The sequence below is a fragment of the Myotis daubentonii genome, chromosome 8 (assembly GCF_963259705.1).
Source record: "Myotis daubentonii chromosome 8, mMyoDau2.1, whole genome shotgun sequence".
NCBI lineage: Eukaryota > Metazoa > Chordata > Mammalia > Chiroptera > Vespertilionidae > Myotis > Myotis daubentonii.
The window spans coordinates 33,486,875-33,556,720 of record NC_081847.1 but is presented as its reverse complement, the minus strand read 5'-3'; the positions used below and the strand labels follow the sequence as shown (position 1 = coordinate 33,556,720).

The following is a 69,846-nucleotide window of genomic DNA, read 5'->3' as shown; positions in this document are numbered from 1 at the left end:
TTTCTGACTCTCTATCTCTCTCCCTTCCTCTCTGTAAAAAATCAATAAAATATATTTTTTAAAAAATGAGAATCATTGATTGGCTGCCTCCTGCACACCCCACACTGGGGATTGAGCCCACAACCCAGGCATGTGCCCTTGACTGGAATCAAACCCGGGACCCTTCAGTCTGCAGGCCGGTGCTCTATCCACTGAGCCAAACCAGCTAAGGCTAATTTTGGGGTATTTTCATTGGAGGATAAATCCCAGAAGTGAGGCACCCAGTAAAGGGTGCATGCTGTTGTCAGTGTAGTGCACACTGCCAAGTCACCCTCTGTGTGAGTCATGCCAGTGTGCCCTCCCATCAGGGGGAGAGAGGAGCCCCCAGGCAGCCTCACTTTGGTGCCTTTCTCTCCTTCTTTCTAGATGCGAGCCACTCCTCTGGCAGCTCCTACGGGTAGTCCCTCCAGGAAGAAGCAGTTGAAGTTGGATGATGACCTAGACACGGAGTGTCCCGCCCGGAAGCAAGCTCGAAGTGGACCCCAGCCCAGGCTGCCCCCCTGCCCTCTGCCCCTGAGCCCACCCCCTGCTCCAGTCCGTGCCCCTGCTGTGACCACTGCCTCCCGGCTTGGGCCCTATGTCCTCCTGGAACCCGAGGAGGGTGGCCGGGCCTACCGGGCCCTGCACTGCCCCACAGGCACCGAATACACCTGCCAGGTAAGTGCCCTGGGGCCCTCCTCCAGCATCACAGGGGCCTGGAAAGAGCCTTGGCTGCAGAGGACTGTCAGGCCTGAGGGATCCGTGTATGCATTTCGTCCTGTGTTTATTGGGAGCAGCCAGTGAGCCCCCCAACTCTCTGTCAAGCCCCAGGCTGGACTGTGACCAGAGAAGTAAACCAGATGGTCCCAGCCCTGGGGAACTCATAGCTTAGGTCCCCATAATGGATACAGGTTGCAGGGGTGGAGCTCACGGACCATGACAGCAGAGGGGGAAAGCCTCTAATGTATTCAAGGGTGTGGGGAGCCAGCACGGCCATGGCAGACTCAGCCCCAGGGCGCCTTATGTGCCATGCCAGCTCAGCCTGGTTCAGTGACCCTGCGTGGGGGGGGGGGGGGGGGTGAAAGGCTTAGAAAAGACAGACCAGAGAATGAAAGCTGGGTCTCGGTGGAACGCTGCCCCTCTGATGGACAGCGCCTGCACCCACAAGCCGTGTCTTTATTTTATAACAAATGCCATGAGGCAAAGTAAGGGCATGATCAAGATGTTTACAACATTCTCGTGGGTTTCACTCCCACTCCACTACGTGCACCTGAACTCCATCACTCAGGCGCGTGGGGCCACGTGTTCGGACCACAGGTTCAGGCTTACAGCTACAGCTGTTGGCTAATTGTGCTGGGAGGGCCCTGCCCTCCAAGCTGGGACTTGCACGTGGCCATGAGAGGACTGTGCCCTCTCAGTAGTCCAAGGCTTGAACCTGTCCAAACACTCTGGCCGCGCCCCACACAAGGGGGTGTCAGAAAAGACCGACGAGTTAGCTAGGGAGAAGCGGGAAAAGGGAGGTCCGGGCAGGGAAACAGCTGTGCAGAGAGGCCTCGAGGAGGGAGAGCATGGCGCTTCGGGGAGTTAACAGGACTTCACCATGGCCGAGTGGAGAGGGTGTGCAGCCAGGGGCAGGAGATAGGCTGGCAGCCACTGGGCATGACAGCACTAGGAAGGACCTCCTGTGGGAAGCCATGGAAGACATTTGCACAAGAGAAGGATGAGATAGAGCAGGCATCAGAACTCCTGGGATCCTGGAGGTCATGGGACCTAACCTATGGCCATTTTACAGGCACAGACTGAGGTCAAGAGAGGAGAAGGGTCATGCACGAGTCCACATAACATTGGGCCTGGCCTCCTAGGGCAAGGTCCAGGGTTCTAGGCCGAAATCAGGAACCAGGCAGGACCAAGGCCCCACGAGGGTCAGGCCCACACAAGACATTGGCAGGTCACAGCCCAAAGAGAGATGAGGAAGTCTAAAACGGGTGTTTGCTGTGCACCAGGGGCTGTGTTGGTTGCTTAGTGTGCGTAATTTCTTCTAATCTTCACACAGTCTATGAGGTGGGTGCTGTTATTGGGCCCATTTATAGGTAACGGATGCCGGGGCTCAAACGGATGCGGCTACTTGCCACATCCCGGAGCCAGGAGGCGTCAGAGCTGAGATTGGGCCCCGGCAGGCTGAGCCCAGAGCCCATGCTGGGACAAGTGGTTCGGACACAAGCGGAGCAGATTGCTCCCGGTGGGCAGGGGTATGGAAGATAGGGGAGACCCAGGCACAAAAGGGAGGGTAGAAGGGGGCCTGGGTCCCCTTGGGAATGAACAAGAAGCAAAAGGACCTGAGCCTCCAACTGGGAGCAGCAGCAGCACCTGGCTCCAGCTCCTGCTGATGGGGGTGCAGGGGACAGGGGGACAGATCTGGACAAGTGGTCCAGCCATCAGCTTTATCAGGGCTCTGAGCTGCCTGGTGCCACTCCCCGGTGCTCTGCCCCAGAGACTCTAAGGGGCCCCTGAACTCTGGGTCCCCTTCCTGCAGCATCAGGGTTCTTTCCTGTTCCCACTGGGGAGGAAGCCCATGCTGAGGGGAGTGACTAAAGCGAGCTGGAACCAGAGCCGCGCGCTTTCATGTGGCCCCAATTATTTAGAAACATCTAGGGGAGTCTGCAGGGATTGCTTGTCCCCACACCAGCAGGAACTGTGAGGGCTGACCTGTCATTGACTGTATCCTGTCAATTCCACATGTCTAGGGTCTTTTGGTCAGGGTGGAGAAAGACCAACAACCTGCCTTTGTAGATTGTGGCCTAATTCATTAATTGAACAAGCCAGTGAGCACCTGTGAGCACCATGCTGTAGTTCAAAAACAGACAAAGTTCTGCTGAGGTTTCATCCAGCGGAGGTTCTAGTGAGGGACTTGGACAGTGAACAAGGAAATGCGAGTAATGTATGTCAGGTGACCCTAGGTGCTATGGAGCTGGCAGAGAGGGGAACCGGGAGGGTAGCAGGTGCAGGTGATTTTAGGTAGGAAGTCTGGGAAGACCCCTTTGAGGAGGTCACATCTGAGTAGTGACTTGTGTGCGTTGGGGGAGCTGGCCCCAGGGGTAGCCGGCCCCATGAGCAGCTTTAGGGAAGAGCATCTGGCGGCGGAAAGGCAAGTGCAAATGCACAGGCAGGGATGTGCTCACCCCAACTTTTAAAAAAAGTCTCTGTGGGTTATTTCCTCCATACCCCTCAACTTTATTTTTTAAGACATATGCTTGCATTTTATTCCTGGTGGATTAAATATGTGTGTACTTTATTTTTACTTTCTGTGTGGCATAGTTAAAATAACATGCAAAGGGGTTAAAGTCAGGCGAACCAAAGGGAGTAAGTACACCAGCCTGGCCGCTGACCGGCTGTATGACTTCCAACAATCACCTTCTCTGAATGTTGGAGGCTTCCATCTCATGTCCTTAAAGCCAACAAGCTGAGCTGCTCTCACCACATGCTTCCCTGCCCTCCCCTTACTCCCCACCCTGCCCGACTCCAGCCGCCCTGACCTTTGGTTGTGTTCCTAGAGCTGATCTAGCTCATTTTTGCCTCAGGGCCTTTGCACTGTCTGGACTCCGCCCCGTCCCCCCCCCCCCCCCCCCCAAATCTGGAAAACATCCCATGGGCATTTCTGAATCATTCAGGTCACTTCCTCAGAGTCCCTTTAGGACCACACTTTCTAATAGAGGTGCCCCCTTCCAAGTTATTCTGTATCCCAGCACCTTTTTTTTTTTTTTTTTAAATCAGCACAGAAGTCTTTTTTATTTTTCCCCACTTATCATGCCATGAATTCAAAAGGAATGGGTTCCAGCAGCTCAGGCTCCTTTCCATTGGTTCTCACAAAGTGTGCTTCTCTGGGTGGAGCAGGCTGACGCTTCAGGTGAACCCAGGTACCTTTCTCTTTGGCTTCCTTCTTTTTCTGATCATTTCTCTTCACATGTTTCAGGAAGCTATCTCGGCTCTTAGAGTGCTTAATATGCTCAATATGTACATTAATTTTCTTGGTAAGGATCTTGCCCTAGCCCTAACCGGTTTGGCTCAGTGGAGAGAGCGTCGGCCTGCTGACTGAAGGGTCGCAGGTTAGATTCCGGTCAAGGGCATGTACCTTGGTTGCAGGCACATCCCCAGTAGGGGGTGTGCAGGAGTCAGCTGATCGATGTTTCTCTCTCATGGATGTTTCTAACTCTCTATCCCTTTCCCTTCCTCTCTGTAAAAAACCAATGAAAATATATTTAAAAAAAAAAAAAGAATCTTGCCCTTAACTTGCTTGTTCACCACAATGCCCACTGCATGCTGGGTGACCCTGTAGACTCCTCCAGTTTTGCCATGGTGACATTTGTGGGGTGTTCCTTTTTGAACAGTGCCCATTCCCTTGATGTCCACAATATCACCTTTCTTACAGATTCACAGGTATGTGGCCAAAGGAACAACCCCATGTTTTCCAAAAGGCCTAGAGAACACATAGTGGGTGCCTCTCCTCTTTCCCTTTGTGTCAGTCATTTTGGCGAATTACTGGAAGATGGCGGTTCCGCTCCCAGCACCTTTCTTGGTTCCTTTGCAACACTTATCAGAATTGCGTTGATTGCTTAGTGAGCATAAATATGTCGCTCTGGGGCCTATTTACTGCATCCTGTATTGGATGGGCACCAGGAGGGCAGGGACCATGGCTGTGAGTCAAGTTAGATGCCCAGTGGCTGGCACAGGTAGGAATGCAAGAAAGGGCGGGCGGTGTGAATTCTAGAGAATGGAAGCTCTGAGGACGATGATAATGGGCATAAAGCTACTTCTCCATCATCTGCTCTTTTGGATTTCCCTGCTTTCTGGCTTATTTTTGTTTGGGTTACCTATTCTTTTGCTTTTCTTGTTAAAAAAATATTTTTTATTGATTTCGGGGAGGAAGGGAGAAGGAGAGAGAAACATCAATGATGAGAGAGAATCATTGATCGACTGCCTCCTGCATGTCCCCCACTGGGGATGAAACCTGCAACCTGGGCATGTGCCATTGCCAGGAATCGAACCATGACTTCCTGGTTCATAGGCTGACGCTCAACCACTGAGCAACACTGGCTGGGCTCTGTTATTTTTTCAATTCTCTTAGGTTTAAGAACATATAAGGTGGCAGTTAAGAACACTTGGCTGTGTGGCCTCTTGGCTTTCTCAGGGTTGAGCGTCTTGCTGCAGGAGCGCTTGGCACACTGCCTGGCACCCAGTAGCAGGTAAGGGACAGGCGACTGTTTCCCAGGTCAGCCTGGGCTCCACGCGGCCCCCCCTGTGCTCATGCCGTGCTCCGCCCACAGGTGTACCCAGTCTGCGAGAGCCCGAAGGTGCTAGAGCCCTACTCGCGGCTGCCTCCCCACAAGCACGTGGCGCGGCCCACGGAGGTCCTGGCGGGCGCACACCACCTTTACGCCGTCTTCCCGCGGCGCCGTGGGGACATGCACAGCCTGGTGCGCCGCCGCCGCCGCCTGCCCGAGCCCGAGGCCGCCAGGCTCTTCTGCCAGATGGCCGCCGCCGTGGCGCACTGTCACCAGCACGGGCTGGTCCTGCGAGACCTCAAGCTGCGGCGCTTTGTCTTCACCGACTGTGAGAGGTGAGTGTGGCAGCAGAGGAGCCGCCAGGAGGTGGGCCCTAACGGGAAACCAAGGCCCAGGAAGGCCGAGTAGCCGACACAGCCTGGGGAGAAGCCTGGACAGCTCCGCTGCCCGGTCCAGGGGAGAGGGGACCCAGTCCTGTGGGAAGCCCCTTGGGGTGGAGCGCTGCCTTTGTGGTTAATCCGCATATTTTTCCATCAATTTTTAGAGACAGTGGAGGGAGAGAGACTGAGAGAGAGAAACATCGATGTGAGAGAAACACGTCAACTGGCTGCCTCCGGCAGGCGCCCCAACCAGGGCCCTTGACCAGAACTCCTCAGTCTGTGGGCCGATGCTCTATCCACTGCGTCAAACCGGCCAGGGCAGCGCTGCCTTTGTGATAGCAGCGACAGTGATGAAGAGCATCGCTGCTCTGCCTGACGTGGCCTGGATCCTGGTAAATAGGAGGTGGCCACTGTTACTGTCCCCATACAGCAGGCGAGGACACCGAGACCCAGCGAGGTCAGTAGCCCAAGACCGACAGCTGAATAAACACTAAGCTGGGATCTGAACCCAGATGTGACTCCAGAGCCAGGGCCCTAGCCCCTCTGAGCATGAGAGGTGGGAGGCCTGGCTCTCTGGGTGGCCCAGTGTCTCCGGACCTCCGTTTCCCGATTGGTAGGGGAAAGGCTGGATTGTCAAGATGTCGCCAGGATTTCAAGGTCACACACAGCTCAGGGCCACAGCCAAAATGCACCCTGAGCTTCCCGCACAGGAACCTTTTCCTCTAAAACTGAAAATCAGTGATTTTTGGAGGCGGGACAGAAAGGGACCTGGCACCCTGACCCCACCCCAGATCCTGGGAGTATGCAGGGTGTCAGCTCACCCAGCCACAGGTGCACATGCACACCCATTAGAACATTGATTTCATTTCAAGATATTTTTGGGAGGAGGGTGACCCCATTGGATTTTTTAAAAACTTTATATTCAAATACTTTTAGACTTTCAGAAAAGTTGCAAAAACAGTTCAAAGAGGTCCCATGTTTTCTTCACCATTTCCTCTGAAGTTAAAATATCTTACCTGACCATAGTATAACTACCAAAGCCAAAACATTAACCTTGGCTTCGTACTACTAACTAAACCACAGGTTTCCCCTGTTTCCCCCTATGCCCTTGTGTCTGGGATTCCATTCCGGCCCCACCCTGCATTCGCCAGTCAGGCCTCCTCCATGCCCTCCAGGCTGACAGATCCTCCAGCTTTTCTGTTCTTTCTTGACCTGAATACTTTTGAAGAGAACCAGTCAGTCATTATGTAGAACGCCCCTCCATTAGAGTTCAGCTGGCGTTTTTCTCGTGGTTAAGTTGAGGTGCTACATCTTTGGCATGAATACCACAGAAGCCCTGGCGGGGTGGTTCAGTTGGCTGGAGCGTCGTCCCATACACCAAAAGGTTACGAGTTCGATTTTTGGTCAGGGCACAAAAACCTAGGTTTCGGGTTTGATCCCTGATCGATGTTTCTCTCTCTCCCTTCCTCTCCCCCACCCCCGTCCCACTTCCTTCCTTTCTCTGTAAAATCAATAAGCATATCCTCAGGTGAGGATAAAAAAGTGATAGGTCCTTCTCAGTGCATGATATCAGGAAGTGCATGATGGTGATATTAACATCGATCATTGGTTAGGGTGGTGTCTGCCAAGTTCCCATTTTACCCTTTGTAATTAACAAATGCCTTCAGTAATACCTCGTCATTAATAAGTACCTCGAGGCGCTTTGAAATTATGTGTGTTCTCCTCAGAGTTTCACCCACTAATTTTAGCAGCCATCTACCTTCCCTGTAGCGAGTGTAGCAGTTACACTGTGATGTTTGTCTAAGGGTGATTTTCTAGTTCCTTCTACAGTTTATACTAAAAATGTATATCCTTGTTCGGCTGCCTCCTGCACGCCCCCTACTGGGGATCGAGCCCAAAACCCATTTTAATATTTTAAAATGCCTTTAGTAAGAAGTGGAATGTAAAATTTTTAAGCTAATGCACAACTTCAAATCATTTTGAACTTAGGGGTGGGTACAACACCCCCAGATCTCCCAGAGGTGAGAAAGTGCTTCTTTCTTTTCTCAAGGAAATAGTTTGAGAAACACTATTGGTAGTGTTGGTAGGAGAAGGGCAGGGAGTCAGACAAACCTGGGCTCAAATCCTGATTCTACTTAAGGGGAAAAAAAAAAAGAAAAAAAATTATATATATATATATATATATATATATATATATATATATATATATATATATATATATATATATATATATATAGTTGATTTCAGAGAGGAAGGGAGAGGGAAAGAGATAGAAACATCAATGATGAGAGAGAATCATTGATCGGTTACCTCCTGCACGCCTCCTACTGGGGATCAAGCCCGAAACTTGGGCACGTGTTCTTGACCGGAATCAAACCTGAGACCGTTGAGTCGGGTGGGGTGGGGGCGTGGGGGTTCCAGCAGGGGCTGACCCGCTGCCCTCTCCCTGCCACAGGACCAAGCTGGTGCTGGAGAACCTGGAGGACGCCTGCGTGCTGACCGGGCCGGACGACTCCCTGTGGGACAAGCACGCGTGCCCGGCCTATGTGGGACCCGAGATCCTCAGCTCGCGGGCATCCTACTCGGGCAAGGCGGCGGACGTCTGGAGCCTGGGCGTGGCGCTCTTTACCATGCTGGCCGGCCACTACCCCTTCCAGGACTCGGAGCCTGCCCTGCTTTTTGGCAAGATCCGCAGGGGGACCTACGCCCTGCCCCGGGGCCTCTCCGCCCCGGCCCGCTGCCTGGTCCGCTGCCTGCTCCGCCGGGAGCCCGCTGAGCGTCTCACAGCCTCGGGGATCCTGCTGCACCCCTGGCTGCGAGAGAACCTGACCCCCTCAGTCCCATCCCGAGCCCACCTCTGGGAGGCTGACCAGGTGGTCCCCGAAGGGCCAGGGCTGGAGGAAGTTGAGGCAGAGGAGGGAGAAAGGGAAGTGGGCCTATATGGCTAGGACTACCCTACCCGACTCTCAGCTGTGAACTGCGCATTGAGTTTGGGGCGTCCCCGAGCTCTCTCCTGCCTCTTTGACCCGAGATAAACCCTAAGTGCCTTGTAGGAGGGAGAAAAGAGGAGGCATGTTGAAGGGTGTTGCAGGCACGCCTGTGTGGTTCACACACCTGTTGGGAGGTGTGTGCCTTGTTCCAGGTGCTGAGAACACAGCTGTGAACAAGAGACAGAACTCCTGCTCACAGGGCTGTCAGTCCTTTGCCATCCCCACAGGCCAGTGTCTGCACTGGGCTGGGTACAACCAGTGCAGGTGGCGGCGTCCACTCGTGCTGGCACCCCCCACTGCTGTACCGGACAGTCCCTTTCACAACCCACCCAGCTGCCTTTGTACGTTGCACCTCTGAGAAAGGGAAGCGTCCTGTGCCAAAGCCTTCAGGCCTCTCCCCTGCACCTGAGGCCCAGAGCCCAGGCCCTGCTGCGAATTCCGCCCCAGCAGCTGTGTCCTCTTGGTCAGAGGATCCTCTGTCCAGGCCTGAGGCAAGGGTCTGGGCTGGAAGATCAAGAGTGCAAACTGTGAGGCGGGTCCTCATCCAGCTCAGGGAGTGGTCGGGAATGAGGGTCCAGGCCTGTCCGCCTCAGCAGCCGTGACCCGAGCCGCTAACTGGAGTTGGGGGACAGGATTAGGTGGGGTCTGCCCTGGCCTCCTGGAAAGTCCTAAGTCCAGTTCTGTGGACACTTGGGGTCCAGAACCCCACATCAGTATAGGTTTTGGATGCTCCAAGTATATATTTTTACCTTGTGCCTAATAAAGGAGTTCTGGAATACTTTTATTTCTCCCAGGCGTTTCTTCTGGTCTCTCTTCCGTTTTCCCAAACCAGCCCCACGGCGAGTCCTCTGCACTCCCTCCCTTTCTTCTGGAGCAGTGGTTCTCAACCTTCTAGTTTCTGGGCCTCATCCTCTGGAAATTCTGTTTCTTTGTTACTAATGTTGTGGCCTCACCCCGTAACAAAGAAACAGAATTTCCGGAGGATGAGGCCCAGAAATCAGGATTTTAAAGATTCCCAGGTGATTCTAATGTGCAGCCAAGGCTGAGAACCACTGTTCTGGAGGCTATGGGTCTCACCTGGGGTCAATTTTGGCTGCAAGTACCCGAAACCCTGAGTCAGAGTAGCTTAAAGCAGAAGGAAACGTATTTCACACAAAGCAAGACGTCAACAGGAGGGTGGTTTCAGGGCTGGCCGGTGCAGGAACGGCTCCCAGTCTCTGCCCTTTGCTCTGTTGTCCCTGCTGTCACATTAGAGACATCTATGCCCGAGGAGGAAGGAGGGTGGCGCTGTCTGTCGTACCTGAGAACTCAGGGCCTGGAGTCGAGCTGAGCGGTGTCTCTGGGCCTCAGTCTGTTCCCTTCCGTGAGGCTGGGCCTGGCGCCTCCTCTGGCACTTGTCAGAGCAGGCCTTCCCGGCCCTGCTTCACCAAAGCCCTCACAACAGGGTTTCTCAGATGTGGTTGGGGTGCCCCCTGGGGTGCTTGCTTAAAAATGCAGAAACTTGCTGGGCTGGTGTTGCTCAATGGTTGAGAGCCGACCTATTACAAACTAGGAGGTCAAGGTTCAGTTCCCGGTCAGGGCACATGGCCAGGTTTGGGGCTCAATCATCCCCAGTGCGGGGTGAGCAGGAGACAGTTGATCAATGATTCTCTCTCGTCATTGATGTTTCTATCTCTCTCTCCCTTCCTCTCTGAAATGAATAAAAATACATTTTTAAAAATAAAAAGAAATGCAGGTCCTTGGACTCTCCCCAGACCTAGTGAGTCAGATGTGGGATGGGGTGTGTGTGTGTGTGTGTGTGTGTGCACGCCTCCTAGCAGCCTCTCCGTGATGGCTGTGCATTCCAGTTGGAGAACCTCTGTAGTGGGAGAAATCCTGATTCCTTAGGGACTCAGAGCTCATTTCCGCTCCTTCTGTGTGCTCGACTCCCGCTCAGGTGTAAAATGGGTATAAATTCTACCTGCCTGTGAGGCTAGGATGGGGTCACAGGTGTGGGAGGGCTTTATCAGAGGTCAAATTCTGAGCCACCACTACTGTCGTACCAGCTTTATGGGGAAAGACCTATAGCCTTCGTCCTCTCATCATTCTCTCCCCTTCCCTGCCTTTGTGGTTGTTCATAACACTCTGCACCACCTGGCAGAACATTCTAGATGTTTGTTTGTGTTAGTTTCATACTGTGTTTTGTTTGCAGTTGTGTCCCCAGCTCCTAGAGTAGTGCCTGACACCCAGCTGCTGAATGACTGGATGAAAGTGGTGACTGTGTAGATCCTACATGCAAGGGCAAAGCCAGGACACTTCTTAGGAATGGTTCATGTTTACTGCACGCACATACCACATGCCAGGCATGGTTTTACGTGCTTTACATACATGATCTCATTTGACATGTGATAGCCAGCCTTGTCCTTGGTCCCTGAGGCCTGGTTTCCATGCCCTTGTGTAGTCCCCCTCCCACCCTGAGCTGGGCTGACCAGTGTCACTAATAAGGACTGTGAAATGATGAAGTATGACTTTCTATGTTAGGCCATAAAATAGACTGTGGTTTCTGCCTTGATGCCTAGATCATCTGCTCTTGGGAAGGCCAGCTGCCCTGTGACTAGGACACTCAAGTCACCCCATGGAGAGGTGCATGTGGTGAGGGACGGAGGCATCCTGCACTGACCAGCACCAGCCAGGCATATGAGTGGGCTTTCTTGAAAGTTCATCCTCCAGCCCCAATCAAGCTTTCGGATGACTGAGGCCCCAGCTAAAATCTTAACTGCAGCCTCATGAGAGACCTTTAGTCAAATGACATAAGAAACGACTCCCAAATTCTTAATCCATAGAAACTGTTGTTTTAAGCTGCTAAATTTGGGGATAATTAGTTGCATATCAACAACCAATAACTGATACAGATCCTCACAGCGACCCTATGAGGGAGGGACCATCATGACCATCGTTGTACAAAGGGAAAAACAGGCCCAGAAAGGGGGATGTCTTGTCTAGAGTCGCATAGATAGTGAACCGTGGGACTGAACCCAGGCTTGAATGACTGGAGTTTACCCACTGGGATGAAGGGTGTCTGCCCTTGAAGGGCCAAGGCTAAGACCAGAACAACCGAAAGAATATATCTACCCTCATACAGATTTGTGCAGGTGACCTCAGGGCTGCAGGGAACATGACCCTCATACACCAGCAGGGTCAGCAGGAGAAACAAGGCAACAGGAGTGCAAACGAGCAGAAACAGACACTCAGAGTTCCGGTAGCATGTTATCGTGCACAAGTTATAAAACTAAAATGTTTACTAACAGGGCTTCAATAAATAACAAACTTGATACTATGACCAGGGATTATATTAAGTGACATAACAGATTTGAAAACCTAACAGATCTTCTAAAATAAAGACACAATAACCAAAATTAAAAATCCAAAAGATGGGTTAAACAGCAGATTAGATGTGGCTAAAAAGGACATTACTGAGATAGAAATCAGACATCAATTACAGATTCAAGAGACTCCATAAGTTTTCACACATAGATACATCATAGTGAAAATGCAAAAAGAGCAAAGAGAAAATCTTAAAAGAATCAGAAAGGAAAACCAGATTATTTTCAAAAGAACAGCCATACAACATGGATGAACGTCAAAAAAACAGTATGCGCCGAAACCGGTTTGGCTCAGTGGATAGAGCGTTGGCCTGCGGACTGAAAGGTCCCGGGTTCGATTCCGGTCAAGGGCATGTACCTGGGTTGCGGGCACAACCCCGGTGGGAGATGTGCAGGAGGCGGCTGATCAATGTTTCTCTCTCATCGATGTTTCTAACTCTCTATCTCTCTCCCTTCCTCTCTGTAAAAAATCAATAAAATATATTTAAAAAAAAAAAAAACAAAAAAAAACCAGTATGCTACATGAAAGAAGGGCAGTCACAAAGGACCATGTATGGTAAGATTTAATTAATATAAAATGCCCAGAATAGGAAAATCTATAGAGACCAAAAGTAGATTTGTGCTGAGGGCTGGAGGGTGGCAGATGGGGAGTGCCTGCAATTGGGTACTGGGTTTTTTTGTTTTTTTAAAAAAAGGTGATAAAAATGTTCTAAAATTGGATTGTGGTGATGGTTGCACAACTTTTAAATGTACTTAAAACCATTAAATTGTACACTTTAGATAGGTGGATCTTATGGTATATAAATTACATCGCAGAAAAAAAATGAAATAAATTACATCGCAATAAAACTGTTAAAAAAAACTCACAGCAGTCAGACTGACAGGTGATGATGTCTCAATAGCAACCACAGAAGCTAGAAGATAGCGGAGTGCTATCTCCAAGGTGCTGGAATGCCAGCTGGAATTCTATACCCAGTGAAAACATCTCTCAAGAATGAGGTCAAGCCCTAGCTGGCTTGTTCAGTGGTTAGAGCGTTGGCCCGCAGACTGAAGGGTCAAGGGCACGTAACTCGGTTGCAGGTTCAATCCCCTGCCCCGGTCAGGGGATGTGCAGGATGCAACCAGTCGAGGTGTCTCTCTCACATTGATGTTTCTCTCTCTTTGTCTGCCCCCCTTTCCACACTCTCTAAAAATCAATGGAAAAATATATCCTCAGGTGAGAATTAACAACAACAACGACGACATGAGTTCTAAATAAATATTTTCAAACAAAGCCCAAGAAACTTTGTCACCAGAAGACTCTCCTTAACAGTGGTTCTTAAACTTGGCTTCTCATTAGGAACGCCAGACAGCGACATTGGTAAAAACTCCTGACACGTGGGCCTACCCCCAGGGTTTCTGAAGCAATTGACCTGAGATGTGGTGGGGTTTTAGGATTTTTAAAAAAATATATTTTATTGATTTTTTTACAGAGAGGAAGGGAGAGGGATAGAGAGTTAGAAACATCGATCATCTGCCTCCTGCACACCTCCTACTGGGGATGTGCCCGCAACCAAGGTACATGCCCTTGACCGGAGTTAAATCTGGGACCTTTCAGTCTGCAGGCCGACGCTCTATCCACTGAGCCAAACCGGTTAGGGCGGGGTTTTAGGATTTTTTAAAAGCTCCTCCAGGTGATTCAAAAGTACAGTCTAGTTGAGAACCTCGGTTTTAAAGAATACATTTCAGGCAAAAGGAAAGTGATCACAGATGAAAGTGATTCAATCTATACAAAAGCCTAAGCAACCAGAATGACTGGTCACTATGACACACACTGACCACCAGGGGGCAGATGCTCAGTGCAGGAGCTGCCCCCTGGTGGTCAGGGTGCTCCCACAGCCAACCTCCTGCAGCCCCTCCCCCTGGCCAGCCAACCTCCCAGGGCCCCTACCCCCGCCACCCTGCCAGCTGGCCCCGATGGCCTCAATCGCCCTGATTGCTGGCCTGGCGGAGGGACTCCACCTGTCCACGAATTCATGCATCAGGCCTCTAGTTAATACATGATCCTTAAGCACCAGGAGCTCAGCAATGAGCAAAGCAGTCAAAAGTCCCTGCCCTCTAGAAGAGGGGAACAGACAAAATAAACAAGATAAATAAAATATGCTGTTACCTAGTGATACATGTTTTAGGGGGGCGGGGAGGGGAGAGGAATGAAGCCAGGAAAGAGGCTATGAAATGCTACGTGTAGGTGTGTATATGAATTTCAGGTAGAGTGGACAGGGAAGATTTTCGGGTAAAGACCAAAATGAAGGGAGAGACCAAGCCATGAAGATATTTGGGTTATGGGAAGCGCAAAGGCCCTGAGGTGGGTGTGTAGTCTGCCTTGTCCCGGAACCTAGAAGGCCAGTGGGGCTGGAATGCAGTGAGCCAGGTGGGAGAGGTCAAAGGAGAGGACGCACTTCACAGGCTTTTACTAAGCTTTTACTTTTAGTGAGATGGGAACCATTGGGACTGCTTTGAGGAGTGGCATAGTTGGATTTACATGCTAATAGGAACCTCTGACAGCTGGGTGGAAGATGGAGTAGGGGCCAAGAGGAGAAGCAAGGAGCCCCATGGAGAGGCTGTTGAGAAACACCAGAGGAGAAATGGAGGAACAGCTGGACGGGTGAGACGAAGTGAGAGGTGACAGGTCCTGGATCTCTTCCGGGGGTGGAGCCCACAGGTAACCTGATGATCTACGGCAGTGGTTCTCAACCTTGACTGCACATTAGAATCACCTGGGAATCTTTTTAAAATCTTGATTTCTGGGCCTCATCCTCCGGAAATTCTGTTTCTTTGTTATGGGGTGGGGCCACCACATTAGTAACAAAGAAACAGAATTTCCGGAGGGTGAGGCCCAGAAACCAGGATTTTAAAAAGATTCCCAGGTGATTCTCATGTGCAGCCAAGGTTGAGAACCACTGATTTACGGGATGAAGGTGGAAGGAAAATGAAGGGACAGGCTGTCTAGCAGATGCAAAGAGCGTCCAGCCGGGTGGCGAGCAAATGCAAACTTCATGAGCGGCCCAACAAAAGGCGGAGGGTGGTCACGGAGGGTGGTCGCCGATAGGTGGCAGAGCCTGGCTGGCTAAGGGTGGGTTCCTGAGAGCGCCAGGCCCGCATTCAAATCCGACTGTGGCCTTGGGCAGGTCTTAAACCAGCGGTTCTCAACCTGTGGGTCTCGATCCCTCTGGCGGTCTATCGACCCTTTCACAGGGGTCGCCTAAGACCACCCTGCGTATCAGATATTTACATGACGATTCATCACAGTAGCAACATTACAGTTATGAAGTAGCAACGAAGATAATTTTATGGTTGGGTCACAACATGAGGAACTGTTTAAAGGGCCAGAAGTTTGAGAACCGGTGTAGCGGAGCCTCCATTTCCTCTTCTGCAAACAAGGCGAAGGATCACGCTTGCCCACCACACCGGCTCGGCTGAGCTGAGCCCAATCCCCGCCCCTCCCCTCGGCCCCGCCCCAAGCCCCGCCCCTCGGCCCCGCCCCCAGGCCCCGCTCACGCCCCGCCCCTCCCCCCTCGGCGCTGCGGCCGGCCCAGGCGGGAGCGAGGCGGGCGGGGAGCCGGAGTCCGGTGGGGGTGCGGGCGGCCTGCCCCGGGCCTGCCTAGGGTGGGCCGGCGCGGGGCAGGTGTCCCGGATCTGGCGACACTCTCCCGCCCCACTTCCGGGGCCGCCACTTTCACTTTCTCTTCCGCCGAAACTGCTCTCCTCCTCCCGACCGGAGGGCAGGGAGTTTGGCTGAAATCCCGGGCGCCGGGGGGCGCTCGCCGCGGGGAGAAGGGGGGCCCTGCCGGGGCTTCCCGCGTCCCGCCTGCGCGCGTCGCCCCCGCACACCAGGCGTGTCTGGTTTTTCCTGTCGCCCTTTGCGGCTGGGCCGGAGCTTCCTGCCCGCTCGCCTCCCGCGAGGGCGGGCTCCCGGCTGGCCCCGACCCCAGGCCCCGTCCCCGGTGCGCGGGAGGGTGATGCCACCCGCCGGCCGCCGGGGACCGCGAGGCGCAGAGAGGGCTCGGGCCACGCCGGAGGCCACGGGCCGGGCCGCGCTGGTCCTGGTCGCGCGCCCTCGCCCCGGTGACCGGGACTAGCCTTTCCCGGAGCGGCGGCCCCGCCAGGGGGATGGGAGCAACCAGGCCAGATGGACGAGAAGACCAAGAAAGGTGGGCACCGCCCGGAGGCGAGGCGCCGGGAGACTCCCGTGGGCGGGTGCTGCCAGGAAAGGCCCGGGAGCGAGGACTGCCCACCGCCCTTCATCTCCTCCCCGGCCCGGCCACTTCCGCGGGCTCCTGGTCATTCATTTACGCGAGGCCCCCGTGGGCCGGCCCTGAGCCGCGATGGCAGCGCCTGGAGGACCCAGGGAACCGCCTAGGCTGGGGGGGGGGGGCACCCCGCTGACCGCAGTACCAAGGGCCCTGGGCTCACCCCTTGCCCCCTGTCCCCACCCGGCTCGGAACCCTCCTGTGCGCCCCCGCGTTCTTGGAACAGAGCCTGGGCCCCGGATGGCCCAGGAGGCCCTGCTGCTGCCCTGGCTGACCTCGCCGTCTTCCTCCACCACTCTCTTGCTCGTTCTCCTGGAGTGCCCCCAGCACCCTCCCCCCCCCGCCCCCCTTTTCAGATCTAATCCAACCTTTTCTTGCTGAGACCTTTTGCCCTTACCTTTCTCTCTACCTGGGACACTCTTCCCCAGCTGGGTCTTGAAATATCCAGTTCCTCTTTCAGGTCTCAGCTTCAGTGTCACCTCGTCCCAGAGGCCTTCTCTAACCTCCTTACCCTGTTTATTTCCTTGCCAGCGTGGATCACAATCTGATTGTCTCATTACCAGGGTGAAACGTACATGAAGAGAGGGACTGTGTTTAGCTAATTCACTGGCTGAATCCCAGTTTCTGGGACAGTGGCTGGTACACAGTAGGAGCTCAATAAATGCTTGTCAGATAAATGAATGGAAATATGGGGGACCTGGGAGTATGAAGGACAAATGGAACCAAATGAGCAGGGAGGGGGACTGGGGAGTATCAGAGAAGACTTCCCAGAGAACGGTTTTTATTTTATTTTATATTTTATTGATTTTTTACAGAGAGGAAGGGAGAGGGATAGTTAGAAACATCGATGAGAGAGAAACATCGATCAGCTGCCTCCTGCACACCCCCTACTGGGGATGTGTCCGCAACCAAGGTACATGCCCTTGACCGGAATCAAACCTGGGACCCTTCAGTCCATAGGCCGATGCTCTATCCACTGAGCCAAACCAGTCAGGGCGAGAAAGGTTTTGTTTTTTTTTTTTTAATATTTTTTATTGATTTCAGAGAGAGGAAGGGGGAGAGAGAAACATCAATGATGAAAGAGAATCATTTATTGGCTGCCTCCTGCACGTCCCCTCCTGGGGATCGATGCATGTCCCCTGACCGGGAATCGAACCCTGACCTCCTGGTTCATAGGTCGACACTCAACCACTGAGCCATTCTGGCCAGGCAAGAAGGGGATTTTTAAGCTGGGTGCTGAAGGATATGTAGGAGTTCACCGGGATGACAGAGGAAGCAGCATGTAAAAGGATCACCTACGTTGTGATCCCTCATCCTCAGATCCTGTGAAACAAGCCCTGTGCTAACTTGCTTCCACTGTGTTGACTTTTAGCCGAGGAGATGGCCCTGAGACTCAGCCGAGCAGTGGCAGGTGGGGACGAACAGGTGGCTATGGAGTGTGCCACCTGGCTGGCAGAGCAGCGGGTACCCCTGAGGGTGCAGCTGAAGCCTGAGATCTCCCCAACACAGGACATCAGGTGAGGAGCGCATGGCTGGCCAGGGACATAGGGCTTGCTGCACCCTCGTGGGCCATAGTGTATTCTTGGCAATAGAACAGTTATTGTTTTCCCTCTTCCACAGAATGTATTTTATACCTATTATACCAAACAGCATTTTATTTTTATTTTTTACATATATTTTTATTGATTTCAGTGAGGAAGAGAGAGGGAGAGAGAGATAGAAACATCACTGATGAGAGAGAATCGTTGATTGGCTGCCTCCTGCACGCCTCCTACCAGGGATCGAGCCCACAACCCGGGCATGTGCCCTGACCAGGAGTTGAACCGTACCGTGAGCTCCTGGTTCATAAGTTGATGCTCAGCCACTAAGCCATGCTGGCCAGGTTATTTTTAGTTCTTATATTTCAAAAACTTTTCGTGTGGGAAAGTGGATGCTAAACTTTTGAAGTCTTTACATGTCTAAAAATTTCTATATTTTGCCCTCACGTCATTGATGGTTGGGTGTTGAAAATCATTATCCTGAGGAATTTTGAGAGTATTTTCTGGAGTATTTTAAAGCAAATCTCAGATATTATTTTATTCCTGAATAATTTGATATCTTTTAAAAAGTAAGAACTTAAAAATAACCTCAAAACCATTTTCACAAATTACTAATTCCTTTAAATCCCCTAATACTCTGTTTATATTCAAATTTCCCTAATTATCTCATTACTGTTTTTTATACTTGGTTTGTTCCAATCAGGAACAAAATGAGATCTACACATAGCATTTCTTAATATTGTCCAAGCCTGTTTTTATTCTCTATTTTTATACCATTAATTTTTTTAAAGAAAATTGGTCTTTGACTTTTAGAAATTTCCTACATTCTAGATTAATTGCCTCCTCAGGGTGTCATTTAATACCTCCCGTTTTTCTTGTGAACTTGTAGTTGGATCTAAAGGCTAGGTTAATCTGGAGTCACTTTGTAAATTTTCAGGAATTCTTCCTCATTTTAGGATTGCTTCTGGCTGTTCTTCCTTTATGGATGCAGTGTTCTCCCAAATCTCAGAAGATATGAAGTAGACTTTACTGTTATTGTTTTGTACCCTAATTTATCCGGTTCTTCTGGCCTCATTTCTGGTTTTTCATCTTAGTCCCCCCCCTTTTTTTGTTTTGTTGTTAATATTTTTCCATTGATTTTTAGAGAGTAGAAGGAAGGGGGAGCGAGAGAGAAACATTGATGTGATAGAGACACATCAAGTGGTTGCTTCCTGCATCCCCCCAGCCCCCACCAGGGCAGGGGACCGAGGTGCGTGCCCTCGACTGGAATCAAACCCAGGACCCTTCAGTCCTCAGGCCAATGCTCTCTCTGCTCAGCCAAACGGGCTACGGCTTAGCTTTCCCTTTTTATGCTTTTGGTCTTCCAAAGACCTTTTAGGATCCTTGAAAGGGATGTGTTTAAAACCATTTCTCTGGAATTAGACTGTTTAGATTGAAATCCTGCCTCTAACAGTTATAAATTGCTTACTTGGCAAAGTCACGGTAACCTGTCTGGGCTCGTGTTTTGTTTTGTTTTTTTATACATTTGTGTTTTTAAAAAAATATATTTTTATTGATTTCAGAGAGGAAGGAAAAGGGAGAGAGAGAGAAACATCAATGATGAGAGAGAATCATTGATCGGCTGCCTCCTGCACGCCCCCCACTGGGGATCGAGCCCACAACCCGGGCATGTGCCCTTGACCGGAATCGAACCTGGGACCTTTCAGTTCGCAGGCCGATGCTCTATCCACTGAGCCAAACTGGCTAGGGCTGGGCTTGTGTTTGTATCTGTAAATTAGGGATAACAACAGTACCTGCTGATGGGTTTGTTGAGAGGATTAAGTGAGTTAATGCAGGTCAAGCGCTTTGCAGAGTCTGGGCATATGGTAAATAACTGGGTGGCCTCGTTAGGGAGCAAGGGAGAGAATGATAGAAGAGGTTGGAGAGGTAGTGAGGGGGCAGTCACAGAGGCCTTGTGTGCACAGTGAGTGGTTTTATTCCAGGAGCACTGTGCAGCCATGGCAGGGGCTGAGCAGTGGGCTCTGACGAAGGAAGCACAGGGGTGCGAGATTCCAGGAGAGGCCCCTGACACAGACGGGGGATGGTGTGGGAGGGGCCTGTGTGTGTGTGTGCATGTCATGCACAGGTGTACAAACATGTCCAGGCGATAGCTGGCGGCTGAGGTGGGACCTCAGCCCGAGCCCGTTACTCCCCAGTTCTCCTCCGCAGGCTGTGGGTGAGCGTGGAGGACGCTCAGATGCACACTGTCACCATCTGGCTCACAGTGCGACCTGACCTGACCGTGGCTTCCCTCAAGGACATGGTGAGAGAGGAGGCCGCGGGAGGCATCAGGGCGGAGGCTTCCCGTTGGGCTCTGACTCGCCCTGGTCCCCCCCCCCCCCCCCCCCAGGTGTTCCTGGACTACGGCTTCCCGCCGGCGCTGCAGCAGTGGGTGATTGGGCAGCGGTTGGCCCGGGACCAGGAGACGCTGCACTCGCATGGCGTGCGGCGGGACGGTGACCCGGCCTACCTCTACCTGCTGTCAGCCTGCAACACCTCCCTCAACCCCCAAGAGCTGCAGCGGCAGCGCCAGTTGCGGGTGCTGGAAGGTGAGGCTCCGCTCCTGAGTGACAGGGCCCTCACCGGAGGCCCCTGGGCTTTCGGGCAGGCCACCTGGAGGATCCTCCCCGTGGTGGGGGAGAGAGGACAAAGGACACCCCGGGAGGGAGTCCTTTCGGGATCCATTGTGGGGACTGCGGCCCCGGGGAGAGGGGCTGGGTCCAGCCCTGGCTCTGGCGTTTATCAGCTGGGTGGTCTTGGCAAGACCCTTCCTGTGTTTGCTCATTACTTTTCTAACTCTGTAAATTAGATAATAATTGCTGGTGTTTAAATTTTTTACTTCATATTTTAATTATTTATTTAGTTTTTTGTTTTGTTTTTTTGTTCGTTTTTGTTAATCCTCACCCGAGGATATTTTTCCATTGATTTTTAGAGAGAGTGGAAGAGAGAGGGAAAGAGAGAAACATCAATGTGAGAGAAACACATCGATTGGTTGCCTCCTGCACGAACCCTGACCAGGGTCCAGGCAGGGGAGGAGCCTGCAGCCAAGGTACAGGCCCTTGACCGGAATCCGACCCGGACCCTTTGGTCCCCAGGGTGACGCTCTATCCACTGAGCCAAACCGGCCAGGGCTGCTTTATACTTTTGAATATGTTGGACCTACAGAAAAGTTACAAAATTGTATAAATAATTGTATAACAGAGTCCCCTATTTGTTCTGCTTTATCATCTTTCTATAACATTATTATAAAAATTATTGGTATGGGTATAAATAATTTTTTTCTGAACTGTTTTGAGGGTAAGTTGCAGACATGATAGCCCTCTCCCATAAATACTTCTGTGTGTGTTTCCTTAAAAAAAAAAAAAAAAAGACTCATTTTCTTGTATTACCACATACAGCTATCAAATTTAGAAAGTTATCATTGATACGGCACTTCCATGTACTAGCTAGAGGCCGGATACACGAAAATTCGTGCAAAAGTAGGTCTTCCTTCCCCTGGCTGCCGGCACCGGCTTCCCTTCGGCACCCGGGACCCGGGCTTCCCTCCTCTGGCTGCCCATAGGTGCCTGGGACCTGGGTTTCCCTCCTCCGGCTGCCCACAGGCACCTGGGACCTGGGCTGGCTTCCCTCCAGCCCCGGCTTTGTCAGGCAGGACATCTGGAATGACGTCCGGAAGAGGTCTGGTCTAATTAGCATATTACCCTTTTATTAGTATAGATGTCCTTTATAACAAAGGCCCTGGCATTCGGCTGTCCTCTCCGTCCCTTCAGTCCTAGGTCTGCTCAGCCTTCCCTGACCCTCCTGATATTGATGTGTTAAGAGTCCAGTTTTGTTTTTTCGTCAAGTGTCTCATGAAGGGGTCGGAGTCAGTATTTTGGCAGGTCCGGCTCAGGAGTGCTGTTTGTCCTCAAGGCGCCTCACTGCAGGAGCACAAGAGGCCGGTTGTGAGGCAGGATTTTTAAGCCCCCAGGACACGGGCACTCGTGGGTGGAGGAGGGGCTCTGACCCTGTGGGCACCAGGACTCTCAGCCAGGCCTGGGTCCACCTGGTAGGACCAAGCTGGAAGCTCCTCCAGGGAGGGGGAGAGGAGGAGGGAGGGGGTGCAGGGTGTGGGTCCTGCTGGCTGCGGGGGTGGGTGAAGTCGGCTGCATGGATCCACAACTTCTAACCCTCTTTCCCAGATCTGGGCTTCAAGGACCTCATGCTGCAGCCCAGGGGCCCACAGGAGCCGGCACTTCCGAAGCCTGGGGCCCCCCAGGAGCCAGGTCAGGGGCCTGACCCCATTCCTGAGCCCCCACCGGTAAGCCGCCCCCTGGTCCCTGACTCACCCTGCCTGGCCCCTCAACGTGCTGAGCTCGGTGCCCCTCTGCCCCCAGGTGGGCTGGCAGTGCCCTGGCTGTACCTTCATCAATAAGCCCACACGGCCCGGCTGTGAGATGTGCTGCCGGGCGAGGCCCGAGACCTACCAGGTCCCCGCCACGTACCAGCCGGACGCAGAGGAGCGAGCGCGCCTGGCCAGCGAGGAGGAGGCGCTGCGCCAGTACCAGCAGGTGGGCAGGGGTGTCCCCAGGCAGACACTTGGGGACGGGACCGGGAGGCGGAGGCCAGGAAGGGAGGCCCTCCACACCCTGCTCCTCCCCCTCCTGGACTGACCCCTGCACTTGACTGACCCTCCCTCTGCTGGTCCCCAGCCAGGCTCTCATGTCCTGCCCCCTGTGGGTTGTGGTCCCGCCCCTTTTGTAGTCCCGTCCTGTCAGTGCTGATCACACAGATACCTGACCCTGATGTCCCCATTCTGATCGGATGCCCCATCCTCCACCTCGCTCCTTTGGACCCAGAGCTGCCCTTACCCACCCAGCCATGACCTCCCCCCTGGTCCATCTATAACCCTGGCCGGATTCCTCCTTTCTCCCGCCTTGCTCTGCTCCATAACATCACTTCCCCTTCCCATACCCCTGACTACTCTGTGACCTTACCTTGCCCCACCTCCAACCTTGGGCCCCGCCTGCTCAGCTTGGCAGAAATGTGAGCCCTGGTACCTCTGATTGCCTCCTCAGACCCTGGTCTTTCCTTACCACCATGGCTCCCTGGCTTGGCTTGACTCCTGATTGCAGCCCCAACTTGCCCCTGCCTGGCCTTCCTCCTGCCCCTGGTACTCTGCCTGGCCCCGCTCCGAGCTTCACTCTTCCCAGCAGCTCTCGCTCATGCCCACTGCCCAGCCACTGCCACCCCTACCTGGGAATCCTGACTCTCCCAGCCTTGTCCCCACTCCGGGATCTGACCAGGACCCCTGTCCTGCCCCCTTCCTGGTCTGACCCATCCCCGAGACCCTGACCTGCCCATGGCCCCGCCCCTGTGCCCAGCGGAAGCAGCAGCAGCAGGAGGGGAACTACCTGCAGCACGTCCAGCTGGACCAGAGGAGCCTGGTGCTGAACACGGAGCCGGCCGAGTGCCCCGTGTGCTACTCGGTGCTGGCGCCCGGCGAGGCCGTGGTGCTGCGGGAGTGTCTGCACGCCTTCTGCAGGTGCGGCCCCCCCAGCCCCCGCAAAGCAGCATGGGTCCCGGCCACCAGTTAGCCAGGCAGAAAGGGGGTGGGTCCTGTGCTCTCACATCTCCTTGGACACCCACAAAATCCTGTCGGGCATTGTCTCCCCATTCTCAGGGGAGAATGTGAGGTACAGAGAGGCCAGCAACTTGCTCCGTGCCATACAGCTCAGGCATTCTGGCTCCAGAGCCCGTGCCCCTCACTACTCCTACCCAGGCCCATGCAGGGCATTGAGGCCCTAGCCCTGGCCACCTGAGCCAGCCTCGCCCTGCACCTGGCTGGTGGGCAGGCTCCTCCTCTCCCGGCCCCTCCATCCTGACATTTGGTGAGCAGCCCCCGGGTGCCAGGGACTGTGCTAGGCCCAGGAGGGAGCAAAAAGTTCAGTTACTGCCTTCTGGGGTGTCATCCCAGTGGGGAGGCCGATTAGTCACATAATCACGGGTTAACTGTAACTGTGACATGCCAAGCACCAGCGGATTATGATAACAGGGCCCTGCTCCAGCAGGGGGCCAGGGAGCCCTGGAGGTGGCACTGGCGTGGGCATGTGCCTGGCCGCCACAGGAAAAGGGGTCAGTGTGGCTGGAGCAGACGGATGGACAGAGAGGTGTTAGGGAGGGCAAGTCATGGGGTGCTGAGGAGCACAGTTAAGAGTCTGGATTTGTTCTGAGCCTGAGCAGGACGGGATGGGAGCCACTGGGAGGAGGGTGGGGGACACAGGGAGCCCAGGAGGCTCCCGCTGTCTTCCAGGTGAGTGGGACGGAGACCTGGACCAGGCAGTGGGGTGGGCAGGCGTTGAGGCCATGATGACGGGTTGGTGGGACGGAAGGGAGACATTGAGGAGAAACCCACCTGGGGACAGGCTCGCCCTGCGAGGGTGGGGTCCCGGTGGGTGGGTGCAGATGACCCTCACCTCCACTCCATCCCTCTCCCAGGGAGTGTCTGCAGGGCACCATCCGCAACAGCCAGGAGGCAGAGGTCGCCTGCCCCTTCATTGACAACACCTACTCGTGCTCGGGCAAGCTGCTGGAGAGGGAGATCCGGGCGGTGAGCCTGGGGGCGGGGAGGGGCACACCCGTCCCGGGGAGCTGGGCCCCGAGCTGGCAGGTGGGAACTGGCCCAGGGTGCTGGTCTCGGGCAGCAGACATTTATCAAGAGCCTTCTCTGTGTGGGATGCTGCGGGCCCAAGTGGCCAACAGGACAGGAACTGGGGGAGGTAGCTGGTCAAGAAACCCCCTTATGAAGGAAAGACAGCCAAGCAGGCAGCGGGCCTGGGTGACCTCCAGTCAGATCCCCGGCCTCTGTGTGCCTCAGTGTTCTCATCTCAGTGCAGGGCAAAGTTAGAGTTACTTTCTGTGTCAAGGTTGTGAAGGATTTGTGTAAAGAATCGAGAGTAGCGCTTGACACATGGTAAGTCCTTATCAGTTACCTTGTGCTGTGTAACAGGTCATTCAGACTTAGTGGCTTAAAACAGCCACCGTTTATTTAGCTCATGAATCTGCCACTTAGTAATTTCGGTTCGGCTTATCTGGACGAGTCTTCTGGTCCAGGTTGGGCCTGGCTGACCTCATCTGGGCTTAGCTGGTGGTCACTGTCCTGGACTGGCTTACGATGGTCTTACCTGCGATGGCTGGGGTGGCTGGGTGTCTTTCCACTTTGGTCTCCCATCTGCCAGCAGGCTGGCCAGGCTCTCATGTGGTAGGGTCTCAGAGTTCCAGAGCAGCCAGCGGGGGGCCCCAGCGCAGGAGTGCTTTTCAGGTCTGCTCCTTTCACACTTGCTGCTCTTCCACTGGCTAAAGCAAGTCACAGGCTCAAGCCCAGATTCTCTGCAGGAGGGGACCACCCATGAGCCTGGAGTCAGGGAGACATGAGCAAATTGGGGCCATTCCTCCAGCATCTATCACAGTGCTGTCTGTGTGCAATCTGTCACAGAGCTGTCTGTGTGTGCACCTGTGTGTGTGTGTGCGTGCACTATTGCTGTTAATGCTATTATCAAGTTCTCTCCCTGACTGCTGTTGATCTCTCCCTCCTCTGGGCCTCCATTTCCCCATCTGTAAAGTGGGCTGTTGGGCTTGATTTAAGGTTTTTAAACTGCTGGGCAGTGGCCTTCCCAGAACTGGGCGTCTTCGGATACCCAGGCAAAAACGTGAGGCATGGTGGCTGAGGTCCAAATGGGGAACCCCACAGGCACATACACCAGACCCTGTTTCTCCCCGTCACTCCTGCCTCTCTCCTGTGACCCTGCTTCTGAGAACCCTCTGGCTTCACCAAGCATTTCGTGGAGCCCAAGGAGCTCTGCCTCAAGGGAAAGAGGGCAGACAGAAGGGTAGAACTTGAGAACTCCCATACTTAGCCCCAAGAGCAGCCCCATTGTCATCTCCTTCCTCTGTGGGGTACCTGGGAAGGGTACCTCCAGAAGTTGCTGAGGCCTCCTCTCCGGGGCCTGGAGAGTCAGTCCATGTGACCTGGAAGCCATAGTCGTTGCCACGACCCCACCATCCCAGCAGATGCCTGATTGCATTTTTCTCCTGTTAACTTTGGTGTCTCTGGGCAGACATGATATTTTTCCTTTTTTAAATCAACTTCATTAAGGTCTACTTTGCACACAATAAAATGCAGTTATTGTTAAGTGTACTATTGGGTGAGTTTTGACAAATGTCTCATGTAACCACCACCCCAATCAAGATATAGAACGTAGGCATGATTTTTATTGATTTCAGAGAGGAAGGGAGAGGGAGAGAGAGAGAAACATCAGTGATGAGAGAGAATCATTGATTGGCTGCCTCCTGCATGCCCCCTACTGGGAATCGAGCTTGCAGCCTGGGCATGTGCCCTGACCAGGAATTGAACCGTGAGCTCCTGGTTCATAGGTTGATCCTAACCACTGAGCCATGCTGGCCAGGCATGATTTTTACTAGTATAACCAGCATAGATACAATAGCCTTTGCTATTTTTTTATTTTATTTATTTTTTGGTTAATCCTCATTTGAGGATATTTTTTCCATTGATCTTTATTTTTTTATTGTTTGAAGTATTACAGATAGTAGTACATATGTCTTCCATTGATTTTTAGAGAGAGTAGAAGAGGGGGAGAGACAGAGAGAAACATTGATGTGAAAGAGACTTATCAACTGGTTGCCTCCTGCCCCTGCCCCGACCAGGGATTGAGCCTGTAACTGAGGTACGTGCCCTTGACAGAAATCGAACCCGAGACCCTTCAGTCTGTGGGCCAACGCTCTGGCCACTGAGCAAAACTGGCTAGGGCAGCCTTTGCTATTGTGCTACAAAATCTTTCTAAAGGTTATTATCTCTATGGCATAGATCCTGTTTATACCTCTTAATAATTCCAATGTCTCCGTTCGTAAGCAATTCTTCAACGAACATTTTGCATGGTGTCTCTTTCTTCTTAATATTATTTTCTTAGGATAAACCTGTAGAAGCAGAGTGAGTCCCGAAGGGTCAGAGAAGTCTGGGTGGTTGAAATGTTCCTGCCACATTGCTTTCTCAGAGTGAAACGCACCAGAGTGCTGGTTTCACCACGTATTCCCCAGCGTTGCTTGTTACTATTTTTGTCCATATTTTTCTTTTTTTCTTATTGTGGTAAAATGTATATAAACTTACCATCTGAACCACTTTTAAATGCACAGTTCTGTGGCATTAAGTATATTCCCACTGTTGTGCAGCCATCACCACCATCCCTCTCCAGAACATTGATCCACTTTTTGATGGAGTTTTAAATACTGACGGGAAGAAACGGGCCTGGGGCCGGGTGGGACTGTATGGATTGGGGGCTTCCAGGGGCATATTTGGTGGCAGGGAGGGCCGCATCGCGGGTGTTCTGAGTCCCGGAGACTGAGGCGATGGTCTTGGCAGCTGCTGACCCCCGAGGACTACCAGCGGTTTCTGGACCTGGGCGTCTCCATCGCCGAGAACCGCAGCGCCTTCAGCTACCACTGCAAGACCCCGGACTGCAAGGGCTGGTGCTTCTTTGAGGACGACGTCAATGAGTTCACCTGCCCCGTGTGTTTCCGCGTCAACTGCCTGCTCTGCAAGGTGGGCTGAGGGGCCACAGCTGGGGGAGAGGTGGTTTAGAGTCTGTGCACATCAGGACTTAAAATAAATGGGTAAATATTATACATGCCGACCTCGGCTTCACCTCCCTGGTTTCAGTGTCTCCGTAAAGTGTGTGTATGGTTTATAACGTGAGGCCCAGTCGGTGACAACACCTAGAGGCATTACGTACTGTGTGGGTGCCTGCTGTCCCCCACCTCTCCCAGATTCCCAATGGGAGCCTCCTCATCTCGTGCCCCCCACTCCCTGCAGGCCATCCACGAGCAGATGAACTGCAGGGAGTACCAGGACGACCTGGCCCTGCGGGCTCAGAACGACGTAGCCGCCCGGCAGACGACGGAGATGCTGAGGGTGAGGCTGGGAGGGGCTGAGGGCCTGGGGATTTGAGTTTTGGGAGCTAGAAGGGCTGTGGTGTATGGGCCCTGGGGGCTCTGGCCCCCCTCTGGCCTCACTCCCATCCAGAGCTGGGGCTTGGGATAGGTGCTCAGCAGCAGGACAAGTGTCTGGGTGGAGGGAGGAGACGGCAGAGACAGGGAGCCTGGGAGAGAGATCCACTCCATCGGAGTCGGGTTTTCCTCTGTCGTCGGGAGGGCCGCAGGGAGGGAGCGAGGCCGGGCCGCTGCCCACCTGGCCCCAACGTCAGCCCCTGCTCTGCCCCAGTCCATGCTGCAGCAGGGCGAGGCCATGCACTGCCCGCAGTGCCAGATCGTGGTGCAGAAGAAGGACGGCTGTGACTGGATCCGCTGCACTGTCTGCCACACCGAGATCTGCTGGGTCACCAAGGGCCCGCGCTGGGGCCCCGGGGTGAGTCCTTAGGGAGCAGAGGCTCAGGAGAGGTGGGGAGGGGGCCCTCGCCCAGGAGTGGGGGTTGGAAAACTACAGCCCCATCTAGTCCCCCGCCTGTATTTGTGCAGCCTGTGAAGTAAGAACATTTTTTACTTTTTAAATGGTTAAAAAATATCAAAAGAATATTTTGTGACGTGAAAAATCACATGAATCTGATTTTTTTGGTCCATAAGTGAAGTTTTAGGGGAGCACAGCCCTGCTTATTCTTTCACGTAGTCTGCGGCGGCTTTTATGCTCCGAAGGCACACTGCGTGGCCTGCAAGGCCGGAAATAACCGTCTGGCTCTTCAGAGAAAAGAGTCACGGCTGTTGGCCTAGAGGACAGTGACCAGGGGCTCAGTGTGGAGTCCGTGGGGGCGTGGGTCCGCGGCCCTGGCACACGCGGCTGTGTGGGTTAGGCTGTTACTGCCTTCTCTGAGCCTCAGTTTCTTCATCTGGAAAATGGAGGTGATAGCTGGGACTGTCTCACTTAGGCTTATTGTCAAAATCAAATGCAAAAGGGTAGGAAACGGGCGTAGTGGATGCCTGTCATGTGAGCACTTCATATGTGGTAGCTCTCAAATTAGAGGTGTTGCTGGGATTGGGGATCGTTGTCACAGACGGGCTTTGAGACGGTGGAGGCGGAGGAGCAGCCCTTCTTGGTGCTGCCCATGTGCTGACCTTCCAGAATGTGCAGACACACCAGCTCCGTCCCTGCTCTGGGTCTCGGGGAGGCAGAGCGAGGCCATGGAACCGGGTGCCCAGGAAGGCCCTTGTGATGGCCTCCATCAGGCTGCTGAGGCCAAGGGCCGGTTTAGAAGCAGGGCCTGGAGTGGACTGGGTTTTGGCTGATGGAATATCATGGGGCCACTGTCCGCCCTGCCCTGACCTCTCCCCCTCATTCTGTAGGGCCCTGGAGACACCAGCGGGGGCTGTCGTTGCCGGGTGAACGGGGTTCCTTGCCACCCCAGCTGTCAGAACTGTCACTGAGCTGAAGATGGCCCAGTCCCCACGCCGACCCAGCCCCACCCCACAGTTGCTGTGGGACCGGGCAGGTGCTTTGGCTCTGAATTCTGGCCGGGAGATGCCTTTACGCTTGAGCGAGGAGGACCCAGCGGAGCTGAGGCCTCGGAGCTGCTGGCGGCCTTGTTTGTTGTGGGTGTTGCAGGGCCCCTCCTGGGCTGGCTGTTGTCCTTAGCGCCTCTGCCCCAGTGCCTTTGCCTTTCCCTGGGGCTTGCTGGCCAGACCTTTCATCTCTTCTTTGTGGCTCCCACCTCTGCCTGGCGCAGCCTTACACAGCCCTGGCCATAGGCGTTGCTGGGTAGAGCCTCTGAGAGCCCGTGTGAGCCCATACATCCACACCCGCCCCCACCACCTCGTCTCAACACCGTGCCCTCACAGCCTGCCACTTCTGTCGGCTCTGCGGGCTGACTTTTCTCTGGCGTTGCTGTTGGAGGCCTGGGGCCTTTTGGAACTGCTGCTAATCCTGATCAGAGCCAGGAGGGAGACCTAGCAGTTTCTAAAGCACAGCTCCTCTGGTCCAGCTTCCACGTCTCCCTCTTTGTAAGCTCATTAAAATGGTTTTCCAGGAAGGGATGAGTGTGATGTCTGAGGGAGTGAGAGGGACATGGGCCGGGACTCAGAAAGCAGGATCCCAGGCGCTCTAGGAACTGCAGCAGGAAGTGTACGTATGAGCCGCTTGGCATCCGTGCCCAGCTTGAGCGGGTAGGATGCTCTTGAGTTTGCAGTGTGTCGAGAGGCCACAAAGCAGGTTCTGCAGATCGGCGTGGGCTTGAGGGGCAGGAAGGGGTTGAGCAGCAGGTACAGGCCGGCAGGAAAGGCTTGCTGCTCCCTCTGCCGCTCAGTGGGCATCCAAGGTCGGGGAACAGACATTTCAGGATCAGGTAAAACTGTCCATCCTAATTTTGGCATCTCAGGTAAAAATGTCACAGCATTGTTCCAGTCATATTTACCAGTCTCCTTTTTGTGTTGGTCAGGGATTAATAAAAAACGTTTTGGGTGTTCATTCTGTAAGTTTTACTGCATTCTCGGACCCACTCCCTTCCCGTGAGACCTGGTATTTGATGATCAACATGTCTGAGCTGTGCCATGGGTCATCAAAGAGGCAGAGCGTGTCTCTGCTGTTCAGGGCCTAGACTCCAGGCTCCAGAAGTTGGGGCATGTGGCTTCGGGGCAGTGAGCTTATTCTAACCGCTGGAAACGCAATGCCACCGTCCTTGGAGGCCAGGACTGGAGTTGACCACAGGCACTGTGAGCAGAGCTATCAGAGGACATGAGTGCCTTCCTGCTTTGCCAGCGCTGGCTCACAGCAGCTGTGGTAGCTCAGGGGCACGCTCGGGCAGCCTCCCACTCTGAGCGAGACACAGGCACAGCCCCTGACCTGGAGGGCACAGCAGTTGCGACCTGGACCACAGGAGTAAGGTGGGGCCCAGATCAGGGCAGAGTACCCTCTTGCCACCTCCTTCCTCCCTCCTCTCCTGCCAGGTCCGTCTTGGCATCCCGTAGGCAGGGATGGAACCTTTTTCCTGCCAAGGGCCATTTGGATACGACACCCTTCACGGGCCGTACAAAACTAGCAACTTAAAAAGCAGCCTGCTAGCACCGCCGGTGTGGCTCAGTGGTTGAGTACTGACCTATGAACTAGGAGGACACTGTTTGATTTCTGGTCAGGGCATATGCCTGTGTGGCAGGCTCAATCCCCAGTGGTGGTGGGGGGGAAGGGGGCGTGCAGAAGGCAGCCGATTGGTAACTCAATATTTCAATCTCTTCCTTCCTCTCTGAAATCAATAAAAATAAGTTTTTGAAAAATTAGCCTGCTATATTTGGTCAAACATTTAATTAACTCACCCCTAATGCCTTGGCAGGGCCAGACCAAATGATTTTGAGGGCTGGACGTTCCCCCACCTCTGCCTTAGGGGCTGGGGCACAAGAGAAAAGCAGACCATTCTCTTGGTTCAGAGGATGCAACTGCTAACAGGTCTTTTCAATGCCCTGCCTTTCCTTCCCCCACAAATATTAAGAGGTGTTGCGGTATTTACCTGTGGCTGCATCAAAATAAGGACAAGACAGGCACAGGGAGCTTTGTTGGCTACGTCTCTCCCTTGGCCCACTCCATCCACGCCAGCACGGACAGGGAATGAGTCTGCTGCAGCCAAAATGGGGGGTCAGGGCAGCCCCAGGGTTCTAGCCTCCAGTGCCACACTCAATGTACCAGGGGGTGAGGTTCACAAGTGCTCTCTTGCAGGATCAAGGGGAAGTGCCATCCTCTTCCAAGGGGCCACCCCAGGCCCAGGCCCCAGCTCTTGAGAGTCCATCGCCAACTGGCCAGAGCAGACTTGAAACCAAGCCCCATGAGCTTTAGACTTAAATTACCTCCCCAAGGAAGCAGCAGGAGGCCCCAAATATATTTGTGTGACAGTCTTTGTCTCCCAGACAGGAAAAAGCAAGTGGAAGCCCACTGCTCAGATAAAGAGCTGCTGCTGCTGCTATGGGCAGGGGTGGAGGACGTGCCACAGCCCATGTCAGAGCTGCACGTGTCTACCTCTAGTGTTGGGCTGGCATAAAAGCCACTCGCTCAAAAGCAGGAAGCTGGAGGCAAGCCCACAGCCTTGCTGGCTCACAAAGGCTCCTGGGCAAATTCCAACCATATGCAAGTCTGGGAAAAATACTGCTAGCAAGTTGAGGGCCTTTGTGAAGACAGGAAAAAAGGCAGCAGGAGCCACAGAAAACACGAAGGACAGCAGGGCAGGGAAAGGACAGTCAGGCTGAGCCTCAGGCCCATCATCTCTTGGTTCAATTTGGCAAAAGCCTTTGGCCTATTCCTTTTAGTCACCACTTAATCTCTGAACGAACATGGGTCCCATGCACAGGGCTGGCTAAAGGCATTTATTCTTAAACTGTTCACCAAAATGGAATCAAAACACTGGCATGACCTCAGTTTGTAAAGCATTTTCCCAAACATCATTTCATTACCGTCCGTGTGAGATGGGACTGGACTATCCCTATCTTACTGTTATTGACAATGAGTCTCACAGATGTTGAACTTGCAGCAGCTCAAACTGCCATGAAGTAACACACTTGCCATGATGCTACCAATAATTCTCTCTGGACCCAGTTTTGGGCCCATCTTCACCCCCAAATCACCTAGAGCAGTGGTCGGCAAACGGCGGCTCGTGAGCCACATGCGGCTCTTTGGCCCCTTGAGTGTGGCTCTTCCACAAAATACCGACTTCTGTGCATGGGCCACGAAGTTTCAATCGCACTGTATGTGCGCGCCCGCACATGGTATTTTGTGGAAGAGTCACACTCAAGGGGCCAAAGAGCCGTAGGTGGCTTGCGAGCCAGTTTGCCGACCACGGACCTAAAGTCCCACTCTCCTCCCCAGCTCAAAGTTGTCCCAGACTGAACCCTAAGGACCTTCCCCTGCCACTGCCCTCTCCATCCACAGACCCCAAACTCTGGTCCTCTTGGGCTCTGCTGTCTACAGACACCCACACACTTCACTCAGCTGTTATTTTCATATTTCTTTCCCCTCAGCCTTGCACTTCTCCAATCCTCCAGCACCAACGGGCGTCCAACAATTCAATCCTGACCCTACCTGGTTAACGTCAGATCCCACAAATCATAGGGCTCAGTCCCACAAGACTGCCCCACTTCAGATGCCAACCGCAAACGGTGCCCAGGCTACCCACACTTCTTCCTGGCCAACTTCAAATTCAGCGGTTCCTACCACTCCCCCTCAGATTCAATCATTTGCTAGTAGGGCTCACAGAACTCAGGAAAACACGTGTTTACCGATTTTTAATAAAGGATATAACTCAGAAACGGCTCAATGGAAGAAATGAATAGAGAAGGTATGGGGAGAGGGTTTATGTTGGAAAATGCAGACCCTCCCAGCATTTTGATGCGTTCACCAACCCAGCAGCTCCTAGAATCTGAATCAAAGTTGTGGAGTTCAATCTCCAGCCTTTCCTCTCCTCCTAGGAGGCCAGGGGATGGGGCCAAAAGTCCCCACTCACCACTTTGGCCTTTCGGGGACCTGCCCCATTCTGAGAACATCTAGCAGTCCCACTGTGAGCCATCTTGTTAGCATAAACTCAGGTGGGACTGCAAGGGAATCATGAAGCACAAAAGATACTCCTGTCAGGAAATTCCAAGAATTTTAGGGAAACAGAAAAAACACAAATATTTCTCATACAATGTACACCTTTCCTTCAATGTTCCCATTTTCAAAATTCTACTTTTTACACTCAATTCCCATGAAACTGCCAGTGAATCTGCCACCCAAACAAACTGTTCCTTCAATGCAACTCCGGTGTGAGCTCCCAGAGGCCACAGGGTCCTGACCTGTGTCCCAGCTCTGCATTCTCCGCGTCAGGTCGGGGGGCAGCACGGGCAGCTGGCTACAGTGCTGGGACAAGGTCAGGGGGCTGTGATGCTGTTCAGCCTTGGGCACTCTCCCCTCCCCCCATCTGGGACAGGGAAATATTAATAAACATCAATAAACATCCCAGACGACATGGATTCTTGCCTGTGATCGGCCTATCCACAGGATGGTGGCAACAGGCACTTGGCAACTGTTCTGGTTACCAATACTCAACTGCTGGGAGTGTCATGTTGGAAAAGCTTGGCCAGAAAAAGCGCTCACAGCTCCTCTGGGACAGGAATTACACGTGGAGGCAAAGTTATGTCCACTAGGCTCTGGTTAGGTTCCAAACCCGAGTGTCAGCCTTTGGAAACGAGGGCATCCCAGACCAGTGTGAAAAAGTCAAGATTGCCCAGCTCACACCCCACACCACTTCTGCTGCTTGACTAACCAGGGGCACCTAGCCGCGGCCGGAGTGTGCAGATCATACTCATTGCAGGTGAAATAGAAAGAGGACTTGCAGGTATCATCCCAGCTCTCCAGGCAACTCAAGGCTGACCAGGAGTCCAGAGACCAGAGCACAGTCCCCGGCCGGGGTGGAAGGCGGGGAGCATCAAGCCATTTGTCTAAGACCAGAGTCTACTCCTACCAAGTGGCAGACAGGACAGAAGGACAGAGAGATTAGTAACCACATATGGCTGTGTATTTCATACATGGCTCTGTACAAAGTATTTACAGATATTCTTTACAGAATAGTAAACCACCTGAAGATAAAAAGATAATGGTTTCTTCTCATCGACAAGGTGAATCCTGATGTCAGCAAAGCTTATCACACAAATGAACTTGTTCCTTCTTAGGCCACAACTGAAGCAAATGCCACTTGCTTCCTGGGTTCCAAAAAGCTGTGGTCGCGGGACCCTGATCGTATGCACCTCCTTCCCTCTCCCCATCAATTCCTTCAGTATTACAGACAGGCCCGAGTGCTGTGGCAGGAGGTGCTGCTGCTGCTGTCCATTTGTAACAAGAGGACAAACTTGCTGAGGGAGAAGACTGGGAGTATCTGTCACATCACCACCTCTGGATCCTGAATTTCCTTTGTCTTGATGTATCTTCCACTTTCTGGATTAATCCATCCACACCACACTCACCCCAGGTGGGACTCCTGCTATGGAGAATGACCCGTCACTGAGCTTTTTTGGTTCTAAAGTGCTGAGCGTAACTTAAGTCTAGACGCCTCTCCTAATGTCTCTGGGCTTGCCAGCTGCCTGGCACGCTGCATGCCCTCCACTCTGCACACAGGGCACACGGGAAGGAGGGGAGGTCTGAGCAGAGTGGCTAGAGTGCTTCTGACATGTTCACATTAAAACACTTGTCAAGACAGAACAGTGCTGGAGAGACCATGAAAGTACAAGTGCATGGCTGCTTCACACTATATACCCCGATTCTCTAAAGCAAAAGGCACTTTTTTTCCAAGCCGGAGCTTGTCTACAACAGCTGGCGTGGCTCACAGGAAAAGCTGTCCAGGGCTGCTGCCTCAGGCCACAGTGAGGAGCGGCCTGTTCCGGCTCCTGCCGCCCTTCAGGCTGCAGCCTGTCCCTTTCTGGGTGCTGAACGTCTCCACTGACATTTCCAACCGGGAAGGAGAGACCGCAGTGAAGGCGATAAGTCAAACCCCCAAACGAAGCCCTGGTAGTGAGTCGGTGCCTGTTTGGACTGGACAGGTGATCTGAGGGAGACGGGAAAGGGAGACACAAGGAGGGCACTTTGGGAGTGTGGGCCAGTTTCCAAACAGCAGCTCATCCTTCCGATGGGAACTATTTTTTTCCATGAAGGAACTATTATTTTTAAAGCGAGGCTGCTTTATATATTGGGTATTACATAATTCTAAAAATAGTAATAAAAGTATCTTTTTTAAAGCAACGTTGTGTGGCTTGTGGAAGAGAATAGGTGGGGGAAAAAAAAGGCAGACAAGTCAGGCTGGGTGGTTCAGTTGGTTGGAGCATCATCCCGTGCACCAAAGGGGTTACAGATTCGATTCCCGGTCAGGGCACACACCTAGGTTGCGGGTTTGATCCCCAGTCAAGGCGAGTGAGGGAGGCAACCTATTGATGTTTCTCTCACATTGATGTTTCACTCCTTCTCCATTCCTCTCTCCCTAGAGTCAAGGAACATGTCCTCGGAGTGAGGATTAAAAATAAAAAATCCCTGCCTTGGCTGGTCTGGCTCAGTAGACAGAGCATCAGCCTGCAGACCAGAGGGTCCCGGGCTCCATGCCAATCAAGGGCACGTACCTTGGTTGCAGGCTGCTCCCCAGCCCGGGCCCTGGTCAAGGCACATGCGGGAGGCAACCAAGCGATGTGTTTCTCTCACATTGATATTTGTCTTTCCCTCTCTTCCACTCTCTAAAAATCAATGGAAAAATATCCTCGGGTGAGGATTAAAAAAAAAAAAAAAAAAAGGTAGGCAAAACCAGTCTATGTCTGGGCCCTACAATTTAACATTCCTTCCTGTTTGTCTGAAAATACTGTGATTTCTAGACTGAAAAGCAGTAGGAGTTACCCAGTAACCTAGTTCCCATCTGTCTCTTTGATTTCTGACCAGCTAATAGAGCTGCTCTTAACAGGGGCCAATCTTATTCCTGGGCTAGCTTCTCTGCCCCCTTGCCTTCATTCTACCGTCCGACTTCTTTGGCCAAAGCAGACAGAACAGGAGGAGCTGTGAGGCGGGTATTCAAAGGTCCAGCTTACTACCAGGCAGCAGCCAAAAGGTCCCAGAGACAAGGCCCAGCAGGTTCCAAAGGCAGCTGGGAGCTAAAACCCCACTTCCTCCAACACAAGAGGAGGCAGTGAGAGCACTCCGAAGCCCCCTGTGAAGGAGGAGAGCTCTATGCCCAGGCCCCAAGTGCCCAGTGTCACACAGGTTCTGCTACTGGCCTCTGAAGCAAAGGCAAACCACGGAGTGGCAGGGAAGGGTGGTAGGAATACAAAACCCTTGACAGAAACCCTTTTAATAAAGGACATCCCACCCCTCCCCATCCTTCCATGGAAGGGCGAGACCTTCACGTAATGCCAGAGGGAGAATCTTCTCTGGCATTTAGGGGAACAGCTGCAGCTGGAACTTAGGGGCCCACTCCAGGGCACTTTTCACCACAGCCAGAGCGGCTGCTCCAAGTGCCACCGTCAGCCCCATCACCGCCAGTTTCACAAGGCGGTTGGTCCTTGGTTTGGTCAGGACGTCTTTTGTCCGATTCTCAGTCCGCAGTCCCCGAAACCGCTGCCGCAGTACCATGTCAGGCCTCTGCTGGGTGGATGCCAGCTCAAAGTCTTTGAAGGTAGAGGCTGCCGTTCTGGAGAAAAGGAGACAGGAAAAAGGAATAATATGAAAGAAATAGAGAAGGAAGGAAAGAAAAACTAGATTACATAGGTTGAGGGCAGAGCCATCCACTGCTCAGAAACTCTTCAAAAAGACCCATCAAAACTGAAGTAGGGATTCTGCTGGCATAAGCTTAGAACTCTGGACACATCCCCAGCCCTGTCCGGACCAGACACCATCTTCCATCACTTCTGCTCACTAACAAACACCTCCCACCCCCAACCAGTGGCTTGGGTCCACTCACTTGTTGGCTTCCTGTTGGGCAGCTGCTTCCCAAGCAAGTCTAGATGGGGGAAACTGAACAAAAAGGTCTCCGGCTCTACTGATCAGCATCTCATAGGGCAGGTCCTGAGGGATCTGGGACAACAGGTGGTGAACCGAGGCCATGTCACAGTCACAATCCAGGACTTCCTCTTCTCGATACAACACGATCTGTGGAGAGCAAGGCCTTCCATCAGGGACCAGAACATACAAGGGCTTGGCCATGTGCATTTCATTCTCCTTAGAGATGAATTTAAACTGGTGACAGGGCTCACACCAAATGTTCGGCAAACTCTTGTAGCCATCTAGGACATATAATGGACATATCTGAGTACTTTTCCTACTGGGCTGGGTCTTCCTGTTGGAGGCAAACTTCTACCCTCTCATGTGAAAGACTGACCTTTAAATGAAGGAGATTCTTTTAGGAGGAAGAAGAGGAGAGGGATTCCTGGAAGATTCCTGGAGTGCCAGCACAGAAAATAATGGTTCAAACAGTAGAAAGAATGGTCTTGCTCTCATTAAAGAACAATGAAGAGTGCCCGTGAGCCCACACCTTCCCCCCGCCCCCACACTACCCCAATGATTCAGGCCCTCTCATAACTGGAGCACCCCCAAACCATCTCAATTTTCTATCATAATACCACAGCCTGTCTTTTCTTAAACCCAAAGTTGGCAATTTGCACTCATTCCAGAAGATGACAATAAGAACACAGAATTCAAGTGGGGGGAGCACTTTAAATGTTCAGAAGAATCCTATATAATAAAGAGCTAATATGCTAATTAGACCGAACAGCCGAACGACCTTCCGGAAGAAGCTGGGGCTGCAAGGGCTGGCCAAGGCTGCAAGGGCTGGCCAAGGCTGCAAGGGCTGGCCGAGGCAGCTGGGGCTGTGAGGGCCGAGCTCTTCGCACAAATTTCGTGCATCGGGCCTCTAGTCTCGTAATAAACAAATCTGTTTATCTTCATTTAACCAACATTTCCCAACCTTAGTGTTACACAGAACATTTTTTTCCCTATGACATTCCCATTCCCATTGTACAAAATGGTGTCCAGGCACACCAGTCTGGGAAATGGGGTCTTCTGCATCTTTCCATAACCACCAGGTTTCCCTTTAGGCAAAATGATCAAGCTGGAATGGGTGATGTGAACCTAGCTGCTGGCGTATGGCCTGTACCTACCACAGCTGCAAAGTAAATGGGCATCAGGGGGTGGCAGGCCAGGAAGAAGTCGTATAACCGCACCACGTGTCTGAAGTCAGACAGGACGTGCCCAAACCAGGTGATGAGCCAGCTGAGGGCAAAGATGGTCCCAACCTCAGCACTAGAAACAAGGAAATCCAGATGTTAGGTTCCCTGCTGAGTCATCCTTTCCCTTTTTCTGGGCCCTCTTTGTCCCCAGTGCGATGAGAAGGAAGCATTTGGGAAATGTACTTTATGGGAAATTCAGCCACCTAGGAATTCAGCATTTTCTCCTCAAAAAAACACAAAGTCTTCAAATTGTACCCCTCATCATGGTATTAATACTACAATAGGTTCCTGATTGCCTTACTTCACTAGTTGCTCTAATGACCAACAAATGTCTACTACAGGGACAAAAAGTACCTATGTGCAGGAAACTATACCATAATTTTCCTTCTGAAAAAGTCATGCTCTTTTGCGGGGCACAGGTACATATTCTCAGGCTTGAAAACAACTCTGTTAATTTTTTAGTTAACATGTGGTGACTGAAACATGTTAAGACATAGCTCTTATGTGAAAGGAAAAGGTCCTGGCTGGGTTGCTCAGTCGGTTAGAGCGTTGTCTCCATACACCGAGGCTGCAGGTTCGATCCCCAGTCATGACACATACAAAAATCAACCAATGAATGCATAGGTAAGTGGAACAACAAAGCGATGTTTCTCTCCCTTTCTCTCTTTCTAAAAATCAATCAAAAAAATTTTTTAAAAAAAGTCAGGCATTGGCCAAGGATAAATTTCCAACTAAACAGAAGAGAAATAAAAATCATATGAAATTTGCAAAGAAATATTTCTTCTCCTTGGTACTTGGTAAATATTACCACCCACACATGGCCTTGTTTTTCTTACCTCTGGATCCTACAGGACTCTGTAGTTCTCTTGTGGCAATAACCTCAAAGTCTACCTTGGCATACTTAACTTGTCCACCTACTCCCTCTAGATGTAAACTCCTCAAAGGAATGAGCTGTCACATCTCTTGTATCCCCAAAAGAGCAGGCACCCAATGTGCTCTAAGACTGTGTACAGAACTGAATTATCCAGCTTGCTGGTTAACTAGAGAGAATAATTCAGGCCCGGCCAGCGTGGTTCAGTGGTTGAGTGTCGGCCTATGAACCAGGAGGTTATGGTTTGATTCCTGGTCAGGGCACATGCCCAGGATGCGGGCTCAATCCCCAGTGTGGGGCAGCAAATAATTAATGATTCTCTCTCATCATTGATGTTTCTATCTTTCTCCCGCTCCCTTCCTCTCTGAAATCAATAAAAATATATTTTAAACAAAAGAAAACTCAGAAAATCAGTATCTATATCTATCATCCATCTACCTTTCTATCTATCTGAAAGTCTAAGTGACCGAATGACTGATCAACCGGTTACTATGATGTGCACTGACCACCGGGGGGCAGACGCTCAACACAGGAGCTGCCCCTTGGTGGTGTGTTCCCACAGTGGGAGCGCCGCTCAGCTGGCCAACGGGCACCAGATGCCAGGCTCAGGGTGGTAAGCGCAGCTGTGATGGTGGCGGTGGCAGAAACAGTGGGGCTGGGATGAGCGGGTGTGGCATGGTGCCTGGCCTGGGGCTTGAGCTCCTCCCTGGCCACCTGCGGCTTTGTACACTACTATATTCCTTGGGGGATGTCGAACTGCCTGATCCCTACAGGGCCAAAACCGGCAGTCTGACATCCCCTGAGGGGTCTTAGACTGTGAGAGGGCATAGGCCAGGCTGAGGGACCCCATTGATGCACGAATTCGTTCACTGGGCCTCTAGTAAGATAATGATGGCCCTAGCTGGCTTGGCTTAGTGGATAGAGCGTCAGCCTGCGGACTGAGGGGTCCCAGGTTCAATTGCGGCCAAGGGCACATGCCTGGGTTGCAGGCTTGTTCCCCAGTAGGGGGTGTGCAGGAGGCAGCCAATCAATGATTCTCTCTCATCATTGATGTTTCTCTCTCTCTCTCCTTCTCCCTTCCTCTCTGAAATCAATAAAGAAATATATTAAAAAAAAAAATCTAAAATAAATACTCTAAAAAAAAAAAGATAATGATGAGCTAGACTTGTGAGGAAGAAATAAAGGCTAGAGAAAAGTTGAAGGGGTGTGTGTGTATGTGTACCCATAAATACAGATACATATATACCTCTGCATGAAGTCATGGAGTTCTGGATTCACCTGGTCAATGATGGGCATTAGATAGTTTAATATATGTTTGGTGTTGTCCATTGTTGGATCCATGAAATCCCTAGAGGGAGACAATTCAATCAGTATGATCAGACCAAACACTTAGGTAAGGGTGAGAATGAAATGGAGCTAAAACCATTGAAAACACTGATTAGAAAATGGGCTGAGGAGTTTGGGAAGTGATGCCCAGTCTCGTATATCCCTCTGTGCTGGTACCTGAGGTGGTGGGTAGATACTTTTTCTACCAGGGATGTTGCCAGACTCTCTCCTACCACCAGCAGAAATGTGACCACAATGTCATGGTAGCCCTGGTAGTAATGCAGCTGAGGGTTGCGCTCCAAGACGAGGAGGATGATGTCGATCAGTTCTTCCTGGAGCCCTTCTCTCTGTTCTTTTGGCATGCCTGGGGTGGGAGGAGAGATGCACTTAAGTATGGCAAGCAGCCTAGTAACACAGAGGTTAGGAATATGGACAGCAATGGATTTTCAGATAAAGTACTTAATAAAAGAAAATTTGCATCTTAGTAACACATTTCTAGATCCACACACATATAAAATATGTGACATACAGAAAAGAGCCACCAACTAGCAACCTTACAGTGGGAGTCCAGCCACCTTCTTAACTAAGTCACCACTGTTCACAAGGCCAGAAGTGTGACTATTTGACAGCATGTGTCTCCTGATGTACTGAAAAGAACGCAGCATCACTCCCTGGGGTATTCCTATCAAGAATGTATAAACTGCCCTGGCCAGGTGCTCAGTAGTTAGAGCATCAGCCCTCGGACTGAAGGGTCTCGGGTTAGATTCCGGGTCAAGGGCATGTGCTTTGGTTGGAGGCAACCAGTTGATGTGTGTCTTTCACATCTCCCTCCCTCCCTCCCTCCCTCCCTCCCTCCCTCCGTCCCTCCCTCCCTCCCTCCCTCCCCCCGCCACCCTCCCCTCCCTCTCTCCCTTACAATTTCTCTCTAAAAATCAATGGAAAAATATCCTCTGGTGAGGATTAAAAAAACAAAACAAAAAACAAACAAACAAAACACACGAAATAATGTACTGACCTAAACATTAAGGAAATATCAAGCTCAAATTAAGGGAAATTTTATAAAATAACTGGCCTGTTGCTCAGCTGGCATGGCTCAGTGGTTGAGCGTGGACCTATGGACCAGGAGGTCACAGATCAATTTCTGGTCAGGGCACATGCCCGGGTTGTGGGCTCGACCCTCAGTGTGGGGCGTGCAGAGGCAGCCAATCAATGATTATCATCATTGATGTTTCTATCTCTCTCTCCCTCCCTCTCCCTTCCTCTCTGAAATCAATAAATAACTGGACTGTCATAAAATATAAATAAACTATTCCAGGTTATATCAGGCGAAAGAGATATGATACCTGAATGGAAAATGCATGAATTTGTATTTCCTTTTCCTATAAAGGACATAACTGATATAAATGATGAAATCTGAATAAAATTAGACAGCAGTATTTTTTAATATTGCTATTGATTTTGATAAATGTACTGTGATTATATATGAATCCTGTTTTTTAGGAACTACACCCTGAAATATGTAGAAACAAAGGGACACCATGTCTGTAATTTATTCTTAAATAATTCAGAAAGCAACTTATGTGTGTGTGAGCCCACTATATGGGAGAACATATTTGGCAATGATACATCTGATAAAGTGTTAATATCCAAAATATAAAAGGAACTCATACAACTTAACAAAAGGAAGACAAACAATCCAATTAAAAAATGGGCAAAGGACCTAAATAGATACTTTTCCAAAGGGGACATACAGATGGCCAAGAGCCATATGAAAAAATGCTCGAAGTCACTGATCATCAGAGATGCAAATTAAAACAACAATGAGGTATCACCTCACCCCTGTCAGAATGGTTACCATGAACAAATCAATAAATAGTAAGTGTTGATGAGGATGTGGAGAAAAGGGAACCCTAGCTGAACCGGTCTGGCTCAGTGGATAGAGCGTCGGCCTGCGGACTCAAAGGTCCCAGGTTCGATTCTGGTCAAGGGCATGTACCTTGGTTGCGGGTACATCCCCACTGGGGGGTGTGCAGGAGGCAGCTGATCGATCTCTCTCATCGATGTTTCTAACTCTCTATCCCTCTCCCTTCTTCTCTGTAAAAAATCAGTAAAATATATTAAAAAAAAAAGAGAGAGAAAAGGGAACCCTAGTGCACTGCTAGTGGAAATGCACACTGGTGCAGCCATTATGGAAAACAGTATGGAGTTTCCTCAAAAAATTAAATATGGAACTGCCAATTCACCGAGTGATCCCACTTCTAGGAATATATTCTAAGAAATCTGAAACACCAGAACAACCAAGATGTCGGCATAGGTAAACATCTAAACTTGCTGCCTCGCACGACTATATCAAAACTACAACTAAAAGACAAACAGGTATCATCCAGAGCCACGGGAAGACTGGCTGAGTGGAAGTTATACAACTACAGTGGGGCCTTGACTTACGAGTGTCCCGACTAACGAGTTTTTCAAGATACGAGCCGTCTCTCGGCCAATTTTTTGCTTTGAGTTGTGAGCTAAAATTCGGGTTATGAGCCAGCTTCAGATACCCCACCGCTAGTTGGCACAGCAAACGTCACAGTGAACGCCACAACATCAGCCCGGCATCACGTGTCTCACTTGTTCACTTTAATGATTTGACATACGAGTAATCTGAGTTACGAGCTCCGTCACGGAACGAATTAAACTCATAAGTCAAGGCCCCACTGTAGAAGGAAAGAGAAAAGTGCACTGAGACTGGCAGGAGGTGCTGAGGTGCAGAAGGGCATAGGTACGGAGGTGGGCGCAGAAACGGGCTGGCAACTGGGTATGCTATTGTCCTTTTCAATCGGGAGGGAGATACAAGCTCCCAACTGCTGTGAACTCCAGTTCCGGGCAAGACTCTGGGGACCCAGACTCACACCAGGAGAAAATGGACTATCTGGCATCCACTGGAATGTGAGGGGGGCTTTCTCACAGAGGTGCTTGCAGCGATCATTGTTCCTGCACGGGGCCCTGGGACACAGAGACACCGGGACCTCTCCTGGACAGGGCTGACTGGCAGCCATTGCTGTCTGCTCCGCCCTGGTGATTCCCAGAGACCCCGTCCCACCCAATTTAAAACCCACCCAAGCTGTGCGCAGAGGCTTTTGCATATGAATGGCCTGGCCTTTTACAATCTAAAACCTAACAAATTGAAGCTGGGTCAAAGAGCCCCAGAGCTTCCAAAAGAAGGCAGCCTGCATTGCTTCACAGTTGCACCTCCTCTGAGCACCTCCAAACCCCAAACAAAGAGGAGGAATCCGCAGATCTCTCTGTAGCTCCTGCTCGGTGGCCTCAGGCAGTGGCTGACTTTGCACCTCCTTGGAGATCCAAGAGCCAGTGTATCCAGTGGTCAGAGTGAGACCATACCAGATTACAACTCCTAAGATCCATAAGGGACACACTCAGGGGGCAGACTCCTTGAATGCCAAAGCCCCACTGAAGCAAGTCCTACCCCATAAGGGTGTCTCCAGCACAGCAGTTCTCCCATTGTAGACACAACTAGTTTTCACAGCCAATTGACCTGGAGATCAACTCCTTCCAATGATACCAACAGCAATCAAGGCTTAATTACAACAAGACTATCCACACAGCCCACAAAAGGGTGCACCAAGAGTGTCCACCACAGGTAATTAGGAAGCCTGAGCCACTGGGCCCTACAGGACACCTAGCACACAAAGCCACTCTATCAACACAGGGAAGCAACCAAAATGCGGAGACAAAGAAACATGTCACAAATGAAAGAAATGGAGGAAAGCAAACTACTGGATATAGAGTTCAAAACCACGGTTATAAGGTTACTCAAGAATCTTATAGAAACCTCTGAGAAATTTAGTGAGACCCTCAAGGATATGAAAAAGGACAAATTAGAAATTAAGCATACACGGACTGAAATAAAGAATAATATACAGAGATCCAACAGCAGACTAGAGGATCCCAAGAATCAAGTCAAAGATTTGAAATACGAAGAAACAAAAACCACCCAACTGGAAAAGCAAAAAGAAAAAAGCAAAAAGAATCCAAAAATATGAAGATAGTGTAAGGAGCCTCTGGGACAAGTTCAGGTGTACCAACATCCGAATTATGGGGGTGCCAGAAGAAGAGAGAGAGCAAGATACTGAAAACCTATTTGAAGAAATAATGACAGAAAAACTCCCCTACCTGGTGAAAGAAATAGACTTACAAGGCCAGGAAGCGCAGAGAACCCCAAACAAAAGGAATCCAAAGAGGACCACACCAAGACACATCATAATTAAAATGACGCCAAAACCGGTTTGGCTCAGTGGATAGAGCGTCGGTCTGCAGACTGAAGGGTCCCAAGTTCGATTCTGGTCAAGGGCATGTACCTTGGTTGCGGGCACATCCCCAGTGGGAGATGTGCAGGAGGCAGCTGATCGATGTTTCTCTCTCATCGATGTTTCTGACTCTCTCTCTCTCTCCCTTCCTCTCTGTAGAAAATCAATGGAATATATTTAAAAATAAAATAAAATAAAATAAAATGACAAGGGCAAAAGACAAAGAGAGAATCTTAAAAGCAGCAAGAGAAAAACAGTTAGTTACCTACAAGAGAATACCCATACGATTGTCAGCTGATTTCTCAACAGAAACTATGCAGGCCAGAAGGGAGTGGCAAGAAATATTCAAAGTGATGAATAGCAAGAACCTACAACCAAGATTACTCTACCCAGCAAAGCTATCATTCAGAAATGAAGGTCAGATAAAGAGCTTCACAGATAAGAAAAAGTTAAAGGAGTTCATCACCACCAAACCAGTATTATATGAAATGCTGAAGGGTATTCTTTAAGAAGAGGAAGAAGAAGAAAAAGGTAAAGATAAAAATTATGAACAACAAAGTGACAACAAATACTCATCTATCAACAAGTGAATCTAAAAATCAAGTGAATAAAAAATCTGACAACAGAATAAACTGGTAAATAGAATAGAATCAGGGGCATAGAAAGGGAGTGGACTGACAATTCGTGGGGGGAAGGGGGTGTGGGCGGTGCAGGAAGAGATTGGACAAAAATCGTACACCTATGGATGAGGACAGTGGGAGGGTAAGGGCATGGGGTGGGGTGGGGTGAAAACTGGGTGGAGGGGAGCTATGGGGGGAAAAAAGAGGAACAACTGTAATAATCTGAACAATAAGGATTTATTAAAAAAAAAAAAAAGAAGAAAGAAATCTGAAACACCAGTCAGAAAGAATGGATGCACCCCTATGTTCATAACAGCACAATTTACAATAGCTAAGCTCTGGAAACAGCCCAAGTGTCCATCAGCAGATGAGTGGATTAAAAAGCTGTGGTACATTTACACCATGGAATACTATGCAGCAGTAGAAAAGGATCTCTTGAGACAGCATGAAGGGACCTGGAGAGTATGATGCTAAGTGAAATAAGTCAGACAAAGACAAGTATAACATGACCTCACTCCTATGTGGAATCTAATTAACAAAATAAACTGATTAATGGAGTGGATCCAGAGACATGGAAGCATGGAACAGAGTGGGAATCTCAGAGGCGGGGGAGGGTAGGTGGGTGGGCGGTAATCAACCAAAGACCTTGTATTCATATATGCATAAACCACGGACACAGACAATTGGGTGCTGAAGGCCTGGGGTGGGGGTGGGGAATTGGAGGCTGGAGGGGGTCAATGGGAGAAAAAAGGGGACATATGTAATACCTTCAACAATAAAGAATTATTTTAAAAAATAAAAATAACTTATATGTGTGTATATGGAGAAAGAGAGAAAGCAAATATAATAAGATACTAACATATAAGAAAATTGGGTAAAGGTATGTGGGAAATTATCCTATTTTTTTAACTTTCTATAGGTATGAAATCATATAAAAATAAAAAAAAGACCTAATTGCATGTTCCCTACTAAAGCAAACTAAATATAGGAAATATTGATCTCCTTGCTCCAAAGATATGGCTGGAAAAAGGGAGCCTTCTTGGGAGCTCTTTCTGAGCATGCAGCTGGTTCTGGCAGTGGTCAGTGTGGTTCCTTAGCTCCTGACTTTTAGTATAAAAAGACCAAATCTTGACCTTGTGAACTGCTTTAGAAGAATGGCACACAGCACAGTTTTCCTACACCATTAGCTTTTTCAGTTAAAGAGTTGCTGTGAGAGAAAACAGTTAATGTAAGGGCCCAGACTAAACTGAATGGAAGGTTTAAGGTGAAACCAAACCTCATCTCTTGCCTATATTTACCCCACCCCTTTTCAAAAGGGAATACTGTAAAAGATAAACAAAAAAGAAAATGAAGTAAATCAAGTACTATGACTAGGTTAAGTCATAAAAGTAATAATAGAAAACATTAAACCCCATTTGAATTTTCAGTAGAAGAGTACTCAGCTAAGCTAAGAAGAACATGAATGCAAACGGAATATGAAACCACATGGAAAGTTCAGCCTACAGAAAGAATAGCACAGGCTGATGTTACATAAATAGAAGAGGATGAAGGGTTCTTAGGGGGAAAATATGGGCGGCATCTGTACGAGGTGGTCTCATCCAAAGCAGCAGGATCGGGAGACCCTGACTGCCCCACCCAACCTGTGTATCAGCCCCAACCTCTTTCAGCAGCTCTTCCTCACAAGCTACTGATCTCAGCCCGGGCTGCAGACGTTCCTAAAACCTCTCAAAGGCCCACAAACCTCCATTAAGCAGCCATGGTCTCGGTGTGCCTGGTCCCTCTGGCTAAGTGGGCTCTGGCACTAGTGGCAGCTGGCATCAGTTTGCAGCATCTCTTAGGTACCTCCAAGTCCAGAACCACAGGTCACTTTATAGCTACTACCAGGTAGCCCTGAACTGAGCACAGGCAGTGGCAGACTTCAGCTTGTGCCAGAGCTCCTCCCAAGAGGCCCCAGAACCAACACACCCAGTGGCCAGTGGCCAGCTTCAGACCACATAAGAGCACCACCCAATTAGCTCCACAAATGACACACCCAAAGAGAGGCTTGGCAGGCACCAGAGCCACACTAAACTGCATCCTGCTCTGTGGGGTGAGCCCCTGCACAATGGCTCATCTGCTATACTCACAGACAGTCCTCACAGTCAGTCAGCCTGAGGATCAATCCCACCCACTGATGTGCTAACAGTAGTCAAGGGCCAACTACCACAGAGGGACACACTCAGCTGACAAAAGGGACACCACTGGAGCTCCTGGCTCAGGTGACCAGGGAGTGTGAACCTTGGGCCCCATGGGGCACTACTATATAAGGCCACTCACTCTCCAAGACTGGGAGATATAGCAAATCTTCCTAATACACAGAAACAAACATAGAGAGGCAGCCAAAATGAAGAAACAAAGAAACACATCCTAAATAAAAGAACAGGACAAAACTCCAGGAAAAAGACTAAACAAAATGAAGGCAAACAATTTACTAGATACAGAGTTCAAAACACTGGTTATAAGGATGCTCAATGACTTAGGTAAACAATAGATAAACTCAGTGAGAACTTCACAAAGAGATAAAAACCATAAAAAAGAAACAGTCAAAAGTGAAGAATTAGATGGAATCAACAGCAGACTAGATGAAGCAGAGAATAAAATCAGCGATTTGGAAAACAAGTAGAAAACACCCAATCAGAACAGAAAAAAAATTTTTTGAAAAAAACAGGAGGAAAACCAAGATGGCGGCATAGGTTAATGCAGGAGATTGCTGCCTCGAACAAGCACTTCAAAAAACAACTAAAAGATGGAACGGACATCATCCAGAACCACAGGAAGGCTGGCTGAGTGGAAATTCTACAACTAGGAGGAAAGAGAATATCATACCCAGACTCAGAAGAAGTGCAGTGCTGAAGTGAAATACTAAGGTGGGGAGTGCACGCGGAGCGGGCTGGAGGCGGAGGGTGCGGTTGTTGTTTTCAATCGGGAGGGAGTTTCAGACTCTGAGCTCCAGATCCAGGCGAGTCTCTAGGGACCCAGACTCAAACGGGAGACGCGGGACTGTCTGGCTTCGGTAGGAACTCGAAGGCAGCTTTCTCTCCGAGGTTTGCAGAGGTTGCTGGGACTCTGTGAGGCAGAGCCCCTAGGGACGGGACTGAGAGCAGCCATAACTGCTCGCTCCAGCCCGCCCTGTAGATCCCTGGGGACCCGCCCCACCCAAGCCCTGCGCAGAGCCATTTGACGGATAGCCTCAGGCAAACGCTAGATTAGCACCGCCCTAGAGATCCAGCACAGAAGCTCTCCCACTGCAGACACAGCGGACTCTCATAGCCAGTTAGCCTGGAGGTCAAATCACCCCCGGTATTGCCGACAATAATCAAGGCTTAACTACAACAAGACTGCGCACAAAGACCACTAGGGGGTGCACCAAGAAAGCATAAAAAATGCAGAGACAAAGAAACAGGATGAAACTGTCAATGGAGGATATTGAGTTCAGAACCACACTTTTAAGGTCTCTTAAGAACTGTCTAGAAACCACCGATAAATGTAGTCAGATCCTCAAGAAATCTAATGAGACCCTCGATGTTATGATAAAGAACCAACTAGAAATTAAGCATACACGGACTGAAATAACGAATACTATACAGACTCCCAACAGCAGACCAGAGGAGCGCAAGAATCAAGGCAAAGATTTGAAATGCGAAGAAGCAAAAAACACCCAACCAGAAAAGCAAAATGAAAAAAGAATCCGAAAATACGAAGATAGTGTAAGGAGCCTCTGGGACAGCTTCAAGCGTACCAACATTAGAATTATAGGGGTGCCAGAAGATGAGAGAGAACAAGATATTGAAAACCTATTTGAAGAAATAATGACAGAAAACTTCCCCCACCTGGTGAAAGAAATAGACTTACAGGTCCAGGAAGCACAGAGAACCCCAAACAAAAGGAATCCAAAGAGAACCACACCAAGACACATCATAATTAAAATGCCAAGAGCAAAAGACAAAGAGAGAATCTTAAAAGCAGCAAGAGAAAGAAACTCAGTTACCTACAAGGGAATACCCATACGACTGTCAGCTGATTTCTCAACAGAAACTTTGCAGGCCAGAAGGGAATGGCAAGAAATATTCAAAGTGATGAATACCAAGAACCTACAACCAAGATTACTTTATCCAGCAAAGCTATCATTCAGAATTGAAGGTCAGATAAAGAGCTTCACAGATAAGGAAAAGCTAAAGGAGTTCATCACCACCAAACCAGTATTATATGAAATGCTGAAAGGTAACCTTTAAGAAGAGGAAGAAGAAGAAAAAGGTAAAGATACAAATTATGAACAACAAACATGCATCTATCAACAAGTGAATCTAAGAATCAAGTGAATAATTAATCTGGTGATCACAATAGAATCAGGGACATAGAAAGGGAATGGACTGACTATTCTTGGGGGGGAAAGGGGTGTGGGAGATGTGGGAAGAGACTGGACAAAAATCGTGCACCTATGGATGAGGACAGTGGGTGGGGAGTGAGGGCGGAGGGTGGGGCTGGAACTGGGAGGAGGGGAGTTATGGGGGGAAAAGAGAGGAACAAATGTAATAATCTGAACAATAAAGATTTAATTAAAAAAAAAAACAAATAAAAATTTTTTTTAAATAGTGATAGTTCAACCATAACAACATTCATACATAGTGGTACCAGAAGGAGAAGAGAGAGAACAAAGAATTGAGAACCTATTTGGAAAAATGACAAAAAACTTCCCTAACCTGGTGAAGGAAATAGACATGCAAGTCCAAAAAGTACAAAGAGTCCCAAACAAGATGAACCCAAAGAGGTTCACACCAAGACAGATCATAATTAAAATGCCAAAGATTAAAGACAGAGAATCTTAAAAGTAGCAAGAAAGCCTTAGCAGGTATGGCTCAGTGGATATGGCATTGGCCTGCAGACGGAAGAGTCTCAGGTTCGGTTCCAGTCAAGGGCAGGTAGCTTGGTTGCAAACTCAATCCCAACCAATTGATGCATCTCTCTCACATTGATGTTTCTCTCTCTGTCTTTCCCTTTTCCTTCCACTCTCTTTAAAAATCAATATCCTCAGGTTAGATTAACAACAACAACAACAACAACAAAACACTAACTGAGCTACCTCTGGCCAGGTAGCTCAGTTGGTTAGAGCATTGTCTCGATACACCAAGGTTGCAGGTTCAATCCCTGGTCAGGGCACATACAAGAAGCAACCAACGAATGCATAAATAAGTGGAACAACAAACTGGTATTTCTCTCTCTCTCTCTCTCTCTCTCTCTCTCTTGCTGGTCCCCCCTCTCTCTCTCTCATTCTTAATTTAAACAATTTAAGAATAAATAAAAATCAATCAATAAAAATTTAAAAAGTAGCAAGAGAAAAGCAGTTAGTTACATATAAGTGAGCTCTCATAAGACTGTCAGCTGATTTCTCAACAGAAAATTTCCATGCTAGAAAGTATTGGCATGAAATATTCAAAGTGATGAAAAGCAAGGACCTATAACCAAGATTTCTCTACTGCACAGGCTATCATTTAGAACTGAAGAAATAAACAGCTTCCCAGAAAAGAAAAAGATAAAGCTGGTCATCACCACCAAAGCAATAGTATAAGAAACTAGAGGCCTGATGCACAAAATTCATGCAATAGTAGGCCTTTGCAGCCCCAGCTGCCTTGGCCGGCCCTTGGAGCCCTGGTTTCATCCGGAAAGTCATCCAGATGGTCATTCCGCTGTTCAGTCGATTTGCATATTATGCTTTTATTATTATAGATTATTATAGATGTTAAAGGAACTTCTTTAAGAGGGAGAAAAAGAGACCAAAAGTATCCTATCTAATAAAAGAGAAACATGGTAATTGGCGTACGACCGATACCCTTTTCATTGGCTAATCAGGGCTATATGCAAATTAACTGTCAGCCAAGATGGCGGCCGGCAGCCAGGCAGCTTGAAACTAACATGAGGCTTGGTTGCCTCAGTGACGGAGGACTCCAACGTTCCCGCCTGCGGCTGCAGGCCTCTGAGTGGGCAGTTTAAGAAACATTGTAACAAATACGCCCAACTTCAGCCAGCAGATTCGCAACATTGTAAGCAAAGGCCAGAAACCTACTTTCAGCCGGAGGCCGAAGAGCTGGAGCCAAGCCTCAAGCTAAAGCGGACCAGAATAAAAAAAAAAAAAAAAAAAAAGGAAAAAAGGAGCGGTTGGGAGCTTCAGTCACCCCCAGCCTGAAAACAGCCCTCAGCCCCTCACCCAGACTGGCCAGGCACCCCAGTGGGGACCTCCACCCTGATCCAGGACACCCTTCAGGGCAAACCAGCCGGCCCCACCCGTGCACCAGGCCTCTACCCAATATAGTAAAAGGGTAATATGCCTCCCAGCACCGGGATCAGCGGAGCCACGAGGCCTCCTGGCACCGGGATCAGCGTGACAGGGGGCAGCACCCAAACCCCCTGATCACCCTGCGGCTCTGTGTGTGACAGGGGGCGGGGCCACAACCTCCCTATCGGCCCTGCTCTGTTCCTGACAGGGGAAGGCACCCCAACCCCCTGATTGGCCCTGCTCTGTGCGTGACAGAGGGCAGCGCCCCAACCTCCTGATTGGCCCTGCTCTGTGCGTGAAAGGGGGTGGCGCCTCAACCTCCCCATCGACCCTGCCTTGAGTGTGACAGGGGGCAGCACCCAAACCCCCTGATCGCCCTGCGGCTCTGTGTGTGACAGGGGGCGGGGCCACAACCTCCCTATCCACCCTGCTCTGTGCCTGATAGGGGGGAGCTCCCCCCCCCCCCCCACGGGCCCTGCTCTGTGTGTGACGGGGTAGAGCCATAACCTCCCCATCAGCCCTGCCCTGAGTGTGAGAGTGGCGGCACCCCAACCCCCTGATCCGCCCTGCTCTGTGGGTGATAGAGGGCAGCACCCCAACCCCCTGATGGGCCCTGCTCTGTGCGTGACAGGGTACAGAGCCCCAACCCCCGCATTGGCCCTGCTCTGTGTGTGACAGGGGGTTGCTCCACAACCTCCCCATCGACCCTGCCTTGAGTGTGACAGGGGACGGCGCCCCAACTCCCCAATCGGCCCTGCTCTGAGCCCGACCAGGGGCTGCACCTAGGGATTGGGCCTGCCCTCTGCCACCCGGGAGCAGGCCTAAGCCAGCAGGTCGTTATCTCCCGAGGGGTCCCAGACTGCTACAGGGCACAGGCCAGGCTGAGGGACCCCCCCTCCCCCCCGAGTGCACAAATTTTTGTGCACCGGGCCTCTAGTGAATAATAAAATAGCAATAACTATATACCCATCATTTATTAAAACTATATACTTATGTCATTTGGAACATTTAATCCATTTACATTTACTTTAATGTAAATGGATTAAATGCTCTAATCAAATGACATGGTGGCTGAATGGAGAAGAAAACAAGATCCATACATATGCTACCAACAAAAACCCACTTTAGAGCAAAAGACACAGAGCCCAGCCAGTGTGGCTCAGTTGGTTGAGCGTCATCCCATGCACCAGGAAGTTGCTGGTTTGATTCCCAGGCAGGGTACATGCCCAGAGTTGCGGGCTTGATCCCCAGTAGGAGGCATGCAGGAGGTAGTTGATGTTTCTCTCTCATCAATGTTTCGCTCTCTCTCTCTTTCCCCCTTCTTCTCTCTGAAATCAATAAAAATGTGTTTTTTTTTTAAAAAGACACATGGGGGGGGGTTTTGAAGGGGTCAATGGGGGATAAAAGGGGGACATATGTAATATTTTCAAGAATAAAGAATTATTAACAAAAGAAATTTTTAAAAAAGACACACAGAGACTGAAAGTAAAGGGATGGAAAAAGATACTTCATGCAAATGGAAATAAAAAAAACAGCTGGGGGTAGCAATAGTTATATCAGACAAAATAGACTTTAAAACAAAGGCTATAAACAAGTGACAAGGAAGGGCATTTCATATATAAAAGCCAAGATATGGAAGCAACCTAAATGTCCATAGCAATTGGATAAAGAAAATATTACTTGGCCATAAAAAAAGAATGTGAAATCTTACCATTTGCAAGAACATGGATCATGCTGGGTATTATGCTTAGTGAAATAAGTCAGACAGAGAAATACAAATACCACATGATTTCACTTATATGTAGAATCCAAAGAAAAACAAAAAACAAAATTAAATGAACAATAAAAATAGACTCATAGAGAACAAACTGATGTTTACCAGATGGGAGGATTACCAGGGAGCTAGGGAAAAAATGAAGGGATTAAGAAGTACAAATTGGTAGTTACAAAATAGTACAGGGATGTAAAGTATAGCATAAGGAATATAGTCAGTAATATTGTAATTATGTATGGTGCCAGGTGGGTACTAGACTTATCAGGGAAATTACTTTGTAAGTTATATAAATGTCTAACTATGCTGTATACCTGAAACTAATATTAAATGTAAACTACAATTAAACATTTAAAATTTTTTTAAAAATAAATGTCACTGTAGATTTCTTTTTAAAAAGTTGATCTTCAACATAAAAACCTAAATTAAAGTTATTTTTTAAAAACACACAAATAAGCCCAGCTGGCATGGCTCAGTGGTTGAACATCAACCAATGAACCAGGAGGTCATGGTTTGATTTCCGGTCAGGGCACATGTCTGGGTTGCAGGCTCGATCCCCACTGTGGCGTGTGCCGGAGGCAGCCAATCGATGATTCTCTCTCATCGTTGATGTTTCTATCTCTCTCTCCCTCTCCCTTCCTCTCTGAAATCAATAAAAATATATTTAAAAAAAACAACAGCCCCCCACACAAAAAAAGAATCAAAGTAACAGGATAGGGAAATGGGGATTGGACTATGGGCATATGTTTTCATTAAAACCAAGTTGGATATATACAAATACTGAATCATCATATTGTACACCTGAAACTAATATATTGTTATATGCCAATTATCTATCTATAATAATAAAAGCGTAATATGCATATCGACCGAATGACCAAACAGCAGAACCATTCGGATGAACTTCCGGAAGACCATGCTATGACACACACTGGCACCAGGCCAGCCAAGGCGGGCACAATGCGATTGATCGGGAGGGCCCTGCCATCGCCCCACGGTCGCCCCAAAGAGGGAGGCCCAGGCCACTGGGGCAATCGGGGGGGCGGGGGGAGGCTCTGCGATCACCCTGCAGAGGGAGGCCCAGGTCACCCTCTGCGCAGCGATAGATTGCAGAGCCCTGGCCAGGTGGGCAGGGCCTCCCTCTGCGAAACAATCTATCTGGGGGCCCTGCGATTGATTGCCCCACAGAGGGAGGCACAGGCCAGCCAAGTGATTACACAGATTGCACTGCATGCCTGTCGCCCACAGAGGGAGGCAAAGGTGGCGGGGGAGCAGCGCAGCACAGATGGCAAGCAGCTGCAGCGGCGGGGGTGGGGCCAGCTGCTGGCAGCTGGCAGCCAGGAGAAGGAAAGCCCCAATAGGCCCTGATCGCTAGCCAGGCCTAGGGACCCTACCCAAGGGGTCCCGGATTGTGAGAGGGCGCAGGCTGGTCTGAGGGACGTCCCTACCCCCCGCCGTGCACAAATTTTGTGCCCCCGGCCTCTAGTACCTCAATAAAAATAAATAAGTAAATAAATAAAATAAACATTAAAAACCAAGTTGGCGGGCCACTGGCTACAGGAGAAAAGAAGCCCTCCAGGGAGCAAAGATGTAAGCAGGAAAGAGAGCTTTCTTTAACACAAAATCCAAGCCAAAGCATGGTTTCAGAAGAGTGAAGCAATGGGTTTAGCAGTGATTTTCAATCTTTTTTATCTCATGGCACACATAAACTAATTATTAAAATTCTGCTAAAGGCATCACTAAAATATTTTGTATTTTTTGCCAACCTGACACCCCCCCCCCACAAAAATAGGTATAATTTTGACTTATTCACACCAGATGGCTTTTGTTGTATCAGCTGTTGTCATTTTAAAATTTGACATGCTAAGAAAAAAAGAGATCAGTGGCCCTGACTAAATAGTCAGTTATTGCATGTTGAAAAATAATCCTCCTCCCCTGCCATGGACATGGGCTTTATTTGTGGGCTACTGGGGGAAGAGAGGGAGGAGCTAGGGATGGTGGATTTATAGGGGAAGGGGCTTTTCAACTTGCTTTTTAATTAGTGCATGTTGCCTGGAGGTTGAGTGAGAACAGCTGTATAAGTGAGAGGAGAGGAAAAGGGAAGATCATGGAATGGACACTTTCCTTAGGGAAGGAGGCCTGAACCCGGATATGGAGACTGGGGGGGTGGGTAGGGAAGGCACCCTTCGTATACTGAGACTCAACCAAGGTCACTGCTCGATGCCAGCTTCCCCTACGCCCCTGCCCTATCCCAGCTCCGGGCCCAGATGCCTGCCCTGCTAGCTCCCTCACTTCTTATGGAGAGGAGGGTATGAAGATATGGGGAATGGTGGCACTCTTTCTGCCTCTGGGTCCCTTGCCTAAGAGAATTGCTCATTCAGCCTGCCCTGAAGTTCCAGCCAGAGTCAGGAGGTCAGGAAGCCAAGGTGCAGGCAGAGGAACAATTGTGCCCTTCACCACCCCTCCTGACACTGTTCCTCCCTGGCCATGCACATGAGGTTGCAACACTTGGCTCGATTCTTGTATATCTCGCCTCTGTTCCTGTCCCACAGTCTGGCCTTTCTGCCAGCTGAGCAGACTGCTGCAGTCCCAGGTGTGAGTCCTTACATGGAAGACATCCCTGACATGCGCTCAGAGGACTGGAAAGAGCACTCAATGTAGGACACGGTCCCCACCTGCTTGGCAAGCACAGTGCCCTGCTCATGTGTAACAGAGATAAGCCACTGATTGGGCAGCTTCCTCAGTGTGGTCAGGTCAGTCCACACGTCCAGCTTACAGCCAACCAGCACAACCTTGGCACTGGGGCAAAATTCCTGAGTCTCCTTGTCACTTCTTGAGAACACTGTCCAGTGTTTCTGGTTGGCTGTGGAAGCAGATGAGCGCCGCGTCTGAATCAGGAGAAGCCAGGGCCAGACAATATCACAGTAAGAGGAACCTGAAGTATCCCACAAGTTGATCTCAATGCGCACCTGTCTATCTCAAAACTCACAGTGTAGTTCTCAAACATGGTGGGGACATAACTCCCAGGGTAGGTGTCCTTGGCAAACACCCGAAGGAGCGCCGTCTTGCCACACTCCCCAAATCCCCCAACATGATGGTGCAGCAGCAGGTCTGCCCCAACATGGTCCAGAGCCGTACCTGGCACAGCTCCACCTCCCAGGCCTCACTGCAGACACCGGCATCTCCACATCTCTAGGACTATGCTAAGCCTCCACCCAGACTACTGCGCCCCCTGCTGCATCCCCACCCCCTTAAAATTTCTCGGGACACACTGATTTGCCATGGCAACTGATTTTCTGTCAGCAATTCTCCTCTCTTCATGGACCTAAAGGTGGAGTTGCAAAGGAAGAGAAATAGATCATAAGCCTAATTGCCTTCATTGTGAAAATGGAGACAATGGTCATTCTTCTCATTCTTCCTGGAATGGGGAGGCAATTTTAGGAATAAACTCTTTTAACATGCAGAGAATGGCCTCCCTTCTAGTCCAAGGACCTCAATACACATATATGCAAGATATCACTATTTATAAATCTAATCAAAGAAGATGTTAAAAGTTCTTGTTAGTCTGGCCAACGTGGCTCAGCAGTTGAACATCGACCTATGAACCAGGTCACGGTTTGATTCCTGGTCAGGGCACATGCCCGAGTTGCAGGCTCGATCCCTAGTGGGGGGTGTGCAAGAGACAGCCAATCAATGATTCTCTCTCATCATTGATGTTTCTCTCTCTCTTTCCCTCTCCCTTCCTCTCTGAAATCAATAAGAATTTGAAGAAAAAAAAAAAGTTCTTGTTAATGCCCACTTTTAAACCAACCTGCTCTTTAAAGCCAGACTGATGGCTCTAGCAATCTCTATGAAGCCTCTTCTGTGCTCTGAAAGGGGGGAAGAAACTTCTCTCATTTACCACTTCCAGGCCAAGAGAAATTATTTTGGCTCAGGCTTTCAGTGGGGGTCTGAGTGTGATGGAGTAAATTAAAGAATGACTCAGCAGAATGGGAATAGATATTAGGTCACACTGTGTGCTGGGATGGAAACTCCCTGGGACTGGCAAGCATCAACACAAGAAAATAAGTGCAACTGGGACAGAAACCTCCATATAACAAGACAGACGGAGAGAGCTTCTCACCAGGAGGAAACCGCCGTAAGGACCGCCTGACATCCAGCAGCACTTGTTGGTAGTCCTTGCTCATCTGTCGTAGGTTTTTCCCTATTGGAGGAAAAGCAACATGTCATTGTAGGAATGTCTGAGAAGCCAGATCAGGAACAAAATATTGTGGTATTACACCAAAGGCCAGGAGGACGTACTCCTGCATTTTCCTGAAAAGAACATGACTCAAAATACAACAATTGGAGATAGGTTTAGTTCCAAACATGCAGTCTTGTGACCTAAGAGGAATGACCTCATTGTCCAGGAGGTAACAGAGTTAGGTGGAAAAGCTGCAGAGAAGTCAGGAGGCCAGGGGCCTCCTGTGGCATCGCTGGGGAACTGCTCTGGATTTCAAAGTCCACATCTATAAAAATGGCATTGTTCCCTTCGATAATATACTTCTCAGGTTACTGTAAGGATCAAATCAGATCATAAATGTGGAAACCATAGACCACTGAAAAAACTCTAACATCTGTAAAGTCTAGGAAGCACTGAGCTGTTCAGAAAGAAGTATTAAGATAAACGCCTATAAAGGAGAACCTAACTTCCCTTGACCCTGAAATTCTAAAGCTAACACACTGCAAATAGGACATTGTATTTCTGTCCAGGTGATAAGCCCAATACAGTGTGAATGTAAGGAGGCGGTCTCTAGCTGTTATATATATACTAGAGGCCGGGTGCACCAAAATTTGTGCACTGGCGGGGGGGGGGGGGGGCGTCCCTCAGCCCCACTTGTGCCCTCTCACAGTCTGGGACCCCTCGGGAGATAACAACCTGCTGGCTTAGGCCTGCTCCCGGGTGGCAGAGGGCAGGCCCAATCCCTAGGTGCCTGACCCTGGTCGGGCTCAGAGCAGGGCCGATTGGGGAGTTGGGGCGCCGCCCTCTGTCATGCACAAAGCAGGGCACATCAGGAGGTTGCGATACCACCCCCAGTCACGCTCAGGGTAGGGCCGACTGGGGGGTTGGGGCGCCGCCCCGTCACACTCAAGGCAGGGTCGATGGGGAGGTTGCGGCGCCACCCCGTCACACACAGAGCAGGGCTGATCAGGGGGTTGTGGTGCCACCCCTGTCACATACAGAGCCGGCCGATCAGGGGGTTGGGACGCTGCCCCGTCATGCACAGAGCAGGGCCAATCAGGAGGTTGTGATGCCACCCTCAGTCACACTCAGGGTAGGGCCAATTGGGGGGTTGGGGTGCCGCCCCCTGTCACACTCAAGGCATGGTCGATGGGGAGGTTGGGGCGCCGCCCCGTCACCCACAGAGCAGGGCCGATCAGGGGGTTGGGGCACTCCCCCCTGTCACACTCAGGGCAGGGCCCATGGGGAGGTTGCGGCTCTACCCTGTCACACACAGAGCAGGGCCCATGAGGGGGTTGGGGGACCGCACCCTGTCACACACAGAGCAGGGCCGATCAGGGGGTTGGGGAGCTCCCCCCTATCAGGCACAGAGCAGGGCTGATCAGAGGGTTGGGGTGCCTTCCCCTGTCACAAACAGAGCAGGGCGGATAGGGAGGTTGTGGCCCCGCCCCCTGTCACACACAGAGCGGCAGGGTGATCAGGGGGTTTGGGCGCTGCCCCGTCACGCTGCTCCAGAGGCCAGGAGGCCTCGCGGCTCCGCTGATCCCAGTGCTGGGAGACATATTACTCTTTTACTATATAGGATAGAGGCCTGGTGCACGGGTGGGGGCCGGCTGGTTTGCCCTGAAGGGTATCCTGGATCAGGGTGGGGGTCCCGCTTGGGTGCCTGGCCAGCCTGGATGAGGCGATGATGCCTGTTTGCATCTGGTCACACCCCCTTCAGGGTGAGGGGCTGAGGGCCGTTTTCAGGCTGGCAGGTGACTGAAGCTCCCAACCACTCCTTTTTTCCTTTTTTTTTTTTTTTTTAATTCTTGGATTTATGGCTGTCACTGGAGCTGAGAGCCAGCTTTAGCTGTGAGACCTTGCTGCTGAAAGTAGGTTTCTGGCTTTGTTTACTTTCTGTATTTGAAACTTTGTTGCGACTCCAGCTCTGAGATCCTGGCTGACTGAAAACAGGTTTCTGGGGTTTTGTTTAGCTTCTATATTTGTAACAATGTTTCTTAGCAGCTCAGAGCCCAGCAGTGGCAGGCGGGGAACGTTGGAGTCCTCAGTCACTGAAGCAAGCAAGCCTCCTGTTCGTGTCAGTAGCCTGGCTGCCGGCCGCCATCTTGGCTGGCAGTTAATTTGCATATCGCCCTGATTAGCCAATGGGAAGGGTAGCGGACGTACGGCTAATTACCATGTTTCTCTTTTATTAGATAGGATAACAAGTGCACATTTCCCTCAACCCAAACTGAGTGTTGTGTAACAAGTCTACATTTCCTTCACCAAAAGCTAACAGAGGAGCCTGTGCAAAACTTCCCCACACAAACTTCATCTTATAAAGATCGGGGAAATCTGAAATCTGATAGAACACCATCTCAGGATTCAGAATGCGAACATGGTAATGCCTTTCTCTTCCAACAAAAGGCTTACTGCTCTGAGGCAGCCAGCTTCAAAGATTAAACAAGTGGCAACTTAACACCTACTCGGCTGCCCTATGACACTGTGAACTTTTACTGGCAGAGGCTGTTTTAATTGTCTCCAGTATCTGGCACACAACAGGAGCACAACTAGTATCTGCCAAATGAGTGAAAGAATCCCCAAGAACCGGACTTTTGCCATACATAGCAATAAAGCAATAAATGTTTGTTGAGTGAATGACAAAATGGGTTCATTGTTCTGTAGTACTTTTATCAGTATTCTACACTATATTCCAAGGAACTCCTTTTACCACACAGGCCTTGCAGATTAGTTAAAGTTATAGCTTTTCACAGAAATACAGAATTTTAGAATCCAAAATGAGCATGATATTTCCCAATAAAAATTCTTTTGTGTTTTTTTTTTAAATGTATTTTTATTGATTTCAGAGAGGAAGGGAGAGTGAGAGATAGAAACATTAATGATGAGAGAGAATCACTGAACGGCTGTCTCCTACATACCCCCTACTGGGGATTGAGTCAGCAACCTGGGCATGTGCCCTTGACCAGAATCGAACCCGGGAGCCTTCACTCTGTAGGCTGACGCTCTACCCACTGAGCCAAACCAGCTAGGGCTTTTGTGTTTTTTAAAAAAAAGATATTATTGCCGAAACCGGTTTGGCTCAGTGGATAGAGCTTCGGCCTGCGGACTGAAAGGTCCCAGGTTCAAATCCGGTCAAGGGCATGTACATGGGTTGCGGGCATATCCCCAGTGGGAGATGTGCAGGAGGCAGCTGGTCGATGTTTCTCTCTCATCGATGTTTCTAACTCTCTATCTCTCTCCCTTTCTCTCTGTAAAAAAATCAATAAAATATATTAAAAAAAAAAAGATATTATTTTTCCCCATAGCCTGTTTCTCAAAAATGTAGTCCATGTACATCAGAATTAGGTGGAGTGCTTATTAAAATACAAATTCCTACAACCCATCTCTAAGTAAATATGGACTGAAATATGCATTTTTTAAAAGATACGTTAGTTTTTGTTGTTACTATTAATCCTCACCTGAGGAATTTTTTCCATTGATTTTTAAGGAGAGTGGGAGAGAAAGGGAAAGACAGAGAGAAACATCAATGTGAGAAAAACACATCAATTGGTTGCTTCCTGCACAAACTCCAACTAGGGCTCAGGCCAGGGAGGAGCCTATAACCAAGGTACATGCCCTTGATCGGAATCGAATCCGGGACCCTTTGGTCCACAGGCCAATGCTCTATCCACTGAACCAAACCAGCTAGGGATGTTTTAATCCAGTGGTTCTCAACCTTCTGGTCCTTTTAAATACAGTTCCTCATGTTGTGACCAAAGCATAAAATTATTTTCGTTGCTACTTCATAACTGTAATGTTGCTACTGTTATGAATCGTAATGTAAATATCTGATATGCACAACTGTCTTAGGCGACCCCTGTGAAAGGGTCGTTCGACCACCAAAGGGGTGGCGACCCACAGGTTGAGAACCGCTGTTTTAATTGATTTCAGAGAGAGAAAGGGAGAGGGAGAGAGGGATAGAAACATCAATGAGAATCATTGATTGGCTGCTTCCTGCACGACCCCTACTGGGGATTGAGCCCAAAATCTGGGCATGTGCCCTGACCAGGAATTGAGCCTGATCTCCTGGTTCTTGGGTCAAAACTCAACCACAGAAGCACAGGGGCTGGGTTGAAATATACGTTTTTAATAAACTTCTCTACCTAGCCAATAAAAGCTCATTCCATTTTTGAATAAAATTCTACTTATTAGTTTGGCCTTATTTTCAGAGTTCGGCCAATCATATTCTCAATGCTTTAGATTTACTCATCTACTCTTGGTTTGACATTTGCATAAAAATCAAAGATTCTGAAATTCTTTTTTCCTTGCCTCCTAAATAAGCTCCCCTCACAGTACTCCCCATCTTACCTGATATAGGAGGTGGGTCATTGATGTTGACATTGAGGAGCTTGGGCCACACTTTTCGTCTCATCTCATCAGTTAGGAGCCCTCCCTCGCTAATAGCCATGCGTCTAAGGGCAGCCACATCAGTGGGATCGCTGTTCAGAGCCTGGTATATCTTTGCCACTTTCTTTTTCCTTTTGGCGTTAAAGCCTGCAAAAACAAACACACACACACACACTCAGGGGTTGGAGGGGCATTAAGGCACATATTCAGCTTGTGTACATTTTCTACTCAGGGCTCAACCTCCTTATCTGGTCTGAGGTACAGGTAGGTATATTTAAAGCCAACCTACAGATATTTAATTAGCACATTATGTACAAAACACTAAGGAGGTATGCCATGTAAGTGATCAGTAAGAAATTATAATTATAATAAATGTTCAGTAAATTCAGGCATACCTAACTGTTACTGTTAATGTTTTCCTAATAGAATGCCTGTTCTTTCTTAATATATATCTCTTAATATTTTTCCTGTTGTTTATAGAGGAAAAATGTATATACATGCCACCAAAATTCAGTAATATATTTTAAAACAAAACCACAAAAATTCCTAGTTACTGATAAAATATCGAAATCACAAAAATATTTTCAAAATCAGAATGTCAAAGGGTATACTTGGGTCTCCAGTGTGGGTGGTAAGAGAGGCATGATGCTACACACAAAACAACTGTTTTTTAAAAACCATATTAATTACTGTGATCTGGAAGTTATGTTTTAAGCATCTTACATCCTTATGTGATAGTTTGTTATTTATACATAGGCATTTTACTGTGTTTAATTGTCTTTTTAGGAAATTGGTTGAGAATTTTTGGTCAATGTTAACCATGTTATAAATATTCTACTTAAAGTAATGGAGTAATAGGCTTTTAGAGTTTTCAGGCAGAATGTCTAATTTCAAGAACAGCAAACACAACAAAAGTTAAACAAGACACCATAAAAGAGATGCCACAAAGAAATGCACTGTAATTGCCCCTTGCCCCCCCACCCCCCAAAAAAAGGAATGTGTAGACACCAAGAGCTCAGAGAATGTTGTGAGTCAGACTAAACTGAGAAAGCATCAGCAAAGAGTATAATTTCCAAAGGAAAAGGCGGGCCCTGGCCACGTAGCTCAGTTGTTTAGAGCACTATCCTATACACTGAAACGTTGTAGGTTCAACTTCGGGTTAGGTCACATACCCAGGTTGTGGGTTCTATCCCCAGTCAGGCGCTTGCAGGAGGCAGCTGATTGACGTTTCTCTCTCTCTCCCTTCCTCTCTAAAACCAATAAAAGCATGTTTTCAGGTGAGAACTTAAAAAAATATATAATAAAGTTAACATACTTTAAAAAACAGGAAAAGGAGGATTTCAAGAGGCTGGGAAGAGAGGCACAGAGGAGAAAAAGCTTGGAGACAGGAAACACAAGGCCCCTTCCTTTAACAGTAAACAGATCACTGAAAATATTTATGTAGCATATATTAGGTGTAAGGCACTGGAGTAATACAAGGGGGAGATAAACTCTAGAAAGTAGGCGAGGCTTTAGAGAGGGTTAATGGCAGGGAGATTAGGTTCAGAAGGGACACTTTCTTCCTCGATAATTTTCTATTCTGAGTCAACAGTCTACAAACTGTTTCCATGACAAAGCTCCACATTATTAACACAAATGAAAGCTGGTACCTAAGGATCATGGTTACCTACCTATGAGAGCTGTGACATAAATTAACTGCCTTAGAGTCACATGCAATTGCAGGTGCAGACAGGAAAATATTACAGGTCATTTTTCACCTACGTAAACCTGTTCTCCTGTCTAGAATGTTCTTTTCCCTGGTAACCTACTAGAGTGATCATCTCTTTCAGGTTTGAGAGATTCCTGGCTCACACCTATAATTATGGCATAACTGTTCATAGCAAATCCCTCCTGCTATCTGTACTTTCAAAAATGTCCCAGCTTGGATGCTAAATTAAAGGGTTACTCTATCTAGAAATCATAAAAAATTATGTCCCAATTTCCTCTGTCAGTATGGCACCTAACTAGTTAAATGTTTATTTACAAGGTGCTTCATGCTCTTGGCTTAAATGTATCCATCCATTTGTCCATCTATCCACTTGTCCATTAGTCCATACACTTATCAGCCTATCATTTAATGAACATCTATTTATAGTAAGCACTGTACTAAGGATAAAGATTAATTTGACTCCTTCCCAGCACTTGAGAGGCTCACAGTAGGGAAGGGTACAAACAATTATTATACATGATATAACAGAATTATGAAACTCCTGAGGAAAGAATGACTACTTCTCATGCAATCAGGAAAGGCTTTGCCAAGAATATATCTGGTATCTTCTTAAAGAAAACTGCACGTGGAAGAGTGGTTGAAGGGAGAGGAGTGTGTGCAAAGACCTTTTTACATGAAAGACACATCATGTCCAGAAAACACAGAGATAATTCTGAGGCTGAAGTATTGGTAAAAGAAGAGGACAGAGGCTTGAAGGACTGCAAAAAATGTAGCTTATGGAAGAGTGTGGGCCGGATTTATCCTACACTCAGGAAAGACAGGGTCGAGGGACCATCCTTTGGAAGAGAAGGCTGTATGTTTTCAAAGAGGGACCATAGATAAACAAGACACAGAAAAGACTTTTTAAAAAAATATATATATTTTTTATTGATTTCAGAGAGGAAGGGAGAGGGAGAGAGAAACAGAAACATCAATGATGAGAGAGAATCACTGATCAGCTGCCTCCTGCATACCCTTCGATGAGGATGGAGCCCACAACCCGGGCATGTGTCCCCAATTGGAATCGAACCTGCGGCCCTTGAGTCCACAGGCCAACACTCTGCCCACTGAGTCAAACCAGTGAGGGTGAGAAGACTTTTTATTTAAAAATATGAGAAGGAACTGAATTAATTTCCAACAAAGAATATAAAGTACAAAATAGCCTGTAATTTTTTTTTTTTTACTTAGAGTTTCCTTGTATTTTCTACACATCACAAATTAAGAACAATTAAATGGTAATATGAATACTGTTCGAGATAAACTGACTTTAGAAATCTTGTTAACCTACTTACAAAGAGTGTGGAAAAATTTCCTTTGTTTGTTTAGACATATAGTCACCCTGCCCCTCTTTCCAAGTAAGCTATTCATTCAGCAATCTGGGGGAAAGGAAAATCCTTGCTTGTGTCTTGAAGGAAATAACACTGTTTGCAATCACCTGGATTTCTATTAGGTTTGCGTAAGTAATCTGCCAGAATTTTTACTATTTCTAGACCCAAACCACAGCTCCTGTACTTAGTTTTCTCAACACAGTTCAATTCCATTTTTAATCCTGCATTACAAAATTTACTACTACCTTCTGGTTTTTGGTGCTCGGTGGGAACACAGTGTGTACAGAATAGAATAAAAAGCTAGCTTAGCTATTGTTCCTTTGGAAACACTGGCCTATAATAAATGACATAATTTTGCCCATGCTAGTGTTAAGAATATGCTTACTGCACAACTCTAAACACAGTCATGTGCTAATTAACAACGGGGATACGTTCTGAGAAATGTGTTGTTAGGCAATTTCGTTGTTGTGTGAGCATCACAGAGGGCACTTACACAAACCTAGACGGTAGACTTTGTATATGCAGTCCATCAATGACTGAAACTCTTATGCAGCAAATGACTGTAGAGATGTAGATTCTTTGGCCTTTTTCTAAAGCTACTGGTACTTCCCAGAGTAGGATGCTGCTAAAATGTGGGGTCTGTTCAGGCCCCAATATCACCTTCCTCAATCCCACAGCTGAGTGATTAAGTATTAATGGCACTTAATCTAAGGAAAGCACTCCTAAGTGCGCGCCCACCCCACAACCATTTATTGCACCTAATGAATAAACTCTCATTGTGACATAAAAAGGGAAGAGAAAACAGGAAACTCACGTAAGCTAGAAATGTATAAATTATAGAATGATAAGGTCCACTGCTAGATTACACAAAGAGGGAAAAAAAGGTTAGCAGAGTCTCAACTGAAACTAATTTACATGTATCCTCTTCATCTCAGAGAAAAATTACAGAACTATTCTTGGGATGCTCAGGAAAATAAAAAAATTAATGCCTACTACCTCCTTTAAGATACGTTTTATATATGGATTTTGGGGTGGGACACGCACGTCCTGACTCCAGAATGCGCATAATGGACTTGGGATAAAAGTCCACATTTCATCAGGAAGTAGTACATATGTAATCCCAATTCCCGAATCCTTTCTTCTCCAGTTCCTTTTTGCACCCTTAATAAGAGAGATGTATTACATATTCCAAAGTTGAGACTTTCCAAATTCCTTTACAGTAAGAGATCTTGGCTACGATAACCACTACAGAATGAAATGATTATTCTACAATTGGCTGCAAAATATAAGGCACTACTATATATAAATCCTTGATGCCTGAAAAGCAATTCATTCAACACAGGAAAAAATGATAAGAGGTACTACTTGGCCTGCTCTCTAATAAGGGCACTGAAGCAGCGGTTCTTAACAGTTCAGATAAAAGATGGATGAGCCTGTTATTGTTTCAAATATTTCCCAACTCTGGCTACAGAACCCAGGTGAAGATTCCTGCCTCCTCAGAGCAACAGGTTACCTCCAAAAACACCTGGCTTGGGAACTGGACATATAGGGAAAGGACAAGGACTGAAGATGAACACTAGCTATGATTCCTCTGAAGTTTTTCCATATCAGCAAAATACACATTAATGGCTTACATCAGGTAAAAGGTCTACATACTTAATAACGGAATCTTATGTGAGAGTACAAAATTCCATACTTATTTGGTTTAAGCTTGCACATCAAGAAAGCTTTGCAGTCTTTAGAGGTTAAACTCAAACTAAGCAATGTTAGCCTTAATCAAACAATGAAAGAACCAATCAGAGAGAGAGGGAGAGAGAGATCCATCCCCTCAGACAGACATTGCCCTGCCCCTCCTTGAACTCCTGATGTTGACATTGAAAATTAACTTAAGCCCTAGCCCTGTGGTCGGCAAACTGCGGCTCTCGAGCCACATGCGCTCTTTGGCCCCTTGAGTGTGGCTCTTCCATAAAATACCACAGAATACCACGTACAGTGCAATTGAAACTTCGTGGCCCATGCGCAGAAGTCGGTATTTTGTGGAAGAGCCACACTCAAGGGGCCAAAGAGCCGCCCGCATGTGGCTCGCGAGCTGCAGTTTGCCGAGCTGCAGTTTGCCGAGCCGCAGTTTGCCGACCACTGCCCTAGCCAGTTTCGCTCAGTGGACAGAGCGTCGGCCTGCAGACTGAAAGGTCCCAGGTTCAATTCCAGTCAAGGGCACATGCCTGGGTTGCAGGCTTGATCCCCAGTAGGGGGCATGCAGGAGGCAGCGGATGAATGATTCTCTCTCATCATTGATGTTTCTTTCTCTCTCCCTCTCTGAAATTAATTAAAAACAAAAAAAGAAAATTAACTTAAAATTTTATGCTTGAACTTCATATCTGTACTGGAGAAAGACAGTGGGAGAAGAAAACCTTACCTTTTTCTGAGTAAGGTTCCTATTAAAATCTAAATATAACATAGTAGCCTTTGTTTTTGGAGGCCCTATTTAGTTTCAACAATACCAGAGTTAGCAGAGATTCATTACTGAAACATAAAAACAAGTGTGCATTAAGAAAGACTTCTTTACCTCAACAATGCAGAAAAATATTCTAGAGCGTAAACCATGAACTCTACAAACGAGAGCTTCCAGTGTTAAAAACTATCAATTCTCCAATATGATTAAAACCACAACGAAAACAAAAAGGAAAAAAAACCACGAAACAAAACAAAATAAAAATACTCTGATTTCCAAGTTCTTCCCATGCATCCAGAGAAATAAAATGAAGGAAACTGGGAGGTAGTCTCTCAAAACAAATGCACTACAACAGGTCATAAGACCTGTACCACTTGGGGCACGGACTATTATGCCATGGAGACAGATGTCACACACCATCAAAGGGTTACAAGGCCAAAGGGCCCAGGGAAGTAATATGATGAGTGAGCTCCACTTCCATCCGGGACTAGAGTAGGAGAAAAGGGGGACGACAGAAAACGAGCCCAGAGAAACAAGACGTGGATACTAGGTGCTTCATCATAATATGTGGGTTGAATATGTCAACTGGTTCTACTATGGCTGCCACCAAAAAGTGGGAAAGCTATTTTCCCCAGAGGAAAAAGAGATTATTCTACTTGGTACAGAATAAACATGACTACTTTTAACAGTCCGATCTTAATATGTCAAACATATTTGAAAACAATGCACAATGAACCCATGATTTCACAGAAATAATGGCTTAGGGTGAAACAGTATAAAAATAGAAAATAGCTTTTTACACAATTAAAGAACATTAAGACAGGTGGGACAGGCTTGAGACATACAGTCGATGAGTGTCTGCCAGGAACCGTGGAGACTGGGGAGTGGGCTTTCTCCTTGGAATATTAATGTTCTGGAATTAGACAGTGGGGATGATCGCACAACCCTGTGAAAGTGCTAAGAACCACTGAACGGTGCACTTTAAAAGGACTGGATATTATGGCAATGAAAAGAATTCTGTGTCCACTCACACCACGGAAGTCAAGGCGGCGATCGCTGAGGTCTGAGCACCTGCCCTACAACCAGGGAGGTGGCAGGAGTCTGTGGACGTGGCCGGACAGCTTCGGGCCGGGCGGAGGCGAGCCCAGTTCTCAGACCCGATTCCCCCGTTCAGATGCGCCGGGGCCGAGTCCCGCCGCCCTCCCCACAGGGGATGCGGCTCTGCCACCATGGCTCCTCTGGTCCCCGCGCCCGTGGGCCCCTATACTAAGCTCTCCTTCCCTTCGGCCTTTTCCTCCCCGCCGTCCCGACTCCGGCCCGGCCCGGCCCTCGGCTTTGGGCGCACCCAGGTGGCCCGTCGAGCGCCGCTGGCGCCGGGACCCGCTCCGCCGACAGCTGTCCCCGTCGCCTTGGGTCGCCCCTGTCCCTCGGGCTGTCCTCGCAGGCCACCCCTCGACGCCCCGGCCGGCTTCCGTACCTGCCGTCTCCGCGCCGTCGTCCCAGTGACTGGAGGTGGGGACGTCGCCCTGAGCACTTGGGGAGGCCATGTCCCGGGGGCCCGGGCACGGGCCCGAGCCCCGGCTGGTGGCGGAGCCGAGAGAAAACGCGCCCGCACTTCCCGGCAGGCCCGGCTCGGTAGCCCGCTGCGCGCAGGCGCCTCGGCATCTGCGCACGGGCCCCGCCCCCGTACCGGCACGTGACCGTTCGCGACGCCAGCACGAGCGCCCGCCTCCCGGGCGGGCAGGCGCACAGGCGCTCTGAGCCGAGAGCGCGGGGAGCGCCCTGGAGAGCTCCGCCAGAAGTATATAGAGCAAGTGCGTCCGGACCAGATTTTGTCATTTATTTTGCTTTTCTTATTTGTAAAGTGATGTTGATAATAATGAGAGTACTAACTCA

General features: G+C 49.4%; 3 protein-coding genes and 1 pseudogene across 13 annotated transcripts in view; 2 read left to right on the top strand and 2 right to left on the bottom strand.

The window, feature by feature from the left end:
* The window catches only part of TRIB3 (tribbles pseudokinase 3), a 13,288-nt gene extending 3,842 nt beyond the window's left edge, over positions 1–9,446 (top strand). For all 4 annotated transcript variants that reach the window (XM_059705816.1, XM_059705817.1, XM_059705815.1 and 1 more), the window contains 3 exons: positions 406–696; positions 5,340–5,632; positions 8,133–9,446. In XM_059705816.1, the coding sequence (XP_059561799.1) occupies positions 406–696; positions 5,340–5,632; positions 8,133–8,625 (1,077 nt within the window). In that variant the 3' untranslated portion in view covers positions 8,626–9,446. The remainder of the gene's footprint in view (positions 1–405; positions 697–5,339; positions 5,633–8,132) is intronic.
* On the bottom strand, positions 3,753–4,545 carry LOC132239478 (large ribosomal subunit protein eL21-like; annotated as a pseudogene).
* A 6,211-nt stretch (positions 9,447–15,657) lies between the features above and the next one.
* Positions 15,658–30,358, top strand: RBCK1 (RANBP2-type and C3HC4-type zinc finger containing 1). 2 transcript variants are annotated; one of them, XM_059705796.1, is made up of 12 exons: positions 15,658–16,219; positions 17,691–17,835; positions 20,065–20,158; positions 20,246–20,444; positions 22,077–22,195; positions 22,272–22,445; positions 23,259–23,419; positions 24,373–24,484; positions 27,311–27,490; positions 27,761–27,859; positions 28,169–28,312; positions 29,242–30,358. In XM_059705796.1, the coding sequence occupies exons 1-12, from the start codon at positions 16,198–16,200 to the stop codon at positions 29,320–29,322; spliced, it is 1,530 nt and encodes a 509-aa protein (XP_059561779.1). In that variant the 5' UTR covers positions 15,658–16,197; the 3' UTR covers positions 29,323–30,358. The 2 variants fall into 2 exon arrangements, with proteins under 2 accessions (XP_059561779.1, XP_059561780.1); XM_059705797.1 differs by lacking the exons at positions 15,658–16,219; positions 17,691–17,835; positions 23,259–23,419.
* A 4,045-nt stretch (positions 30,359–34,403) lies between these two features.
* TBC1D20 (TBC1 domain family member 20) lies at positions 34,404–69,604 on the bottom strand. Of its 7 annotated transcripts, none has more exons than XM_059705798.1 (8): positions 69,428–69,604; positions 62,385–62,570; positions 57,900–58,016; positions 40,973–41,159; positions 40,716–40,817; positions 38,530–38,671; positions 37,335–37,522; positions 34,404–37,064 (listed from the first exon to the last, which is right to left on the bottom strand). In XM_059705798.1, exons 1-8 carry the CDS (start codon positions 69,495–69,497, stop codon positions 36,812–36,814), a joined length of 1,245 nt encoding a protein of 414 aa, XP_059561781.1. In that variant the 5' UTR covers positions 69,498–69,604; the 3' UTR covers positions 34,404–36,811. The 7 variants fall into 7 exon arrangements, with proteins under 7 accessions (XP_059561781.1, XP_059561782.1, XP_059561783.1 ...); XM_059705799.1 differs by having other exon boundaries at positions 57,936–58,016; XM_059705800.1 differs by lacking the exons at positions 62,385–62,570; positions 69,428–69,604 and adding exons at positions 57,085–57,137; positions 68,982–69,407 and having other exon boundaries at positions 57,936–58,016.
* Positions 69,605–69,846: the final 242 nt, after the last annotated feature.

What these genes read in the sequence shown, in the direction of transcription:
- TBC1D20 (XM_059705798.1), bottom strand. Translation starts at nt 69,497, where the DNA reads ATGGCCTCCCCAAGTGCTCAGGGCGACGTCCCCACCTCCAGTCACTGG. An exon ending in GTCTGTCTTGTTATATGGAG is followed by an intron (nt 41,160 to 57,899) that starts GTTTCTGTCCCA and finishes CTCCCACCCCAG; the next exon opens with GCATGCCAAAAGAACAGAGA. An exon ending in CCATTTACTTTGCAGCTGTG is followed by an intron (nt 37,523 to 38,529) that starts GTAGGTACAGGC and finishes TGCTCTCCACAG; the next exon opens with ATCGTGTTGTATCGAGAAGA.
- RBCK1 (XM_059705796.1), top strand. Translation starts at nt 16,198, where the DNA reads ATGGACGAGAAGACCAAGAAAG. An exon ending in GGACGAGAAGACCAAGAAAG is followed by an intron (nt 16,220 to 17,690) that starts GTGGGCACCGCC and finishes GTTGACTTTTAG; the next exon opens with CCGAGGAGATGGCCCTGAGA. An exon ending in CCAGTTGCGGGTGCTGGAAG is followed by an intron (nt 20,445 to 22,076) that starts GTGAGGCTCCGC and finishes CCTCTTTCCCAG; the next exon opens with ATCTGGGCTTCAAGGACCTC.